Here is a 70,713-nt window from a genome sequence, read left to right on the forward strand (position 1 = left end):
CTTCTGCACCACGGCGTAAGTGTCGGCCATGGGAAGGGTCGGGGGCCCGGGCACCGAGATGCTCCTGCAGCGGGCAGCAAGCAGAGGAAGTGAAAGCGCCGAGCACAGGGAGAGCAGGGGAGGGAGCAAGCTCACCCCAGGCTGCCGGCTTCCTTCCTGCTTGCCTGCCCCAGTCCCCAGAGCAGGAAAGGAGGGAAGGGGCGGGCCACCCGAGGGCTGAAAGCGGGGTTCCGTGTCCCTAGTACCCATACAGCAGGAGGGGACGGGGACAGATTGCCAAGTGGAACTAGTGAAGGCCCAAGCGAAGGCAAGCGTGTGTGTGTGTGTGTTACCCCAAAACTCCTACATGAGATGGGAGACAGACACAGGTGAGTCCCCCACAGCCTGACAGTATGCAAAATGAGACTAGACTGTCTCAAAACACGTAGAAGGTGAGGCCCCATGCCTAAGGTTGTCCTCTGACCTCCCAGTAGTGTGTACACACAAGTGTATACACACACACACACACACACACACACACACACACACGAGAGAGAGAGAGACAGAGAGAGAGAGACAGAGAGACAGAGAGAGAGAGAGAGAGAGAGAGAGAGAGAGAGAGAGAGAGAGAGAGAGAGCCTAAAACTTATTTGCCTAACTAGTTACGGTCTGGAAGAGCAAGGGAAAGCTAATCCAGACTGTAGAGGTTGGTGGGTCAGAGAAACAGTGGGCTGTGAGTGTCAGCCAGTACCTGAGAACCCCGCCTGGAGGGCGGGATGTGGCAGACAGGGCTGGGGAGGTCCTGAGAGATGAGGCATCCTTGCAGATTGGGGCACAGTTCTGCAGGAAATCAGGCGGGGAGGGTGGTGAGGCCACACTCCTTATGCTGGTCACTGTGGGTGCTGAGGTAAGCTCATGAGGGGACAGCCTGGGGAAGGAGCCCTGAGGAGGCAAAGGCGCCTTTCACAGTGAGTCGGTCCCTGTTCTCAGGAGGGGAGTGAGAGTGTTGCCCAGGAGCTCCTTTGTACCTCCTTGAGATTCTGGTAGTGGGGGCTGGCTTTCTGGAGAGTACGGGAGAATAACTGGGCCACTGTGTGGTACAGGAACCTGTACTGCTCCTGTTGGGGTGAGTGGTCGGTCACTGAGAAGGGAAACCGGGGAAATACAGAAGCCTCCCTGTGTCCCCGGGAACGGGAAGGTGGGGCAAGCACACACCTCTGTCTGCACCGCAGCAGGCCGCTGTTTCCGCATCTCAAGGACCACGTCGAAGAGGCTGAAATTGGGTGGGATTGTCTGGGACAGAGAGGGGGAGTGTGAACAGGCCGTGGTAGGCAGGTGTGGGACACACCGCACACAGAGAAGTCTGCCTCATACCTGGGTCAGCAGCAGCTGCCTCACGTAATCAACAGCACACAGGACACCTGTTCGTCCGCAGCCGGCACTGACAAGCAAGAATCAGAGCAGGCTCCATCACCGCCTGCTCACAGCGACTTTTTCCCCGTTCTTCCATTCTTGCTCTCCTCCCCCTTCCCATAGGTCTTGCTGTGTTGCCCAGGCTGGCCTGGACTTCTGGATCTGTTTCCTAAGTGCTGGGAAGGCAGGCCTGCTGAACGGTACAGATAGATGCCACAGCCCCTTCTACATGGAGAATTAGGAGCTGAGCTGAGGGAGATCCCCTGCAGCATCTCTTAAATTGAAGGATCCCTAGATTATAACTTCAAATAAAACCTTTTATGTACACTAGCATGCACTCATATGGTGTGAGTGTGTGTGAGAGAGAGACAGAGACAGAGAGAGAGACAGAGAAACAGAGACAGAGAAACAGAGACAGAGGAGACCAGAGATCAACATTATATTTGAGTCAGGGTCTCTTACTAAACTGGGTGCTCACAAATTGGCTTGACTGGCTGGCTAGCAAGCCCCACGGATCCACATGTCTACCCTTCACCCAGCCCTTGGGTTACAGGGACAAGCCACCTGTCCTGGCTATTCCTGGGTGCTAGAGACCTGAACTCAAGTCCTTGTACGGCAAGTACCTTACCCACTAAGCTATTTCTTCAGAGCAAGAAAACCCTTTTTATTCACTTAGGCTTGTGACATATCAGCTATATGCGTACTCCCCAGTAGGCAGCCTGTGCTCGACAAATGCTAACGATTCCAGCTCCAGCTCGTTGTATCATGAATATGTGGCTACAAGTTTCTCCAACGAGGCAACTGAAAGGGGAAGGCTGGTTCCAAGCCATAACCTCTCTTCCTTGCTTTTCTCACCCTCTCCGGTCTGCCTCCCCACACCCCCAGAAAGCCCATTTCCCTAAACCTGCAGTGGACACAGAGGGGTCCAGGACCAGCTCCTTGGAGACGATGGGCTTCCTCCACCATGGTGAGAATGTGATCAGGACTGCTGGGAACCCCGTGGTCAGGCCAAGACATATACTGTAGCTGGCGCACACAGCGGGATTCCTGAACAGAGGATAGAAAAACATACTAGAGTTCTAAGCATGTTCCATTTAAATCCACCAGATAAGGCTCCGCTGAAGAGCCCTTGCATATAGCATGTACAAGGCTGTGGGCTCCATCCCCAGCACCACAAAGACAAACAAACCCACTGCGTTATAACCGAGGGGGATGAAAACTGATTACTATCGTGAGCGCCCATTTTACAGCCGTGGAAACAGCTCCTCCCATGCAAGAGCCCCTTCACCTTTGCCCTTTTGGTACCTTCTGGAATGTAACCTGGAGGGTCCTGAGAATGATGTCTGCATTCACTGGTGTCTCCTTTGTCTGAGCATGTGAGAAGAGGAAAGAGAAAACAAATGAGAAGCAGAGACCTTCAGCGACACATTTCATATTTCTAGAAAGCAAGGGTTTGGGTTTTGTTTTTGTTTTTGAGACAGGTCTTGCTATAGAGTCCAGGCTGGCCTCCAGCATGAGATCCTCCTGCCTCAGCTTCCCATGTACTGGGATGACACGTGTACTACCAGGCCTGATGGAAGCAAAGCATTCTTGATTAAAGCTAAATACTAAAAAACATTTAAAAAAAATTCTCTGACCTGTGCTGCTGTTCTTACATTCCCGGGATCATAGATTTATTTCCCATGTGGTTAAGAGACAGGAGAGCTTGCTGGTCATGGCTTACAATTGAGACTCTGTTAGGCTAGCTCACTTGGTGTGTCCTTGTTACAATTCTCAATCCTCAGTGAACTTATGGGTTTTGTTATCTTGTACATTCTCATTACATATTTTTTTTAACTTCAAAAGAATATTTTAAATGGCTTCACAGTCAGCTAGGTGGTGGTTATACATGCCTTTAATCCCAACACTCGGGAGGAAGAGGCAGGCAGATCTCTGTGAGTCTGAGGACAGCCTGGTCTACAGATTGAGTTTCAGAACAGCTAAGGCTACATGGAGAAACCCTGTCTCAAAAAAAAAAAAAAAAAACAAAATCAAAAAAACAAAAAATAAAAACCAGGTTTCACAGCCAATGATATTTCCTTTAGGTAAGTATTATGTTATTGTAAATATAGCCATATATTTTTAATTCAAATAAATTTCTATACTGATAATATTTATAGATTTTCCTTTGGCCCAAACTTCTCCCAAAGATTTCAAGAAAACTTTTGTCAGAAAGGGAAAGAGGAATGACTATAGAAACCAAATTAATCCATCCATATTCAACACAAGAGAGTTCTATTGTTCTGAAATAGAATGGCCTCATTGCATCTGTTAATGGTTAACTTCCTCAATGAAGGACTACTTCCTCCAGTTCTCTGCACATGGTAAAGAAATAGGAATTGCAGAAACCTGAACAGGTAGATTTGGTTACAGAGGTAACAGTAGACATTGTCAAAAGTGCTAGGGCCTGGGAAGAACACTTACACAGCATGTATGAAGTGTTGATTCCCTTGATTCTCTCTCCAGCAACACACACACACACACACACACACACACACACACACACACACACTCATGACAACAATAAAATAATAAAAGTGAAAATAAGTTTTAAAAGCTTTAAGTTGTGTTCTGGGGGCATGCATGACAAACCCAGAGTATTCTGGGTTTCCCACGGTGTAAGAGAGCTGTGAGAAAATGGCTCATCCTTCCAGGTCCAGCCCCAGGCTTCTCATTCTGTACATCTTCCTTGAGATCTCCCACACCTCCCAATGCCTGCAGAGCCCTCCTTGTTCCCACCCACCCCATCCCTGCCCCAGCTCACCAGGGTGATGCAGAAAGGCCCAATCTGCAGAGGCTCCTGCTTCTGGGCCCAGTACCTTTCACACTTCTTCTGCAGAGGGAGGGAGGAAAGGCAAGAGTGAACAGGGCGGTCACTTCCAGAGTGACAAGACACCCTAAGTGTGACGTGTGGAAGGGCCAGCTGCTGGGGTTGTAATAGAGCCCAGCTACAGAGTGGGACATTAAACACGTGCACACTCCATAGGGTCAAGCTTTTGTATTTGTATTTATTTATTTATTTTGTTTTGTTTTGTTTGTTGTTGTTGTTGTTTTTGAGACAGGGTTTCTCTGTGTAACAGCTCTGGCTGTCCTGGAACTCACTCTGCAGACCAGGCTGGCCTTGAACTCACAGAGGGGCAAGCTTTTGATCATACTGGGAGAAGATGCTCAGGACATCTTCCTACGGCCTGGAACTAGAACTAAGTCATAAACCACTGCTTCTCAGCACAGATACGAGCGCTGTAAGGCTGTGGTCACTAAGTGGACTACTGCCTTGATGTGTCACTAAGCTGTAGAAACTAAAGAAGCGCAGGTGATGTCTCAGAGAGGGCAACACAGAATTTTCAGGGAAGAGAGAGCTACGCAAACAAACCAGGGAAACAGAAAGGGTCAGATGATAAAATATCCAAGAGATTTGGCCACCTTCCTAGAAAAGTAAAACACTTCAACACAATCTGACACTGAACTATGCGGCACTTAAAACACCCAGCATAACAATGTCCTTGACAAACAAAGATATAGTGACATGTGACTTGTTACCAGGGAAATAATGAAGGAGCAGAAAAAGACCCAGAAGCAACAGAGGAAAGAGGCAAAGACCTTCAAATAGCAATATAAATAGTCAAAATGGAAAGATGAATAGAACAAAGAATGAAGTGTGAGATGCAAAACCATTCCTAAATGGAATTCTACAACACTTGAAATTCACTAGTAGCAGGTTAAACCCAAAAAGAAAGAAAAGTGCTGAACATGAATACATTGCAACAGAAACAAAGCAAAAAGAGAAGATAGGAAAACAAGAGAATCAGTCCTTTGTGGGACACAACAGGTGATACCTGGAGTCCAGAAGAGGAGAGATGGACAGAAAAAAATTTAATTAAAAAATTAATTCACTATTTTATGTGTTGGGGTGTTTTACCTACATGTATGTCTGGACACTAGGTACATGCCTCGTGCCTGAGGCTAGAGAAGGGCATTGGATCTCTTGGACTGGAGTTGCAAATTGTTGTGAGCCCCCATGTAGATTCTGGGAATTGAACTTGGCTCCTCTGGAAGAACAGTCAGTGCTCTTAACCACCGAGCCATCTCTCTAGTCCCAGGGAGAACAGAAATCATACTTGAAGAAATAAAAGCTGAAAGTTTCCCAAAGCTGATGAACTAGAGGCTAATAAAGTTGATAATCTGCACTGAGGGGGGAAATACATAAAGAAAATGATGTTGAAGCACACCATGACCCAACTGACAAATAAATGAAAGAAAAATGATAATAATAAAAAAGAAAGAAAGTTAATAATAATAAAGAGAAAAGTCTTAAAAGCAAAGCAAGTGGGATGACAATTTCTTTCAGAAATCATTTTTTTTATTTGTTTGTTTTTTTGTTTTTTCGAGACAGGGTTTCTCTGTGTAGCTTTGGAGCCTATCCTAGCACTTGCTCTGTAGACCATGCTGGCCTCGAACTCACAGAGATCTGCCTGCCTCTGCCTCCTGAGTGCTGGGATTAAAAGCGTGCGCCACCAACTCTCGGCTGTTCTTTCAGAAATTCTACAATCCAGAAGGCAATCATGTGATATCCTAAGAATATTGGAATAAAAAAGAAACCTTGTGCTAGATAGTTAGTTCAGCTGGTAAAGTTGCTTGCCACCAAACCTGACAACCAGAGTTTTAGCCCCAGGTCCCACATGGCCAAAGGAGAGAAGTAACTCTTGAACAGCTGTTCTCTGACCTCCACACACACACATGGGCCATGGCACACTCATATTCCCCCCTCAGGTAAATTAATAAAATAGAAACCTTGTCATACACACACACACAAAAAAAAAAATGAGACAAGGGTGCTTGAGAGATGGCTCAGAGGTTAAGAGCACTGGTTGCTCTTCCAGAGGACCTGAGTTCAATTCTCAGCAACCACATGGTGGCTCACAAGCATCTATAATGAGATCTGGTGCCCTCTTCTGGTATCCAATCATACGTGCAGGAGGAACACTGTATATATAATAGATAAAGATCTAAAACAAAAACAAAAACAAAAAAAACTAGGCAAATTCATTACATGCAAATCATGAGGAGAAGATTCTCATATAAATGAAACAGGACACTAGATAGAAACTTGAATGTATAGAAAACAGTAAAGAACAAAGACAAAAGCAGGTATGTGGCTACTTTAAAACATTTCTCACATTTTTGCCTCCTGTAAAAAACAATCTAGTGGCATTTGCTAAACAAGTAAGGCAGAATCAATACCAACCCTTCACACATCCTTGCAAAAACAAAACAAGAAAACCTGAAGGAGCATGAACATGACTTAGCACACTAAAGCCGAGTATGATCCTACCCAAACCAGGGATCACAAGGAAAACAAAGTACCCAACAATGTCTCATGAACTTAGAGCCCAAATTCTCAAGAAAATACTAGCCAACTATTATACATCATGACCAAGCAGGATTAATCCTAGGAATGCACAATTTTTTGACAATGAAAATCTACTAGTGTCAGAGCTGGGGAGATGGTTTGGTGGGAAATCCAGCACTTGCTGGAGATCCAACTTTGGATCTCCAGAGCATATGCAATGCTGCACACAGTAGAGTGTGTTTATAATTCTAGCATTCTTTCAAGACAGAAGACACAATCCCTGGAAGCTTTCGGGTTAGTGACAAAGCAACAGAAGACCCTGTTTCCAACAAGGCAGAGGGTAAAGACCAACACCAGAGGTTGTCCTGTAACCACCACACACACTCATGCTATGACTCACCACACACACACACACACACACACACACACACACACACACACACACACACCGGGAGGGAGGGAGGGAGGAGGGAGGGAGGGAGGGAGGGAGGGAGGGAGGCAGGAAGAGACAAATGATTAAAAACAACCAGTTGGTGTCAAATATCATATTAATAAACTACATAGCAAAAAACACTGGGTCATATGAATAGATGGAGGGGCAAAAACCTTGACAAACCAACATAGCTTCAGGATAAAAACACGCCTTCAATCCCAGCAATAAGGAAGCAGGGGCAGGTGGATATCTGAGTTCAAGGCCAGCCTGGTTGACAAAGTGAGTTCCAGGATAGTAAGGGCTATGCAGAGAAACCCTGTCTCAAAAAAAAAAAGATTTATCTTTATTATTTTCAATTGGGGAGGTCATGTGTATGTGAATGCAGGCGCCTGCAGAGCCCAGGATGGTTGGATCCCCTGGAGGTGGAGTTACAAGTGATTGTGAGCTACTTGATGTTGGTGCTAAGAACCAAATTCTGGTCCTCTGCAATAGCAGAATGCACTCTTAACCACTAAGCCATCTCTCTATTCCTGTGAGTGGTTTTCTTAATGAGTGGGAAGTGTAAAATAATGACTGTTGAGCTGGAGAGAGGGTTCATGGGTAAGGGCAACTGATGAACAAGAATGAGAATCTGAATTCAAACACCCGGTACCTACATGGGAAGACTGGGTTGCACCTGTAACCCCAGCACTGTAGAGGCAGAGGCAGGAGGATGACTGGGGCTTGGTTGCAAACCTAGCTCCAGGCTAAGTGGAAGACCCTGTCTCTAGGGCAACAGGCAGAAAGTTGATAAAGCTGATAAAGCAGGATACCTGACATCCTCCTCTGGCCTCCATATGTGTGTGCAAAAGCACACACACACACACACACACACACACACACACACACACACACACACACACACCACACACACACACACACAAATAGGAAGTGTTAGTGAACATATGGAGAAACTCAAACCCCTAGCTGGTGGAATCATTAGAGGTATAGCCACTGTGGAAAAAAAAAATTAAACAGCAATTCTACTGCAGAGTTACATTAAAAGAACTAAAAGTAGAGGGTGCTAAAAAGATAGCTCAGCAATTAGGAGTGCTTGCTTGCTGCACAACCATGAGCATTGGAGTTCAGATCCCGGAGCCCATATAACAAGCCAGGCATCCTCTGTATACCTGCAGTCCCAGCTCAGAGTGGGCAGAGACAGGAAGATCTCTGGGGCTTGCTGGCTTCGAAGCTAACTGGGAAAATTCAAGCACTGAGTTCAGGGACATATATACTGCTTCAAAAGGAATAAGAATTCAGACAAAGTGTCACAAGCCTTTTAAACCTAGCAATGTGGCAGGAGCAGGGGGCAGGGACAGGTGGATCTCTGTGAGTTTGAGACCAACCTTGTCCACACATTGAGTCCCAGGCCAGCCAGGGTGACATAGTGAGATGTATGCACACGGGTGCCACATCCATAACCACACACATGGGTACACTGACACACAGACACAAGTACACACTGACACACATAAGTGAAGTAAAACAAAACCCAGAACCAAACAGATAACTGTTCACCAGTGTATGCAAACAGCATTATCCAAAGTAGTCTAAAAGGTAGAAGCAGCCCAAATGTCTATCAACACATGAGTCAGTAAAGGAAATATGACATAAAGCAATGGCATAGTCAGTCTTAAAAAGAATGAAATTCTGATGTGACAACATGGACACACCTTGAAAACATCAAGTGAAATAAACCAGAAACAGAAGGCAATTCAGGGGAAAGAGGGGCTTTATGCTGTGTGTGTGTGTGTGTGTGTGTGTGTGTGTGTGTGTGTGTGTGTGTGTGTGAATGTTAGATGTGTTTGGATGCCTAACAAGGCCAGAAGAGGGCATCAGATCCCTCTGGGGCTGGAGACACAGGCAGTTGTAAGCTGCGTTCTGGTCCTCTATAAGAGCAACAAGTACTCTTAACTTTCAGACATCTTTTCAGATCTTAAAAGGCAAATTTTATGTTTATATGTATTTTTATATGTTTTAAAAGACCCAATTAGAGACTCCTTCGTATTCCCAACAATGGCTATACAGAGAAAAAAGCAGGCAAGATGGCTCATCAGAAAAAGGCACTTGTTGCCAGGGACTGACCTTGTGTTCAGTCCCAGGAGCCACATGGTGGAAAAAGAGAACTAATTCCCAAAGTTTTCTCTCACCTCCATTCCACAGTATACACATGCACGCATCACATGCCCCACACCCAGTAAGTGAAATGTATTTAAAAAGAGAATAACAAATGCTGGCGAGGACCTAACGAAACCAGAGTTATCATGCATTGTGGATGAAAACGCAACCTGATGCAGCTACGATGGAAAACAGTTTGTCACTTCCTTAAAATGGAGTTAAAAATAGAGTTCCTCCATGACCCAGCAATTCCACCCCATATATACTCGAGAAACGAAAGTTGATGTCCACTCAAAGACTTGCATATGAATGTTCATACTAGGGTGATTCATTGAAGCCAAAATACTTGAATAACCCAGCATCTACAAACTGCTTAGAGGAGTGAAATGTAGAAACATTCAATGGGGCACTATTCGTCAACAAAAAGGAGTGAACCATGAACACACTGCTACATGCACGAGCCAAAAACACAAAGAGAAAGAAGCCAGGCCCAAAAGACGCAGGCTGCCCAATTCCACTGTATGTGAAGCAGGCAGAATAGGCAAACCTGCAGTGATCGGAACTAGACTAGGGAGTTGCCTGTGGCTCTAAACATGGGGTGTGACTGCTAACGGCTTGATGGAAATGTTGATGGTCTCCTAAGTTGCCCAAGCTGATTTCAACTTTCCATCCTCTCACTTTGGCCTCCTAAGTACTGCAAGCAGAGGAGGGAGCTGCTATGACTGGCTAAACAGGTGAACTGGATTCCAGTAAAAAGACATTAGCTTGTGTAGCAAAAACAATAGCTTGTGTAGCGTAACCATATTACTGTCATGTGTATTTCACATTTAGAATTATCCAGCGCATTGAGGTGGATAAGAACTGTTGAGGTAGAAAAGGAAGGAGTTACAGGTGGGCGTGCTGGGGAGCAGGAAGCCATGTGACTACCCAGGTAACTGAGCAAGCAATGTCTAAGGCAGAGGACAGCCATAGCACTGGCAGGAGCAGAACCCTCTCCGGCTCATCTGAGGAATAGCCAAGACCAGCATATGTAAAGCAGGGAGGAGGACAGAAAGAGCAGAGGTGAAACTGTTCATTTCGGGTCCTCCACCATGTCATGGGCTGGTGGAAAGCCCAGGCTGACAGCACTGAGGGGACAACGCCATGATCAAAAGCAAAAGGATCAAGGCAGCCAGGTGGTGGTTGAGCACTCCTTTAATCCCAGCACTCAGGAGACAGAGGTAGGTGGATCTCTGTGAGTTCCAGGCCAGCCTAGTCTACAAAGTGAGTTCCAGAACAGCCAGGATTGTTACACAGAGAAACCCTGTCTCAGAAAAACAAAACAATGAAAGCTCAAGATAAAACTATGACTAGCGGCTTTTGCAGAGCTATAGTGGAGTCAGCCAAGGACTGGGCCCAGGGTCCTAGGGACAAGAAGGAGACCCCAAAATTCCTTCTCCCTCCTCCCTACACAAGCCTTCCTTGCATGCTGGGAGGTTGAGGGTGCATACCCGTCCATTCTCTGTCTCTTGACAGGCCATCAGGATCACCTAGACAAGGAAGGGGGCCGTTGGTAAGGAGAAACAGGAAAGAGGGAGACCCAGAGCCATGCCCCTTTGTCCCTCAAAGCTGACCTTCACCCGAAACTCCCAAACCAGGCGCCAGAAGTCCAACAGAGTATGAGGCAGGGGTCCTTGTGTTGCGATGTAGGCCTGGCTTCCATCTGTGCCCTGGGAAAGACCCATTCATTTACAAGATCCTGAAGCCCACCCTCCCCACCCTTGCCCAAGCCACCTCTTCCCTAGTTACTAGCCTGACCCGGATGAAGTTGGCATTGATGTAATCTCCATGTCCCTCCTCCTGCAGCAGGGAAAGGATAACACGCGTCTCATCATCTGCCAGTGGGTGAGACACATGGAGAGATGTAGGCCAAGTACCCCAGGCGAAAGCAAGCAGGGTAGCAGAGCACTGTCCCTTGTGGCTTCAGGGAATAATGCAGCTGCCTCAAGTATTGGGGGGGGGGGTTAGAATGCTTTGGGGAGCTCTTGGGGCCAGCAGTGGGTAGCTTCTGCCACTGGGGCTCTGCCACCTAGCATTCCTGAAAGTGGTATTGACTCCCTATCCACTGACTTACATGGCACTATGTCTTTGTAGCGGTTCTTCTTCGTGTTCCCAAGCCGACTGCCGACCTTAGTGGAGCACACACCTCCAGTCTTCCAGGCCACTGAGCGGGCCTTAATATCCTGGCAGAAGGCACCATGAGTCAAAAGAAGAGAAAAGGCAAGAGAGAAGAAGAAAGAAGCCAGGTCAGAGTATTGGGATGCTGAAACATCCAAAGAGTTCAACAGACTATGAAAGACTAGTGCAGATCCATCAGCAAAAGGATCTGTGTAATAATATCCAGCAACATAAGCCGGCGTTGGTGGCGCATGCCTTTAATCCCAGCACTCGGGAGGCAGAGGCAGGCGGATCTCTGTGAGTTCGAGGCCAGCCTGGTCTCCAGAGCGAGTGCCAGGATAGGCTCCAAAGCTACACAGAGAAACCAAAAGAATAAGAATAAGAATAAGAATATCCAGCAACAGTAAGTGCAAAACGTGCCCCGTGCTGGGTGATTCGGTCTTCCTAAGTGGAAACTCTCCACTGTCCCCATTTTGCAGATGAAAGCTGATGTAGGAAGCGGTTGAGCAACTTGCCAAAGGTCCCACAAAGAGCTTGCCCTCCAGACCTGCACACTCAATCCACATTATACTGTATCATAAGTAATAAAATGCGCATTATCTGGACCCAAAAGTTTTCTCAGTGGGTAAAAGCACTTGGCGTTCAGGCCTGAAGATTTGTACTCAATCCCCAGATCCCACACCATAATAAGGAGTGAGAAGCAACACCAGAAACTTGTTCTCTGACGTCTACATAGGTGCTGTGGTACGCAAAAGATCTCCATCCCCAAACAAATGAAACTGGGGTGAGGGAGATGGCTTAATGGGTAGATTTAAAAATAAAAGCCTTATATAAGATACAACATGACAATATATCATATATATGAGTTATAATATATAACTTATAAGAAGATTCTATAGGTACTCAGTGAGTTAGTGCATGAGTGCATGAGTGAGTAAGTGCATGAGTGAGTGAGTGCATGAGTGAGTGCATGAGTGAGTAAGTGCATGAGTGAGTGAGTGCATGAGTGAGTGTATGAGTGAGTGAGTGCATGAGTGAGTGAGTGCATGAGTGAGTGTATGAGTGAGTGAGTGCATGAGTGAGTGAGTGCATGAGTGAGTGAGTGTATGAGTGAGTGAGTGCATGAGTGAGTGAGTGCATGAGTGAGTGCATGAGTGAGTAAGTGCGTGAGTGAGTGAGTGCATGAGAGTGAGTGCATGAGTGAGTGAGTGCATGAGTGAGTGCATGAGTGAGTGAGTGTATGAGTGAGTGAGTGCATGAGTGAGTGAGTGCATGAGTGAGTAAGTGCATGAGTGAGTGAGTGCATGAGTGAGTGAGTGCATGAGTGAGTGCATGAGTGAGTGAGTGAGTGCATGAGTGAGTGAGTGCATGAGTGAGTGCATGAGTGAGTGCATGAGTGAGTGAGTGAGTGAGTGAGTGAGTGCATGAGTGTGTGCAAGATTCCGCATGGAGCCCTCAGAACTGCTTTCTTCATCAACCTGAAAGTTATACCACATGCATATTTATACACATTTTCTTGTTTATAAATTCTATATTTTAGGTCTGGTGGTGATGGCACACATCTTTAATCCCAGCTCAGGAGGCAGAAGCAGGCAGATCTCTGTGAGTTTGAGGCCAGCCTGGTCTATAGATTGAGTTTCAGGACACCCAATGCTATATATATATATATATATATATATATATATATATATATATACATATATATATGTATGTATATATATGTAATACATATTTCTTATGTTATAATATTTACATGTGTAAATTATTTAGATTCACATTCAATTTATATTTTTTGTTCTGTATTTTACTTGCAAACTTAATAAGTTCGGTTATTGATGTTTGTTGTATTATTATGGTATTGTCATTGGTTTATTTGGTTTGTTTTTTGTTTGTTTTGTTTTTTGTTTTTTGTTTTTTGTTTGTTTGTTTGCTTTTTGGCTTTTTGAGACAAGGTTTTTAATATAGCCCTGGCTATCCTGGAGCAATCCAAGTAAACCAGGCTGACCTCAAATTTACAAAGAACTGCCTGCCCCTGCCTCTTGAGTACTGGGATTAAATGTGTGGGCTACCACAGTGTTATATTGTCATCGGGTTACATAATGGTCTTTGTGTAAACTATCTTTTTCTTTCTTTGAGACAATCTCACACTGTATTTCAGAGTGGCCTCAAATTATGTAGCTCAGGCTGGCCTCGAACACACTGTGATCCTCCTGCTTTAGGCTACCAATTGCTGGAATTATAGGCATGTGCCACCATGCTAGGCTGTAAGTGGTCATTTAATGTCGCATTTGTTTTTATATATTTATACTGCATATTTCTAAGTATGATACAGCATGTTTACATATTTGGATCATGTCACCACATTTAAAATTCTTCATTGTTTATTGTATGCCACCACATTTAAAATTCTTCATTACCTATTGTATGCCATGCCTACTAAGTGGTAGTCCCTCTCACGGGTTTGATTGGCAATGCCTGATGCAGTTTTTGTAAGCCGTGTTAAAGGCACCTAACCAGTGAGTACCCAGTATGTGCTAATTTCTTAGACCAACTTGGCTTTTAACATTCATATTTTCAAAACAGTTGGAACTTGAGACCAGACTTCCCATGGTCACAGTTCTGAAAGGCCCTGGGCATAGACTTGAAACTGGAAACTCCGGAGTTCAAAGGCTAAACGACAAAGCTTCCCTGTTCCTCTTTCTGCTGCCCCAAACCACTTCCTCCCAGGGATTACAAGGTGACCCAGGAGTGGCCCGGGTGGGGGACTGGAGTCCAGCGCAGGTGTGCTGCCTCCCTTCCCAGCAGCAGCCACCGCTCTGCTAGGGAGAAGGGTCGCTCCGGGAGCGCTACACAGACGCCTGAGTGTGTCCCATGCCTCCCAGGCAGCCGTGTACTTCACCCTCGGGGCACCTGAGGGCAGAGAGAGAAAGGCAGAGAGAGTGTGAGAGCGCGACAGAGGTGCTGGGAGAGGAAACCAGAGAACCGGAGGCAGGAGACGTCCCGGGAACCGAGAGAAACAGGCAGAGCTTTCACATTGCACAGGTGGACAGCGGTGGGGACAGCCTGGCTGCGAAGCTTGATCTCTGGAGTGTCACTCACGCTGAACTCGCGGGCAAGGATTGCTTCCTCCCGGAGGTCCCGGGCCTCCAGCTGCTCCAGGAAACTCCGCACCAGGTCCAAGTGGCGACTCATGCTGCGACCCGCCTGCGAGGTCTGTGCACGCGGCTGTCGGACCCCCCAAGAGTTTAGACAGTGCGGGACGGGGCCTCGGTTCCAGCAGCCAATGAAGACTGGTATTGGCGGGAAGGTTACGCCCCCCAGCCAATCGCATTAGGAATTCATTCTGCTTTGCCATGCCCACAGGCTCGGGCGGAGGCTGGTGTAGAAGTGGAAGTCCTGCGGCTGTCCCACCCGCAATTCCCCGATGGCGCCTCAGGTGCCTAGACTGCTATGCAGGAGCGGTGGAGTCCTCCCGGAACGCTCGGACCCGCTTGAACCAGTTCCTAGATCGGGCTCACCTCCACGCCCCTTTCCCGGTGGATGGCTGCGCTCTTAAAGTCGCAGGCCAGGTTCCTAAGTAGTGAGGTGAATCCAGCACCTCACTGGTGCAAATGAGTAGTGAGGCCACTCAGCCTGCAGCTCGCGAACATCCACAGCTGCGCCTGTTTTTTTTTTTTTTTTTTTTTTTTTTTTTTTTTCTCTATGGAACCTGCTGGCAAAGCGGGGACATCATGATCTAGTCCCAACATGAAGCTCTTAACCCACACCCTTCTAGGAAGAAGAGAACTGGAAAAGAGTTCACGGAAAAAACAGATCTCAACACTAGAAGACAACACCCACAGCTGCTAAAGCTCCTGGGATCCTGGGAAGGGGGCCGCTCTAAGGTTGTAGCTGACTTGGTAGAGTGTCTGCCTAGCATGAAGGAAGCTCTGGGGTTCGTTTCCAGCACCCCATAAGTCCCAGAATCCAAAAGGTGGAGGCAAGAGAACCAGAAATTCAAGGTCACCCTCGCTTACACTATGAGCTCAAAGATAGGTTGTGATGCGCGAAACCCTGTGTCATAAGGGGAGAAAAGGAGTGGGCTTTTTTTGTGTTTGTTTGTTTTGTTTTGTTTTTTAACGATGGGGATTGGTGAGATAGTTCAGTGGGTAAAGGCACTTGTCACCATGCATGATGACCTGAGTTTGGTACCTAGTACCCATATGGTGGAAGGAGAAAATTTACTCCAGAAAGTCAATTTTGACAACTATACAGGTTCTTTGGTAAGGGTACATCCCCACTACACACAAAATAAAGTAAAAAGGGGGGGCTGCCAAAACACAGGCTTCAGTAAATGGACTAGCACCACCTGCAGGGTAACCAAAGAATTCAAGGGTTGCCAACCCTCTACTGAAGAGGGCAGCTCCAACGAAATCAGTTTGGGGTTGCTGTGTGGAAGGGTAGGGCTGAGGACTGGAAGTGCTTTAGGTACTGAAGGAGCAGTGGGGTCATTGGTAACAGGCTGTCAATTTGATGGTCATCACAGTGTTCAAATGAAAGAATGGATAGCATCTTGAAAAGCCAGACAAGAACTTGTTTGGGCTTCATTACTTGGTCTCTGTCCTTCATATTTCACTTTGCCAACACAAAACAACCAGATAGTGTTTGGGGGGTGTGGGAGGGGAGGCTGTATACAAAATGTGTTTTCATTGAAAAGGGGAAGAGAGCAGTAAAATGGCTCAACAGGTAATGACCTTGCTGCCAAGCCTGTCAATATGAGTTCCATTCCCGGGACACACATGGTGGAAAACCACTTCCCATGAGTTGCCCTCTGACCTCCACATGCACAGCCTGTTCATAAACACACAAATAAATGTAATTTAAAAAACTTAAAGGGGCCGGAGCAATGGCTGAAACATTAAGAGCACTGGCTGCTCTTCCAGAAGACCTGAGTTTAGTTCCTACCACCCACATGTTGGCTCACAACCATCAGAAACTCCAGTTCTGGGGGATCCATTGCCCCCTTCTGGCCTTCACAAGCACTAGGCATGCACATGGCACAGATACACAGGTAAGTAAAATACTCATGTACATAAAATGAAATTTTTTGAAGGTCTCTCTGTGTAACCTTGGTTGTTCTGGAACTTGCTGTGTAGACCAGGCTGGCCTGGAAATCACAGAGATCCACTGCCTCTGCCCCCTGAATGCTGGGATTAAAGGTGTGCATCCCCACTGCCTGGCCAAATAATTTTTTAAATGTTTTAGAGACTGCATTGATACCAATCCTTGAATTTCATTACAATTTTTTAAAAATTTGTGGTTTGCAGACTCTGGTTTGCTGGACCTAGCTTAAATAGTGAGATGAGAATAAAATCAGACTGGTTAAAATACTGAGGGTAAGTGACTGTTGAGTGTTCAGCCCTAAAAGGGATATCTGTGCCACCTCTCCAAGGCCCAGGGAACATTGCAGGGTGGAGATGGGGGCAGAAAGAATCTAAGAGCCAGAAGATGAGGGGTGCCACGAAACACTGTCCTCTGGATATGACACTGCAGTTGCACCCATGAACCCATAACTCTGGGTGTGCCCATCAAAGAACCATCATGGATGAGAGGGGCACAGGAGGCCTCATCCCTCTCTGAGAATCTATGGGTGTTAACAGTATGGAAGCCGGGGGACGGTCATATTCCTCAGTGGTGCAGCCACTGGTAAGTTTCCCTCACACAAGTGAATGACCCCTCTTACCCATGCCTATTCAGGCACCCCCACTTCACTGCTGTGCAGTACACACACACCAAAGACAAGAAAGTGGGAGGGGGCTTGAGAAGAAGGGGATCTGTAGGAAGGGGATTATAAAGGACATGAGAAGAATATGATCAAAGTACATTACATGCATATGGAACTATGGAGGAATATTGTTTTAAGCCTTTAAAGGGGGGAATGTAGACTACTGGGAGCTATTGGGGAGCCACTGATCATACTTGTGTATTCTAAGGGGGTCAGCAGGGATGACTGAGGATGGACAGTAATTGTGGGTTCACTGGAGGTCAGTGAATGGTACCTATAGTGATTGGGAAGTTGGTGTCATCTTGGGCAGGGTGCAGGTCAAGGAATTAACTGAGAGGCCACAGAGACTTGGAGTATTGGTTCCCAAGCAAGCAGAAGGTGGCCAGTAAATGCCAATGGGATTGCTGGTGCCTGGAGGATGGATTTGGGTTGGGCGACTCAAGGAGGCAGTACACAGGTCTATGGCCTCAGTGAAAATAGGAGAGTCACAGAAGCCGAGTCTCCCAGATGACTAATGACAGTCATTCTAAGCCAGGTCATTCCAGAACAAATGGAGGAGTGTCACTACGGGATTGTGAAAGGTCTCTATGGAACAGCAGTAGATATCACTGGTGGACAGTGGTCATTAGATACTGGTGGTACCCAGGAGCAGTGGCAACATTGAGAGGTCAGTGGGTCAGCTATGGTAATAAACAGGGGCCAGGAACGCTGACCAGTGCCTGGGAAATCTCTGCTTTGGTAGCTGAAGATCTGTCCAAGCAGGGGATGAGAATCCAACTGGGAGGCCTAGTGCAGTCTTTTCTGGAGAAAAGGGGTGTTGTTTTCCCATAGGCTCAAGTCTGGCTAGTACGTAGGTCTGCCCATCTGAATGCTGACTGGGAGGGTGAAGTAGGTCTCCACTGGGGCATTACTTGGTGGAGATGTTTGTCTTCTGCTCAGCTGGAATTAATCTTGGTCGGCAAGGAAAAGGGTGGCTCTATTTCTCTGGGACCACTGATCTGTATAAATGTCTATCTTCTCATCTGTCTAAAAATCTGTCTGACTGTCCAGATAGGTATCTGTTTTCTTGGTATTCTGTCTGTCTTGAGGGTTAATCTTGGTTGTCAACTTGACACACCTGAGAAGAGGGAACGTCTGTTGAAGAACAGCCTCCATTCCTTCAGCTTGGTTTGTGGCCATGAATGTGGGTGTATTTTTTTACATCACTAATGGATGAAGTGGGTCCAGCACATTGTGGGGAGTACTACCCCAGGCAGGTAGGTAGCCCTGGGCTGTATAAGAAAGCTGGCAGGAAAAAAAGTGTTATTTGAAGAAAGCTGACTGTGCACAGATAGGAGGAAGTAAGTCAGTAATGAGGCAACTCTCAGATGGCTCTGCTTCAGTTCCTGCCTCTAGGTTCTGATGAGTTCCTTGAGTGGCTTCTCTCAGTGATGGACTGTGACCTGTAAGTCAGATAAACTTTTTCTTCCCTTAGACAGGGTTTCTATTACCGTGATCACCATGACCAAAAACAATTAGGAGAGGAAAGGATGTTTTCACTTACACTTCCAAATTACAGTCTATCTTCAAATGAAGTCACAAGCAGGAACTCAAGGCAGGAACCTAGGCAGGAACTGAGCCAGAGACCATGGAGTATTCTTACTGGCTTGCTCAGCTGCTTTCTTACAGCACTTAGGACCAGCAGTCCAAGGGTGGGACTGCCCACAGTGAGCTTGGATCCTCTTACATCAAGCATCAGTCAAGAAAATAGACCACAGGCAAATCTGGTGGGGGCATGTTATCAGTTGAGGTTTCCTTTTCCCAAATGACTTTGGTTTGTGTATCAGGCTGATATAAAACTTTCCAGCACACTCCCCAAGTTGCTTTTGGTCACAATGTTAGTGACTGCTACTGAAAACCACTGGATCAGAAATTGGTACTAGGAGTGGATTTTTGCTGTGCCGAACCTGACAATGTTGATTTTGGGGAGGACTGTGGATAATTTTGGGTCTTTCTTTGGACTGGAAAAGCCATTGAGTACTAATGAACTGTTCTGTAGGACCTTGGAAGAGAAGATGATGGAGACTGGCTTACAATGTTTCTGAGAGAAGTTAGAGAATCTTTCTCAGTTCCATTTGTGTGGTATAGTTGAATCCAGAATCTGGAGGTGAAACCTTCTTTGCTCTACTGGGATAATGGATCTTGAAAAAGTAGTTGTGTAAGACTCCCGGAAAGCTCAGGCCTCTGGGGTCTCAGCCCAGGACTGCGGTCACCCCAATCATCAGGCAGATTCGAAAGCTTGATGCAAACTGCATGAGGCTTTATTAAAGTTGTTTAACGAGCTAACCCCATGTTTGCTCGGGTCTTTCACCCACCCACCATGGCGGATGGCTAGAAAAGACAGCTCGAACCGGCTGCATAGAGATCTTGTAGGGCAGCGTAAGGGGAGTGTCTAGGGATACACACAGGCTCAGGATTGGTGTGCCTCCAGGCTTGGAGGGCTTGCTCTGTGTTGATTGGCCAACTGGTTTTTATGGCTCATAGGCCCTCCCAGGGTGGTTGCTATGCTCTGTGTGTCATTGCTGTGCACTTGTCTGTAAAGCACACCCAGAGCCATAAAGCATAGAGCCACCAGCTAACTTCTGATTGGTTCCTTGCCATGAGGCAGGCATCTGACCTCTCAGTGGCCAAGGCAAGGTCAGACAAACATGTGTTCGGCTGTTATGGCTGCCAAAATGGGGAGCTGGTCCCTTCAGTTGCAATTAGTAAGGAGCCAGTATCATTGAGGTGAAATCTGGAAACTATTTTATCCAGGTCAGTATACAGAAGGGGTGGTCTGGCTCGGGGGCAAGGCTGCATCTCAAGCTGGTAGCTGAACTTGGTAATGTATAAAAGCCTCCCACAGGGAACTGGTCTGTAGGCATGAAGGGATCATCAAGAGCAGCAAAGACTTGGCACTGTGGCAGGGTGGCAGTTTCTCTGCAGAGGGGCTATTGGTAGAGGTGCAGTCTCAGGTTTGGTGGAAACCAGCATTGAAGGAGTCATGGAGAGAAGCTGAAGTTTGGCACCACGTGAAAGGCTCAGAGTCCACGGGGAGGCCCTAAGAATCCATTGGTGAAGGTACAGCCTTCCTAGCTGCAGTGGAGACCCCAGCATATTGGAGACTATGGGATATCAGCCAAAGACAGTTAACTGAGAGGACCCAGCCTGAGCTTACTAGACAGACTGTGTGTGCTGCAGATAGCAGAGGCAGAGAAATGGGACTGTGTCTTACTGTTCTATTGCTGTAAAGAGACACCATGACCGAGGCAACTTATAAAAGACAGTGTTTTTTTGTTTGTTGGTTGGTTTTTCTTTTTTTGTTTTTGTTTTTTTTTTTTGTTTGTTTGTTTTTTGAGACAGGGTTTCTCTGTGTAGCTTTGGAGCCTATCCTGGCATTCCCTCTGGAGACCAGTCTGGCCTCGAACTCATAGAGATCCGCCTGCCTCTGCCTCCCGAGTGCTGGGATTAAAGGCGTGTGCCACCAATGCCTGGCTAAAAGACATCGTTTAATTCAGGGATTGCTTACAGTTTTGGGGAGTGAGTCCACGACCATCGTAGTGGGGAACATGGCAGCAGGCAGACAGGCATGGTGCTGGAGCAGTAGCTGAGAGCTTACATATCCCCAAGCAGCAAACAGAGAAGGCAAGACTTGACCTGGTATGGGCTTTTGAAAACTCAAAGCCCACCCAGGAACACACCTCCTCCAACAAGGCCACACCTCTGAACACCTCTTAAGCAGTGCACCAACTGGGAACCAAATATTTAAATATCTGAGGCCATGGGAGCCATTCTTGTTCAAACCACCACAGAGGCCCATCTTTTGGGGCTCAGAGGAACGAGTACCTATGTCAAACACTGAGCTGCAAGATTTGGACAACACCGCTGGACTTGGGTTGTGCTTTGATCTGATCATAACTGTTCCCTGGTTCTTCCCGTGTGGAATAAGGAAGTATGTAACATGTACTCTCCATTATAATCACAGTAACTTGTGAGCCAAATAAATCCTTTCCTCCTCAAGCTGCTTTTGCTCATGGTGCTTGCTTGTCACAGCAACCAAAAGCAAACAGGAGCAGAAATGTGTCCAGGTAAAACCGGTCTGACTGACTGCTGACGAAGAGGGCAGGAACGTTTGACTCTGAGGCACTACAGAGATAACAATGCTCAGTGTTTGCCCCACAGGCCACTCAAGAGCTGAAGACTGAGTGCTGATGGGTGCTGTGAGGGCCCAGTCTGAACTGCTGTTTCAAGGGGGGACAGAAACTACAGTGGAAAACCTAGGAGACAGCGCTTTAACTCGGGAGACAGTGGGAGATTCTTTGATGCTGCTGATAGCCCCTAATACACAATTGTTCTCTAGCTTCCGTTTCCACTGGACCAACAAATGGAGTGGAGAAAGAAGGCATGTCAAACACCCTCCCCCCGACACATAATTTCACTGCTTCACTGTTAAAGAAATGCTCAGACTTCAAAAGCTGTCCCCCTGGCCATCTACAAGCTTGATATTAGACAAACAGAATGCGCATCCCTCCCCATCTGCAAGCAGGAGTTTGAGCCCAGCAGTGCTCAGGAGCTCAGTTTCCCGAAGAGCTCCCCTGGGGCTCCCCAATCTCCTCAGGTTTCAGTATTTTGAATCGATGATTCCTTCCTTGGAACAAGATTAGCATCTAGGGGTTACAGGTACACACACAGCCCAAGGAGAAAGCCACCCTGCACTTCAGCGCCCTCTGGAGGCTGAATGGTGATAGTACGACTGACTGTCAACAGGATCTAGAATTACCTAGGAGGCAAGCCTTCAGACACACCTGTGAGATTACATAGCCTCTAGACCAGTGATTGTCAACCTGTGGGTCTCTACCCCATCAGCCTCTTGTCTCCAGCAATATTTACACTATGTTCGAAAAGAAGCAAAATTACGGTTGTATATAAATGAAAATAATTGTATGGTTGAGGGGGTGGGTCACTACAACTGTATTAAAGGGTCTCACATCATTAGGAAGGTTGAAAAGCACTGCTCTAGACAAATGTGACATATTGTACTAAGCTGAGTCTAGAACCACCGTAAAAATAGGGGTACCATTCCCTGGGCTTAAACCCTAGACTGAATAGAAAAGAAGCTAGCTGAGTTCCACTCTGCTTCCTACGTTACTTCAAACTCTTGCTGCCATGACTTCCCTGTCCGAGGAACTGTCTTTGAACTGTGAGCCAATTCCCTTAAGTGACTTCTCGGGGTGTTTTGACAGAAGCTGTGACTGAGAAGTGGGGCTGTTGCTGTAATGTTGCACCGTGTGGTTTGTAGACGCATAGGAGCCTGTTTGATTGGAGGAATGAGAGGAATTTAGAACTTGAGGTAGGATAAGCAACCAAGAACTGCCAGGAGAACGTAAAGCACTTAAAATTTGTGTCATACTCTAAGACTATGGCTTTATTCTGCCACGACCTGAGACCTGGAGTGAAACGGAATTTAAACTTAATGGACAAAGACAAGGAGCAGCCAGGATGGCTATAATGGTTAAAGCAATCAGCACCACTGAGGGAAAGCATCTGTCAATGTGCTTGAATTACAGTATGGCTGCAGGGAAAATGCCACCCACCCAAAGGTCCAATCTGTGAAAGTACAAGTGTATTATAAAGAGCCTGCCCATATTTCAAAAAGTTCCCTGTTCCTCAAAAGGAACTGCTTAGTAAAGTATTTCCCCAGGGCAAGCAGCGAAGTTGATACAGCTGTGATCCAAGGACACCAGGCTACTTGGTATTTTAGCAGCAGAACTTGGCAGCACCATCTATGTGGGTCCTGGTTTTTCAGCCATGAAAGATGTAAGATGGAAGGGTTCAAGGAGTCATATTCCACGGTTTCAAAGAGCAGACAAAGCCAGGCAATGTGGCAGGGTAGGGGTCCCTGCAGGTTTGGTATAAGAGGCTACTGCATGAAGCTGTCATGATGAAGCCTTAATTGCAATGGAGACCCCAGGATACTGGAGATACCAGGACCATGAGATTAACACCCTGTTCCCAGCTTTGAAAATGGCATCTTCCCAGTGGGGGCGCACGCCTTTAATCCCAGCACTCAGGAGGCAGAGGCAGGTGGATCTCTGAATTCACAGCCAGCCTTGGTCCAGAGTCAGTTCCATGTCAGCCAGGGCTACACAGAGAAACCCTGTCTTGAAAAACAAAACAAAAAAAACCTTAGATGCTCTTTCAGAAAACTGAGGTTCAACTTCCAGCATTCATATGGTGGGCTCACAACTGTCTAACTAACTCCAGACCCAGGGGATCCTACACCCTCTTCTGGTCCCCGCAGGCACCAGGCATTCAAGTGCAGGCAAAACACTCCTACACATAAAAATAAAAAGTAAAACAACAGACATCCTAATTCTTAGAAATTGTAACTATGAATGCATTTGAAAAAAGGATCTCTACAGAGATCCTTCAGAATTGTGTAAATAAGGAGATCATCCCAGACCATGGGCTGTAAACACAATGACAAAGGTCTTTATAAGGGAAACATTCAAGAAATTTGATAGACAGAACAGAAGAAGCACGGAAGACAAAAGCTGGCACTGAAGTGCTACAGTCAACAACAAGGAATGCCAAGGGTTGCTGGCAACCATTGCAAGCCAAAGAGCAAACAGATCCCCATCTCCAATACACTCGGTCTTAGGAGGGAGTGAACACCCTGACCTTGTACCATGACCTCTAAAACTAACAAATTTCTGCTGAATTACCTGGTTCACAATAATTTCTTATTGCAGCTTTAAGAAAACACAGAACATCACACGATTTTACTTGTTTTAAAATTTTAACAATCTCTCTCTCTCTCTCTCTCTCTCTCTCTCTCTCTCTCTCTCTCTCTCTCACACACACACACACACACACACACACACACACACACAGGTCCATGCTTCAAGGATGGAGCAAAGCCATGCAGGATTCCAGAGGCCTTGCAGAGGAACAGGATTCAGGAGTTGTAATGGTCGCCTCATCCCAGACTTTGCAGAACACTGGCCTCCGTGGGTCCTATGTCTCCCTTTCCACTCTTCTCATTGGGCCTCAAGGCCCTTGGACATGCCATCCAGATGGCTTCTGTTATCTCACACTATCCTCGGGCTGTCAGGATTCCATGCAGACATCTGCTTATCCTGTCTTGACATGCTTCCTCAGAGGCCTCCTCCTAACTGCATGATGGATCTCATCGCCAATATTCTGTAAACTCGAGTGCAATGCAGGGTCTTGACAACCACTCTACACAAACCCAGGATCCCCGGGGATGCACAAGGATGTGGGTATGGAGAAGGCGGAAGTTGGGAAAGGCTGGGGCACAGACTTAGAACCTTGGGGGCACCTCCCTGTGTGCTGTGGATAGGCCCATCTATAAGAGTTAGAGGAGTGAGAGGCAGGCTGTTGGTGTCACCATGTCTTCTATAAAAGAGGGAGGAGGCATCTGCTAGGGACAGGAACCCCATTGAACTGATAAGTTAGGTCGGCACTCGAATGGGGTCAGCTTGCTGCTGGTGAAAGACTTAACACCTAAATAAGTGCTCACAGGGCCCAACTCCCAAAGAGACACCACTCATTCTCCAGTGGGGAGTCTGTTCCACCATCCCCAGCCTGAGCGGGACTGTTTATACTCTACATAAAACTAGGCCTGAGGACACTCCACAGTCAGAAGGTCTTCAACCCATGGACACTCCAGGGGCTTCATCTTTCGCACTTGGCCTGAGAGAGAGTAGGCCCACTGTGACCAGGTAGAGGCAGTTGGGTAGCATAATAACAGAGGGTTTATTTAAATCCTTCCAGTTTCCACTTAGGATTAGTAAATCTGTCTGTGACCAGTTCTTGCCCCAAGAGTCCAAGTCTGCATCCTGACTGGCCAGGAGCTCACAGCTCACTCGGCGCTCAGGAAGACCCTCTTGCGGGCAGTGTTGGTATAGGGGTGCCAGCGCCATTCTACGTCTGCTGTGGCCTCCTGCTCCAGCGTGCCAAGGCGAATCATGTATACTAGGGTCAGGAGAAAGAGACGTTATCCCATGTACAAACAAGCCCCTCATTTTATGCCCCTCCCCTGCCATAAACAAAGCCCCAAACTCACACTTGAGCTCAAATCGAGGCCCAACTTCAGTCAGCTCCACATTGCGGTGGTCTGTCTTCTTGTAAACATGGTGCCTGGGGAGAAAGGAAGCAGAGATAGGTATGTGAGTCAGTACAGGTCAGCCAAAAGTCCACAAAGGTCATGATGCCCCAAATCCAGCCCATAGACCCACCGGAATGAAATGTAGTCGTCCTGGTTTGCAAAGGTGATGACCCGATGGCTGTCATCTTTTGGCACAGGAAATAGGTAACGAAGGATATCAGACACCTGGGGCACAGGAAAGGGTGCAAGTTGCAAGTGTCTGGTCTGATCATTACCCCCCCAACCCCGACTCCCACTCCAAGGCTCCCATACTTACCCGCTTGCCCAACCGTGAGGTAAAGCCGTGAGTGATGAGGTGAGGCTTAGCCTCTGACATGGTGCCCAGGTCAGGGATGTCATGCCGCATAACCACATTGCACAGTGTGAAGTAGGCAGTAGGACCGAAGGGCAGATGGCTGACAATGAGCCCCACTGTAGGGTATAGGCTGTCAGACACTCTCCCATGACAACAGCCCTAGCTCCCTATCCCTCCGGCAGGCCTTACCAGGTGTGCCTCGATGCTCATGGACAACCAAGAGGTCAGTGACCCCATTGGCTTTGCACGCTCGCACCAGTGCTCCAACCTCATGCCGACCTCGGTTCATGCGCTGGGCACCTGGGAACACCAGCTTCAGTTCCTGCCCATGGACCAATGTCACATCAGAATTGGGGCCCCTGGCCACGGGCATCCCCTACTCCCCACCCCGTAGTACCTTTGCAAACATCTTCAGACGAGAACTGGGGTCTCGAGAGGTAGTGATCATGATCTTAGGATCCTCAACCCCAGCCCATCGATATTCATCATCTACATGGCTGGTCACACCTGTCGGGAGAACAAAAGACAAGAAAAATGCCGAGTCTGCTCAAGAGAACCCACACTAATGGAAATGCAACTCTAGTGGCCAGGGGGCAGCTACCACTGGTTACCAAGCACACCTGAGCAATACAGTAAGTAGTCTATGGTGGCAAAATTCTGAACTGCTAAAACAAGTGGGAGACTCCTTTTCCTCACAAGTATCTATAATCAGATTCCTTTCCTGCTTATTAAATAATGCAGTGAATGAGACATTTGGGTACCAGTGCTAAGGACAGTGTTCTGCTCCTGCAGATATCCCAGTGAGGGAGAATGAGCTAAGAGTGAAAGCTACTGTGTTCGCCATCGTGTAAATGGAACTGAAAGCATTCATTTAGGGAGAGCCCCTGTGATGCCACACAGGCAAACAGGAGGGAAGCTGGGGACAGGTACAGAAACAGTTCACCTGGACACTTCCATCAGGTGGGAAACTGCCCAGTGTGGCTGAAGAGGACAAGAAGCCCAGTGAGCAGAGAAGTTGGTTCAGTGTGGAAGAGGGCAGCACAACACAGTTTTACCTTCACCGCCAGCATCATCGAACTCCAGGGACCCCTGTAAGGCTAGCGCCTCCCGGCGTAGCTCAGTGGGAATCAACTGGTTTTCTGCAAGGAAAAGACAGGGGGATGAGTGTGACACAAACAGGGTCCCATCAATTTATATGATACCGTGGTTTACTAGTCTGCACAGATTTGACGGGAAAGCACTATACTCCTTTCTTAACAGAGTCAGTACAGAAATCCAGGAGATAGAGAAGTAGCTACTGTACTTATTTCATTGGAGACAAGGTCTTGAGATGTGCATGGCCTTAGCTTCTAACTGCTGCAATTACAGGGTATGCCACGACACCCAGTTACTAATTTCTTTTCACCTAATTGTCAACTCATGGCACCCGGGGTGCTCATTTTCCAAAGCAATTTATCATTACCAATATGTATTATTTTTATAACCAGATAACACTTTAAATAAGTTTTGGTAACTCAATGGTGGGCAGTTTGCTTGCACGTCTAAGACCCTGGTGCTAAGGAACGCTACAAAAACAAAAGTTGCTTTTTTAAAAGAAACAGAATGCTCCTTATGTGGGAAGGCAAACCAGTGACCCCAAGTCTTCACACCAAGACACTAAGCCAGGTATGGCTGCCCATGCCTGGGCTTTGGAGGCAGAGGCAGAGGCAGATGGATCTCTATGAATTTGAGGCTGGCCTGGTCTACATAGTGAATTCCAGGCCAGCAAAGGCTACAAAGTAAGACCCTGACAAAAAAAAAAAAAAAAAAAAAAAACGACAAAGCAAAACAATATAAAAAGAAAACACTGCTAGTCTTGATGCCTAGAACACTTCAAGATGCATAGCCTCAGCTTGTTGTGCGTAAGAGAATTCTGTGGACTAATGTGGGCAGTCAGGGGCTAAGCTGTGGTGTGTCCACTCTGGACAATAAAGCACATTTGAGCACCCTAACCATAGGCCCAGTTCTGCTCTCCACCATGTAGGGGTAGAGGGGAGGGTCATGGCAGCCATACTCTGTCCAGCTACCAATTGAGAATAAGCCCCTATCAGCCATAGGAAAAGGATTATACCCAGGGATACTCACAAAAAAAAAAAAAAGTCTAGCCATACCTGGGATTTTAGAAACACTGAGTGTCCCCTCCCAAACAAATAAAGCAGACAAACACATATACTCTAATATCTGTAGACTTAAAACTCTAAATAAGTATAATGTAAGCACAAATAATAGCTTAACAATGCTTTCTTTCTTTTGAGTTAGGGTTTCTCTGTGTAGCCCTGGCGGTCCCTGAGCTTGCTCTGTAGACCAGGCTGGCCTTGAACCCAAGAGATCCACCTGCCTCTGCCTTCCTAGTGCTGGAATTAAAGACATGGTGCCACCACTGCCCAGCAAAAACAAAACAAAACAACAACAAAAATGGTTCCTTTTAATGCAATATTTAAGATAGTGATCATTATAAATGCTAATAAATGATCATTTTGTTGTTGTTGCTGTGTGTATGTGTGTGCCTGTCTGAGTTTACATGCACACCTATAAGGATGGCTGCTGAGGCAAGAGGACACTGGATGCCCTGGAGCTGGGGTTGTGAGCCACTCCATGTGGGTACTGGGAAATGAATTTGGATTCTCTGTAAGAGCAGTAAGTGCTCTTACCAGTTGAGTCATCTTTTCAGTCACCTCGATTTTTTTTTCGAGACAGGGTTTCTCTGTGTAGCTCTGTAGACGAGACTGGCCTTGAACTCACGGCCTCCCGAGTGCTGGGATTAAAGGCGTGCACCACCACTGCTTGGATCATTTTTTTTTTTTTTAAAGTTATTCAGATGGGTCATAGATGCTTAACACTATGCTTATACAGCCCAAGCTGATCTGGAACTCACTCAGCCAGAGCAAGCCTTGAACTCCTGATCCTCCTGCCTCCATCTCCCCAGCTCAGGATTACAGGCATAGGCTACTTGGCCCAGTTTTATCATGCTGGAGGCAGAATGCAGAGCCTCCTTCGTGTTGGGCAAGTAGATTAACAACTGAGGTATAGCCGAGCGTTGGTGGCGCATGCCTTTAATCCCAGCACTCGGGAGGCAGAGGCAGGCCGATCTCTGTGAGTTCGAGGCCAGCCTGGTCTACAGAGCGAGTTCCAGGCCAACTTCCAAACCTATACAGAGAAACCCTGTCTCGAAAAGAGAAAAAAACCAACTAAGGTACAATCCTAGCCCTAACGCTATGCTTCTTAACTCAAACAGACTTCACATAACACATTTATAGTCCTAAAATTTATAAAGCTCCTTGGATACAGAACCAACAAAATACGGATATGAGCGGTCCTACCTAACAGGCAAAGAATAACTGCATGGAAAGGACTAGTATCCCACCAGGATAGGGAGGCCTTACCTTCAAGAGCACGCTTGACTCGCTCCTTCTTCTCCTGAATGGATCGCTGTGCATCCTCCCGGGCCTTGCGGTACAGGTACTCGCGGCGCAGGCGAGCCTCCCGACGTAGCTAGAGAATAGCCAGGGTCATAGAATAGGCAGGGTCCGGACCACCGAGGACCACAACCCAGTCCTCCATAAGTCCCCCGCTCCCCCGCCCGGAACAAGCCAAAACACGAACTCAAGCATCCTACCATGATGAGCGCCGCTCCCACGCGTGTGTGATCTTTAGGCGCCGCCGGCACCACGCAGCGGTCACTTCCGCCCTCAACCAAGAAAGCCTCGAAAGACTTCACTCAAGTCGACTGCCGTCCAGAGTGCCCCATATTAAAATGAAGGAGGGCGTCGCAAGGTTATTGGTTAGTCAGGCAGCCAATCAAATACCTGGATCCGGCATGTCACGTGCTTTAAGACAGCCCAGCTAAACGAGCTTGCCCACGGCTTCGCTACGAGCTGGGTTGTTCCCGTAGCCAGCTGGCGGAGAGCAGAAGCGGAAAACTAGATGGGTGGGCTTTCCGGGATTAAGTTTAAGGCCTGACTTTTCATAGCCATCTGATTCGAGAAATGTCCCACTTCGGGCGCTACCCGGCGCGTCCTGGTTCCCGGAGTGCCCTGGCAGTTGCTACGAGTCACCCCGGAGGCCGTAGCCTTTGACTTCCGGGCCGCGACGAGGAACGCCCCCTAGGGGCGGGTCTCAGGCGCCGATTGGCTGTCATACAAATGGGCGGTGATTAGGCGGCTTGGAAGGAGGTGGTTTAGCTCCTCGGCGTCCTAACAGCGTCTGGGCCATGGCGGTTTCGGCCCTGCGGGAGGAGTTGGACTCCCGGTTCCTGCAGCTGCTCAGCGACCTGGAGGAACTAGAGGCGAAGCGGGCGGCGTTGAACGCCCGGGTGGAGGAGGTGGGCCGCGGGGAATGGAGGGAGGGGGTGATGGCGAGCCTAGGGAGGGAAGTCGAGCCTAAAGTGTCTCCTGTCTCCCCAGGGCTGGCTCTCGCTTGCCAAGGCTCGCTATGCCATGGGCGCCAAGTCGGTCGGGCCCCTGCAGTATGCCTCACGAATGGAGCCTCAGGTCTGCGTGCGCGCCAGGTGAGGTGCCCTCGGTGGAGAGTGGGTGGGCAGAACGTAGGCCGGCGTGGCCAGAGATCCATCTTCTCTTTTCTTTCAGCGACGCCCAGGATGGACCCCAGACCTTCAGGGTGATCAAAGCTGACTCCCAGATCCCCGAGGAAGTGGGGCCCGGCGAGGCATGTAAGTTTCCTTTCCGCCTATCAGCTCAAACTCGCTGAACGTTTAAGATTACTTTATTCGGGATCTGGTTAATGGAGCACGTCTAAGCTGGAGACTGGAATGTCTTAGGAGTGCGGCCTTTCCTTATACTTTGGTAGGAAGTTAGAGGTGGGCCGTTTTATAGTGGGGTAGGTTTTGCGGTCAAAACGAAGTCTCATCAGCTGAACAGAAAATGTGCATCTCTGTATCTAGGCGTTTCTTGGAAATAAACCTCTAATCCCAGTTAGTCATGCCTGAAACAAAGAATGGGGAACTTCAGGGTCTTCCAGAACATTTATGGAAAAGGGGCAAGGTCAGTCTGATCTTGTTGCTGGCAGACAGAATCAGATGTTCTGGAAGTCAGTAGACCCAGGGTTGTCTGGATTACAAAGGGAAGACACACAAAAGAGTTTGGGGAAATTTCTTTCTTTTTTTTTGTTTTTTCCAAGACAGGGTTTCTCTGTCCTGGAACTCGCTCTGTACACCAGGGTAGCTTCAAACTCAACAGAGATCCGCCTGCCTCTGCCTCCTGAATTCTGGGGTTAAAGGTGTGGACCACCACCCCTGGCTTGTTGGGAGAAATTTCTAACCTTCGGTATTTTCCAGGATCACGAACTTAGATTAATAAGATCATTGTGGTCACAAGGAGTGTATGGCCTTTAACCTTTCTTTCTCCAGCTCTACGAAGGCGCAAGGGCCCTACCAAGACCCAAGAGTCAGGATCCTCTGTGGTCCCTCAAGATCCCTTGAACTGGTTTGGAATCTTGGTCCCTCACAGTCTTCGGCAGGCCCAGGCCAGCTTCCGGGATGGTGAGTGGACCCTGTTGGCTTTGTAGCTATGGACTGAATTCCTGCCCATTATCCACAGGGAGCACTTCAATACTAATACCATGTAAGGACTCTGCAGGGTTTTTTTTGTTGTTGTTTTTTGTTTGTTTGTTTGTTTTGTTTTGTTTTTCGAGACAGGGTTTCTCTGTGCCGCTTTGGAGGCTATCCTGGCACTGGCTCTGGAGACCAGGCTGGCCTCGAACTCACAGAGATTCGCCTGCATCTCTGCCCGAGTGCTGGGCCACCAACGCCTGACTCAGGACTCTGCAGGTTTACATCGTAGCAAACTGTGTTGCGTGTCCACTGGGGGTTTCCCCCAAAGTGTTCCCTGGCTGTACCCAGCATTCTAGGTTCATGTTTGTTAGCTGCTAAGGGATATAATGGCAGCAGGGATAAAATGGAATGTTTGTTCCGTATGAGAGAAAGACAATGTATACATAGATAGGCAAACAGACAGACTTTGTAATTCCAGGCTCTGGAAGTCACGAAGAAAGTAATACGGGAAGGAGTGGGCTAGAGAGCTGGTTTATGAAGATGGGACAGGAGAGGCCTCTTTGAGGAGATGAAGCTTTGGGAGTGATCTGGAGGAACTATATTCTAGCTAAGGAGACCAACTAGGCCCTAATTGGTTACTAGGGTAGAAGCCCTGGATACGGGGGATATGTGGACTGGGGGAAATGCAAAGGAGGCCAGAGAGCTGGGTCCAGCACAGCAGGATCTCAGGAGCCAGGCCCTAGTGAGCTTCCATGGGCCGGTCCAGAATCAGGATGAATCAGTAGGACCAACAGAGTAACAAGAATCCTTGGGATGCTGAGTGGGGACAGACTGGAGAGCAGAGAGGAAGCAGGTGCCAGGATGGGCCAGCCATGGTATATAGGTAGAGGCACTGGAAGTGAGGTGAACAGTGGCAACTTGCACATGTTTTGAGAGTAGAAGTCCCCAGTGTTTTCTAACAGCTTAGATACAGGAGTAAGGGAAAGGAGAGTTCTCCAGAACTCTGGGAGGATGGAGCTGTTTCACCTGTGGTGGCGGACAGGCTACCAGGCAGCAGCTGAGGGAAAGTTGGCGATTGTGTCGGGGGTTCTTGTGGCTTGGCACCTGTGTCTGGACTAGAGCGAGATTTGGAAATTCGGTGTAGAGTGCTGGTGTTTAATTTCCCAAGTTGTTGACAATGATGCACAGAAAAATGGAGATCTGCTGAGGACCAGGGAGTACCCAAGAAGAGACTGATGAATGGGGCCCACAACTGGGGTACCCTAGAATCTAACTAAGAATTTTGAGAAAGTGTTCCTGGATAATTGGGAGATGAGCCTGCAGTCCTGTTGCACTGGAGGGTAAAGACAGGACTGCCTGACCTACTGGGTGAGGTAGAGGAGGAGAGAGCAGAGGTGGATGCAACCTAGGGGTGGAGGAAGAGTGGTTTGTGCTCAGGTGCAAAGAAAGGGCAGGGGAAGGGCAGCTGGGAACTGAACGGAGGAAACGGGGCCATGAGGTTTGTGATCCGTGAGGAACTCATTCTGGGAGGCACAGTGAATCAGGGAGGCTTTTTTGTTTTGAGGAGATGATGGTTTAGCACAGGTGAGCTGCTGAGGAGGTGAGGGTGTGGGTTAAGTGATTTCTTCTTCTCTCCCCAGGCCTTCAGCTGGCTGCGGATATAGCCAGCCTCCAGACTCGAATCAACTGGGGTCGGAGTCAGCTCCGGGGCCTCCAGAAAAAGCTGAAGGAGTTGGACCCTGGGCCTGCCTGACCTGAATCTACTTCCGAAGGCATTGAACATAGCCATCTTGGATGCCACTGCCTTACTCAGGCCATCTTTCATAATAGCCCCTGTCTCAGCTAATGCCCCTGTAGCAATGTCCTTAGTCTGTGTTGATTCCAGCTTTGTGAGTTAGGAAGTTGAGTTAGGAAATTTGATGAGGCAAGCTGAGCAGTGTTGAAACGTATGAAACCACTTCTAGGTCCATGTTCTCATGGGGCCTCCCTCCCTTTGGGCCAGTTAGAAAACAAGCAAATAACCTCCAGTCCAGTCAGCCAGCTCGGGATACTGAGACCCTGCATGCATGGTGACCAAGAAGAAAAGGCACTTGGAAATAGGCTAGCTCAGGACAATTCCAGTCAATAAAAATACCTCTGGCTGGGCATGGTACTGCATGCCTATAGTCCCAGCAACTCTAGCGGCTGAGGCAGGAGCCGCTAAGCCCTGGTGTTAGAGACTAGCCTGGGCAGCAGACCTTTTCTTTAAATTACATAAGACAACACACACACAAATAACCAGAGTAGACTGTCAGGTAGGAGGAGGGAGTATTCTATTATCAAAAGTGGGGGGGGGGGACCAAAAAACTTGGACATTCTTTCAATGGAATAGAAAGGACATTCCCACTTGATTTTTAGCAGTTACATTAGCCTCTTTGCCTGCTGAACTTGCATTCCTGCCTCTGGGAACTGTACCCTACTGAGCTTTTCTACTGAGCTGACTGAGCAGCATCTGGAGACTTGTGTTTGGGGAGAGGAATTAACTGTGAGGTGTAAATATTTCTACCCAATTTGTTAATTTTGCTTATATTGGCTTTTCTACTTCTTAACTGTAAAAATATGTAAAACTGTACAGAAAAATTGAATAAAATGAAGGTTACAGTAACTGTCACCAAGCTCTTTCATTTCTTAAATCTATTTTGCTATGTGTATGGGTGTTTCGCCAGCATGTATGTCTGTGCTCCATGTGGTTGCCGAAAGTCCTCAGAGGGCCTCAGAGGGTGATGGAGCTCCTGGAACTTGAGTTACAGATGGTTGTGGGCAGCGCCATGGGTGCTGGGAATTTCTGGGTCCTCTTGAAGAGCAGCCAGGGATTTCTCTTAACCACTGAGCCATCACTTCAGACTCATAAGTCATTTTTTTTTTTTAAAGGAAAGTTGAATTTATATGATTTTCTTTCGGATTTGGGATTGTAGTAATGCAATACTAAAAAAAACGAATTCACTGTGGTTTCAGCTGGGTTCAGTGAGTCGTGAGCCCAGCTTTTCTATTAAAGTTCAGGCTGTAAATTTTCTAATGATAAATAACAAAAAGATTAATAGCAGATTACAAGCCTGTGTGGGGTAGGGAGCATTTCCTCCCCTTCCAGATTCTCTGGTGCCCGTATGCTTGGGGCTGTGGTGACTAAAGAGAAAATGGCCTTCTGCCCTTCGTTTTGTTTCTAATTTGAGAAGGCCACAGTGTGTAAACCTTGAGTAGTACAAGAACTCACCAGTTTTGCCAGTTGTGGAAGCATTAAAGGCATTCACCATCACGCCAGGCGGCTGAGTTTCTTAACATCCTAGTGTCACTAAAGAGACATCTCTGCATGCAGAGGACAGAACACAGTCGTAATGACCTGCGAGAGGACCTCTCGTGGAACGCCGATCATGTCACTGTCCACGGGATTGAGTCTAGGTCGAGACCACAAAGGCATTTACCGCGCGGCTGCGCTTCGGGTGTGCCGGGCTCCGGTAAGCGCGACATTACTGCTGGGATAGGGTGAAGACAGTGCCCAGCAAAGTGCTGTTGGCTGCTAACTTCGCCCCATTTCCACTCACGGAGGAGGTTTCATCCTTCCGCCCACCCGACCGGGGCAGCCGCAGGATCCCCAGAAAGTGAAGATGCTGAAAAATTTAAGGGGTTGGGTTTGGGCAAGCGTCCCTGCTGACGTAGGTGACATAGTATACAAAGCAGAGACACCTACCGGCAGCTCCCATATGGTCTAGCGGTTAGGATTCCTGGTTTTCACCCAGGCGGCCCGGGTTCGACTCCCGGTATGGGAACAAGGCATTCAATTTTTTACTTTCAGAAGTAATTCGTTGCTATTTTTATCTTCTTGCCACTCCTAACACCTCACTCCAAAGTAATGGAGTAGACTCCAGTTGAGTCCAGAAGGCTCAGAAAACTGTTCGCCGTGGGCTCATCAGTCTGCGAATTGAATTTAGTCTTCATCACAGTATTAACTAGTTATTTTGCCCAGTCGTAACTGCTTATGTCCAGCTCATTGTCAGTTCCAGATGCAAAATATAGATATTGGAGTTAAAAGTAATCTTTAATTTTTCAAAATAACATTGCGGATTGTGGGTATCGAGGTTCCTTCTGCTAGCCCCTTCCTGGATTTCCTGGACTTGAGTAGAAGGAAAATGTGGTGTAGAAAGAGTAAAGCGGAGATCTGGGGGCTGAGGAGAGAGAGATCGGGGTGGGGGAACACTTCCTCTAGCAAGAAATGCTCACTGCGCCGGGCTTTAAGCGGCAACTGCAAGCTAGCGTCTTCCTTGATGAGTTTTGTCTGTCTTCTCCGTCTGTCCGCCGGTGTTCTTGCCTTCTCACCTGAGAGTGCTGGCCTTGATTCCTCCCTCCAGCGTGGAACTGACTCCAGACGTCCGTCATGAGAAAGGCTGCCTGTATGAATCCTAGTCCGGCCTGTAACTCCCCATCCTTCTGTCTTGCTTTCTGATTACAGCTGTGCACCACTGCACTGGGCCCAAACGACCACCTCTGGGTCTACACACTCGGTCAGACCATGACTTCCTCAAGTTCCCACCCGTTTTCCTTTATTAATCCAACAAAAGTCTCATGTGGGGTTGAGGTGGTCTGTGAGTTCTGTTGTTTTCCACTGCACCCGCCAGGGCTGTCACTGGGTCCCGGCACCTCCTTCTTGGGCTCCTCTTCTTTTTTTCTAGCAATAGATTCTCAAAATGGTACCCACTCGTGGGTCCTTCTACCGAGGATTATGTGGGGACCCACTCTCTGGTCCTAATGCATAAGCACTATCACCTCTGACGTCATCTCCCCAGCCCTCCTGAGGAGGGTACTGGGAAGTGAATGCAGGTCCTCTGGTAGAGCAGTGCATGCTCCTAACCTCTGAGCATCTCTCCACCTCTTCGAAGAGATTCTTAGCGGGTATCTACGGGGTGTATAGGCTTGTTTGGAGCCAGATTAGAGTTGTGTTTTCTTGTCGAATCCACTGAAGTTATTTGCTGTAGATTACCCTTATTTCCAAAATGAACACATTCTCTTTCTTTAAAAAAAAATCTTTTATTTCCTTATTTATTTATTCGTCCTCCAAAAATTTCATACATGTATAAAATACATCTTGATAATACCTAACCCCTCCTCTCTCTACTGACCCCAGGTTCTTCTTCAACATATCTCCCTCACAACTTATGTGCTCTTTTCTGTTTTGTTATGTACATATAGAAATTGATCTATTTATTTTAGATTTTCCAATTTAGTGCAACATAGATGTTTATGCACCTACTATTTTCTGAGTTTCATTGACATGTGTTGTAATATCTCCCTTTTCGTTTCTAATTTTGATGATTTGAGTCTTCCTTTTTCCTATGGTTATTTTGGTAAAGAACTGTTTGTTCCATTGATTAATTGTGTCTTGTGGCTTTTGTTGCTTTGTGCCTACCTCATTAATGTCCTCCCAGAATGTATTATTTTGCCTCATCTACTGCTTTTAAGTCTGGATGAATTTCTACATGCATATGGCCTTTGACAATTAAACCAAGATTAAATAAATAATTTAAACAGATCTAGAGCAATGTATTTAAAGCAACACTTTTTAAAAATATGCCTACATACACACACAAAACAAAACAAACAAAAAAAGGGACCAGAGAGATTCACTGACCTTCAAAGTGGAACCAACACCAATACTGCTCAAATCAGTCTATAAAACAGAAAAGGAAGGAGCTCTCCCAGTCTTCTGTATGACGCCAGCATTGCCCTGATACCAAAACCAGGTAAGGACAAATATAAATAAAATTACAAACCAGTTTTCCTGGTGAATATAGATATAAAATCTCACCCCCCAAATACTTGGAAATTTAATTCCAATAACATCAAAAGATTCTTTATCCCAATCTGGCTTCATTGCAAACATGCCCTTATGCTTCAACATACTTAAGTCAATAAGTATAATTAGTGTGTGTGTGTGTGTGTGTGTGTGTGTGTGTGTGTGTAAAGACAGAAATCACATAGTCACATAACCACTTTAGGAGACACAGAAAAGGCTTTTACAAAATTCAACATCTCTTCATGATGAAAATCATGGAGAGCCTGCAGTTGGGTGACGAGGCCAGTTTCTAACTCTTGAACATATAATAAAGCACTTTAGCTGTTTTTAGTCAGATATGCTGACTTATACCTTTAATCTTAGCACTGGGGAGGCAGAGTTCAGGCTAGCCTGCTTTGCTTTTGTATGTGTGTGTGCATGGCAGAGAATGGGGGAGAGACACAAGGCATTTCAATCAATTCTAATTTTGTTGTTTTTTTAAGACAGTTCACCTGTGTAATTTTGGCTAGCCACGAACTTGATCCATAGACCAGGCTGGCCTTGAACTCAGAGATCCACCTGCCTCTGCCTCCCAAGTGCTGAGATTAAAGTCATGCGCCAAATTCTGAATATTTTAATTTTGATTTTAAATTAAAGAGCAGAGTTAACAGACATAATGGTGCATGCCTGTGTCTACGACTCAGGTGGCTGAGAGGGGGCTCAAGACTAGCCTGAAAAACAGGAGATCCCAACCTTGTCTTAAAAACAGTTTACCAGGCATGGCGGCTCATGTCTTTAATCTACCACTTAGGAGGCAGAGGCTGGAGGATCTGTATGAGTTCAAGGCCAGCCTGGTCTATAGAGTGAGTTCCAGGATAGCTAGGGCTACACAGAGAAACCCTGTCTCGAACAAAAACATCAACAAAAACCCATTCTTCACATAGAAAAGCAATTAAAGTTTATCTGGAAGAACAAAAGACCAAGAATATTCAAAACAACCCTGAACAAAAAGAATACTGCAGGAGGTATCATCATACCTGATTTCAAATTATACCACTGAGCCATAGTCATAAAACCAGCACGGCGCTGGCACAGAAATAGAGGGACTAGAATTGAGGACCTGAGCCTAAGTCCATATAATTATACAGTCACTTGATTTTTAACAAAGATGCAAAGAATACACATTGTAGAAAAGACAGAATCTTTAACAAATGATGCTGGGAAAACTGAAATTCGACACAAAGAAATCTTTATCTCTCACCGGGCTCAAAACTCTACTCCAAACATCAGGCCTGATAATAAGAAACCATGTAGGAAAGTAAAGAATGCATTACGATGTAAAGATCAGTACAGATTTCCTAATAGGACTCCAGTAGCCCAGGAAATAAGATCCAACAATCAATAAAAGGGACCCCCAGGAGACCAAAACACTTCTGTACAAAGGAAACAGTGAGATGAGTGAAGAGGCAGCCCACAGAATGGGAGAAAATTTTTGTGAAGTATTCGTCTGACAGAGATTTAGTGTTATAAAATTAAAAAACTAAAACAAACAAACAAACTAAACAACAAGAAAACAATCTAGGTGGTTGAAAATAAATGACTTTGTGGATGAGGGTAGGGTCCCCAAGGTCCCATCCTCACGGAGGAGTTAGTAGCTATTGAGAGAGGGAGAGTCACGCTCCTTTGGCGAATGGCCAAAGGCTACCCGTGCTGGTGCCCCAGTGGCTGGACACATTCCCATGTGCATATGGGAAGATCCGTTGGTCTTGGGGGTTACTAATAACAATGGGGAAAGAAAGTGGACATGGCTGGGTGCTGGTGGCGCACGCCTTTAATCCCAGCACTCGGGAGGCAGAGGCAGGCGATCTCTGTGAGTTCGAGGCCAGCCTGGTCTCCAGAGCAAGTGCCAGGATAGGCTCTAAAGCTACACAAAGAAACCCTGTCTCGAAAAACAAAAACAAAACAAAACAAACAAAAAAGTGGACATGAAGATGGAGATAGACAGGAGAGGAGGGGTGAGTGTGACTGCCATGCTTGGCTAACAGTTAATTTTTTTTTTTTTTTTACTTACATTTGCTGTGTGTGTGTGTGTGTGTGTGTGTGTGTGTGTGTGTGTGTGTGTGTGTGTGTGTGTGTGTGTGTGAAGGCATACGGGCCACAGTGAATGTGTGGATGACACAGGACAGTTTGCAGGAGTCAGCTCTGCCCTTCAAGAGGGTCCCAGAGAAAATCTTTAATCATTAATTCATTTCTAAAATATAACATTTGGTCTAAAGTTTATTGTAGAGCATATCAATTATTTTATATCAAAACTGCTGTATGGGAGAATTCTCATAGTATTTTGCCAAAATGACTTCAAATATATGAATATATATTTGCCAAGTAGCCTTATCAAGAGGGCTTAAAATCAGCCCTCTGAATGTTACAGTTCCCTAGTACTCCAATCAAACCTGGAGTCCAGAGCTGGACTTGGTTCTCTACGAAGCTCCTAACTGTGCGTCTCCAAAAACCCCTTTGAAATTAGCTTCTCGGCTCTGTTTGTGGTTGAGAAGATTAACCACTAGAGGACAGCAAAGCCCCACAAAACTTTTCTCCAGCTCAGTTCTCTAAAATTATAGCATCATGGATTTGGTTTTGTGTTTGTATCTTGTGCAATTACATAACAGAGTGATGTCATTTAAGGCCCCAGACCCAAAGCATTGGTTGCTGGCTATTCTGAAGAAGATATCTGTGAGTACATTCTAGATCCCTACTTAATAGGGTTCTCATTTGTTAGTCACATTTAGGATTAATTATTATTAATTATTATTAATTATTATTATTAATTATTAATTAATATTAACATCGAGGATGGAAGATAAAAGGCTTTCAATTTTAACCAAGTAGCCTATTAAATTAACCTGGATGGTTTTGCAGGACTGATGTTTCATTATTGGAGCCAAGGAAGCGGCCTCTGAAATTCTAATGAGAGGAAGTAGGAGATACTCCTTAGCTTGATTTATGATGTCTTTCAGTGTGGCATCATTGCAAAGTGAGGACGAACATCACTAAATGATCATTTTTTTTTTTTTTTGCATCACCAATAACCTCATATAGGAGAGAATGTATTTTGATTGCCCAAAAGAATGGTGGCAGGCATGGTGTTACAGCAACTCTGATTCTTTTTCATGGGATTTTAAACTCATTTTTCTAGGAATGAAAGTCCTCATAGATAATGGGAATACAAAAAGCAGAAGCTAATAAAAGTGCCAAGAGAAGGAGAGAAGAATATGTTATGTTTATTACATAATAGTTTGAGCACACACACACGCACAAAGGAAAAAAAACTCAAAACTTGATAAAACTTGTTGACTTGTCTCACAGCATCTGTTTTAATTTGATGCTGTTGTGATGTGGACCAGTTTGAAGTTTACAATAGTGGCCATCAGGACTGGACCAGCAAACAGAAGCGATGCTATAGATCCAGAGGGCTCATCATACTGAGACAACTTCCATCCTGTCAACAAACATGAGCAAGCCTCTTATTCAATGCAAACATAGTCTATGCCACAACAAAACTGGCAAACCCAAGAATTCATATCAGTAAATGGAAGCAAGAGTTCACAAAAATTAAAATTAAAATAACAGGAGTGGGAGAAGACAATAGCACAGGTAATGTCCTGGCCAAAAGTTGGCAGCATGAACTTAGGGGTACAAATAACAATGGTGTAAGGCTGAAGACAGCAAATACACATGGTACCTAAAATAATGATAATAATAGTAATAGTAATAACTCTATTAGAACCAGATGGAATTGTATTTTGAGACAGGGTTTCTTTGTGTAGCTTTGGAGCCTGTCCTGGAACTTGCTTTGTAGACCAGACTGGCTTCAAACTCACAGAGCTCTGCCTCTCTCTGCCTCCCTAGTGCTGGGATTAAAGATGTGTGCCACCAGCACCCTGCTGTTGTTTATATTTTTAATATTCTTTTCCTTTGTTTTGGGCATTGAACTCAGGGCCTTGAACATGCTAGGCAAGTGCTATATTACTGAGCTACACCCCCCAGCTTTAAACTAGGCAGTGGTGTATGCTTTTAATCCCAGCACTCAGGGGGCAGAGGCAAGCAGATCTCTGTGAGTTTGAGGCCAGTCTGGTCTACAGAGTAAGTTCCAGGACAGCCAAGGCTACACAAAGAAACCTTGTCTTGCAAAAGGAAATAAAAAAGGAATTAGACTTAAATATAAACTAGGTAAAGGGCACAAGACAAAAAGTAAGAGGCCTCTGGTTCCAATTACTTGCTTTTCATATGATTGAAGGGGCAGCTCAGCTTTGTTGACTGTAAATTTTCTCTAGGATAAAATAAAAGGGCAAAAGTTAACTTGTCCTTCAAACTTAACCTGTCTGTGTCCATCTCCTGAGTTCCAGCTCATGCTCCGTATCAGAAACGAACAACCAAGTCACAAAACTATTTGCTTTGTTATATTATATTTTATTTGTGAGACCATCTCAAATTCACTCATCTCAAATTCTTGATCTCATGCACTGGGCTCACAGAGATGTATGTCACTGTGCTCAACTTTTATTTTTAACATGATCAATATCCTTGGAAACAACCCTAAAGTTGGGAAGACACTAAATGCTCAGTGACAAGGAATTCTTTCTTATTATCATAATCTGGCCAATGACTCTCCAGTATCCATTTGAAGTTATATAAATCCAGTGGGGCGTGTGTGTGTGTGTGTGTGTGTGTGTGTGTGTGTGTGTGTGTTTCTACAGCACACATAGCCCAAAGACAGCTGGGATGGGCAAGTCCCTTTTTTACTGTGAAGGAAACATCCTGAAAGGAGCTGCACTTTGCATTGCACTCTCTGCCAGACTGGTCAACTGCTTAGAATGTCAGCAACCATGAAGAGTTTGGGTTTTGCGAGTGTAGAGCTAAATTGCCCTGGGACATCTTTAGCCCCTTCACAGCCATTCATTGCCCTGTTCTATACCTCATCTTTGCAAACATTAGGCAAAGCCTTTGGAATGCACAGAACTCTAGTTTGTAACCAACCAAAGGGCTAAGCATGATCAGGTCGCTTCTAAGGCTGTAACAGGTTTTCCTGCTTGCTCTAACCTAATGTTTCCACCAGTGCTGATGAAAAGTGCATTGAGTTATGACTTTCTCTGTTCTGTTCCCACAAAAGTTCACCATCCCTGGGAGAGGCCACTTCTTCCTCTTTTGACAGTCATTATTTGCCTGTAATTCTTTGTCTTGAGTGGGACCCTATAAGCTCTCCCCCTTCTGAGTTAGTGTGTCTTTTGAGATCATCATTGTTCAGGTCTTGTTTAGGCAGCCATATTGTTGAGGTATCATGGATGTAACTTCCTTGTCATTTTTAGGAGACACAATCTCACAGCAGACTTCCTGGTCCTCTGTCTCTTATAGTTTTCCTGCTCCCTCTTCCAAGATGTTCTCTGAAACTTGGTTGCAGGAGTAGTGTTGTAGTTGTAGCCATTGCAGGCTGGGCTCCCCATAATCAGCTGGTCTCTGCATTTCATCCAATTGTGGTTTTTCTGTGACGGTCTCCATTTGCTGAAGAGACAGGCTTCTTTAATGCAGTGGTGACACCTACACTTCTCTGTGGGTACAAGGATAAGTTTAAAGTTGCGGTACTAGGTTCTCTTCTGAGATCCATGACCTCAGTAGCCCTGCCTGGGTAGCTGGCTAGGTTTCTAATATCAGGCATGGATTTCCCTCTTAAGGGTAAGCTTTAAGTCTAATTAGATAGCTGGGATAAGAGTGTCATTATTACCCTTTTAGGAATATCTTGCCATACTAATCATTCCAGGGATGAACCCCCTAATTGATTATTTAATACAAAATGGTCAGCCCTGACCATATACATACAAGCCACACTAAATGGGCTCAGTCAGTTGCATTCATATACCTGTGTGTGCGCGTGCACGCATGCGCGCTTTCATGCTCATATAATAAAAAAAAAGAGGCCATACATTTGAAAGTGAGTGAGGGGGAAGGAATGGGTGGTGTTGGAGGAAGGTCAAGGAATGGTCATGGAACGGGGAAATGATGTAATATCACTTTAATTAAAAATATTATCCCACCTCATAAAAAGAAAACCAAACTCCATCAAACTGTTACCACATTGGAACATGGAATTTGGGTAACCTACATCTGCGTTCCTGGGCTGCAGTCACTCATATTTGGCTCCAGAACCAACCCTCTTATCTCTTCTGAGGTGAGAGCTGTGTTTGCACTGAGGTTACTGAAGCCTGCAAGGAAGCAGACTTCTGTTTCCACCATGAGAGAACCAAGCATTGTTTTCTAACAGATGTAAGCTTTTCCTTTGTCTCTCTGACTGTTTGTCCTCCCACCAAGAGCCCACCTTCCTGGTCCCTAAGTGGATAAGAATCAGGTCTCCATGTCAGTAAAACACAATGGGCTCTTACTCCTGGAACTCTGACCCATCATCACCTCTGAAGACCCTGATTAACTAACAGATGGCAAACTCTGCCAAGATAGAGGGGCCCCGATAGTATAATTGATATATGAAGATGATATGTTTTTGTAGATAAATGAAGAAATAAAACATTTTTATTTGCTTTACCTTATTATTTTTATTTTTGTTGTTTGAGAGTCTCACTTTGTTGCCAAGGTTAGCCCTATAAACTCAAAGCCATCTTCTTGTTTTAGCCTCCAGAATATTGAGATCACAGAAATAAATTACAATTCCCATGTTTGCTTGTTTGTTTTTGTTTGAGACAGGGTTTCTCTGTGTAGCCCTGGCTGTCCTGGAACTCTCTCTATAGACCAGGCTGACCTTGAACTCCCAGAGATTATATGCATGCTTCTGCCTCCAAAGTGTTGAAATCAAAGGCATGCATCAATACTACTCGGCTATTTCATACTTCTTAAATGTATAATAACAAGAATAGTAGTAATGTCTGAAGGATATTCCTGAAAGGGTTAATCATGATTATTTTCTCTATGTGGTAAAACTATAAAGTTTGCTTATTTTTGCTTACCTGTCTTCTAAATTTTCTACAATAACTTTGCTTTCTCATAATTTTAAATAAAATCAGTTAATTTGTGAATTTAGTGCATTTAGTAGTAAATGTACCACCATAGCTAAAAGTCTGAATGAGAGCTAGGTGTGGTGTCTCACACCTTTAGTTTCAGCACTTGGTGGATCTTTGTGAGTTCAAGGCCAGCCTGGTCTATAAAGTGAGTTCCAGGACAGCCAGGGCTACACAGAGAAACCCTGTCTCAGAAAACAAACAAACAAACAACAACAAGAAAACTGAATGAGTTACATTACCTAGACTTGACCATATTTGTTTAAATACATTTACTCAACACTACTCCGATATTTAGTGGAAACCAGTGTACCCACACCATGTCATCTGGGATTTGTGCAGCTTCTCCAGTCCTCCTACCACTAAGACACCTTTCTTTCTCTGCTTTCCATGTGGGGCATAGCCTCTCCCATTCCTGCTGAGTTTTATGCTCAATTTGCAGGGGTCAGGCCTCCTCACCTCCCCATTCCCCAGGACACCCCTCCCCCCAGCGAGGCAGCTCAGTATCTTAGCTTGCTGTGTGCTTCCCTGGTTATCTGTAAGGCTGAGTAAACCCACGAGATCCCTATGTCCCCAGGGCCCAATACAGTTGGATCTTTCTCCCAACTTCTGGGTAAAGTTCAAAAAAAAAAAAGAAGGTTTGGGCTGGAGAGATCTCTCAGAGGTTAAGAGCACCGACTGCTCTTCCAGAGGTCCTGAGTTCAATTCCCAGCAACCACATGGTGGCTCACAACCATCCATTATAAGATCTGGTGCCCTCTTCTGGTGTGCAGATATACATGGAAGCAGAATGTTGTATACATAATAAATAAAACCTTTAAAAAAACTCAAATTATGGGGGTGAGGGGAGGGAGAGGGAGAAGGGACTTGAAATAAGCTTGTTCCCTAACTAGAACTAATAAAATAAAATAAAATTAAAAAAAAAAACTCAAATTAAAAAAAAAAGGCTTAAAGGTTGTTAAATTCTGTGTATCATTGGCTCCAGAAAAAAACAGAAGCTTGACCTCTTTTATATCCAGCCATGAAAACATGTGTCCTACTATTACCAGGGAAACTGGGGACCCTTTTGGGTTCTTAGTCTTACTAATAAAGAGCTTCATAATTACTTCAGAATAGGCTCAAGTGCAATGCTATTCAAATTTGAGAGACTACAATAGGCCAGATGAGTTGAAATGCCCAAGGGAAGGCATAGGTAGGGCTGTTGTACCCCAGATATGGGTTCAGACGGTAGGCTCTTATGTACCAAAGCAAAGGATTGTACCAGGGATTCATGGTTAGAAACAGAGATAGAGGAAGGTTTTTGTTTTGTTTATTTATTTATTATTATTATTATTATTTGAGACAGATTCTCTGTGTAGCCTTGGCTGTCCTAGTAGAGCACATTTATTAAGAAAGAAAATGCATCCTTGAGAGTTCGAGTAGGCTCATGAGCAGGGAACAGAGAACAATAAAATTGGGCCATGTGGGTCCCATTGATTTTCATGGTCCCATCTTTCTCCTTTGCCTGGTTCTTGGTCTTGTTTCCACAAATGCTCTGTTCCTTAAATGAAGCCCAGGTGAGGAAGGGCATCCAGTCTTCCTCTGAAAAGTGGCTGCTTTCATATGTAAATCTTAGTATTTCACTCTCCAGTCCCTGCTTTCTTGCCACCATTCCACGGCCATGATGTGAGCAATAAGCACCATCTCTAAGTCAACTCCATGACTGTGACTTAAAGACCAAAACTTAGCTCCTTCATTCCCTGGAGACTGGATTTTTTGGACAATCCCTCTACCCCTACCACACACACTTCCCTATTGTCCCTACCAGCAGGAGCAGAAGACCATGTTGCCTGACAGGCATTGTGTGTGCAGGGCTTTCTTATTTGAGACGTGATCTGGCACACAGCTCACCGGATGCCCCCTCTGTTAGAGATAGGCTGGTTTGGCTTTAATCTCTTGAGACAGGGTCTGGCTGTGTAGCACAGGCTGGCCTTGCACTGGTAAGAGGATACCTTGCATCCCGTATGTCAATGGCAAATGTATTCCACTATTATCAGAATGAGCTAGGCTTTCCGAATAAGAGTGGCCCCCATAGGCACACAGGTTTGAATGCTTAGTCATCAGAGAATGACATTACTAGGGGGTGTGTCTTTGCTGGAGTAGGTGTGGACTTGCTGGAGGAAGGGTATCACTGGGGGTGGGCTTTGGGATTTCAGAAATCCAAGCCAGGCTCTCTCTCTCTCTCTCTCTCTCTCTCTCTCTCTCTCTCTCTCTCTCTCTCTCTCTCTCTTCCTGCTGCCTGTGGATATGGATGTAGACCTCTCAGTTCCTTCTCCAGCACCATATCTGTCTGCACACTGCCATGCTTCCCGCTTGCTGATAATGAACTAACCCTCTGAACCTGTAAGCCACCCCCAATGAAATGTTTTCCTTTATAAGAGTTGTCAGTCATGATGTCTCTTCACAGCAATAGAACACTGGCTAAAATGCTGGCTTCCTTTTGCTGATGTGGAAACTGGGACTACTAAGCTTAAACCATTCAGCAAGCCGGGTATTGGTGGCATTCACCTTTAATGCCAGCACTCAGAAGGCAGAGGCAGACGGATCTCTGTGAGTTCGAGGCCAGCCTGGTCTATAGAGTGAGTGCCAGGATAGGCTCCAAAACTGCACAGAGAAACCCTGTCTAGAAAAACAAACAAACAAAAACAAAACAAAACAAAACAAACAAAAGACACACACACACACACACACACATTCAGCAAAGGCCACACCACTACCAAACAGGAGAATGACTCTTTTTAACCCAGGCAGGCGATGTTAGGTCCAAAGGAAACGCCAGTTCCCTAAGCCCTTTGGGGTAGTGCATAGATCCAGAAATGATAGGCTTGGCAACAATTCAAGCTGGACTGTAGAAAGGTATCTGTCTGGTTAGGTAAAAGCCAGAATGCTGCAGGTATTTGTGAATCAGCTTTTTCATCTATCAAAAGGAGTAGTTCCCTTGTCTCTAGCAGAAGGGACCTATGTTTGTCCACTGACTTACACCTGTGGTTGCATACCAAAGTTCAAGCCAACTCCCAGGCTCCCTCAGTCCCTACTTGCAAGGATGTGTTATATATTTCAAAGCCCCCACACTAACATCCTGGCCCCTCTCACCCGCTGCCTCTACCTCAAACTCCCAGGCCTGCTCCAGCTCATGGGCTTCCCTTCCACAGCTACTCATCCTCCCTAAAACCTGCTATTCTCTACTCTTCTCTCTCTTGCTATTTCTCTCTTCTCTGCTTTGCTGGCCCTGGCCATGTCCAGTCTGTTTCTCTCTCAGTCCTCTCCAGACTCTTCCACTTGCCTCTGGCTGCCCTCTCTTCCCTATTCACTATAAAATTCTCTCTAATGGAGCAGCCATTTTGGTAGTTTCTTTACTGTTCCCCCTCTCAGACAGGTGACTCTAACTTGTACCATAATTGGCTGTGGCACCTGTTTTGATGTCTACTACTTTGTGGCACCACCACACTGAATGTATGAGTGTCTCAGGAGGTGTGCTGTCAGATGGGAATTCCTAGGAGGGGTCAATCAGGCCTGCAAGTTAGATATTTGGAAACATTCCCAGGCTTGGACTCCGTTAGGACATTTGGGGTGGGGCAATGTTTTACGGAACAGAGCAATCCTAATGTGTTTCTAGAAGCTTAGAAGGCCTGATTCTTGCCTACTAAACATCCAATTAAGACAATCCAACATGCTCTCATAAATGTCTCCCACCCATCCTGTAACAATCACTTCAGGACCCTGAGAACCTCTGCTTTGAACACAAAGATGCCTGTGTTGCTAATAGATAACAACTCAGAAGGACAACTAGATCAATTGGAAGGTAATTATTGGGGCAGGGGCGATAATTTGGACTGGACTGTCCTGGACTGACTCAAGGTTTGAACCAGGCCTCAGATCTGAGCACTGACGTAATCAGTAACAGTAAATAGGTTGGCTGCCAAGATAAATGCATTATGAACATAATGAACATGCCGTGCTTATGCTAGAACGGAAAAACAAATATCTACATCTTTGAAGGAGTATGTTTCTCTCCCAGTTGTCTCTCGAGTTAGCAATGGGGAGCAATTTAGTTGTCCAGACCCTCGTTAATGCTAAATTCTTTCTAATTGGCAGAGGCAGCCACCCAGACGGTACTAATGGGCCCTGGCAGACACAGCTGTGTCAGGTGCTGTAAATGAGAACTCCTAGGCAGCAACTTTTCAGCAAAGGCTGAGAATTCAAAGCCACAATGGCTCCTTCACCTCAGTGGAAACAAACAGCTTCTGTTACAGCATACAATAGCTTTCCACAGATAGCTGTCTTCAAGGGCTGTTTTCTCCTGGATGCTGTTAACAGATAAATGAGGCTTTTCTATTTGCCTAGAAAGAGGACTGTATGCTGGACCCTTTGGGGAGACTCCCCTCCCATATAAATCCTACTTATCTCCATCCTTAGACAGCCATCTGCAAAACACAGACCCTGGTGAACAGGTCTATACGAAGCAGCTTTCCCATTGCAAGTAGTGGCTGGGTCTCACAGCAGAGCTTGGTACCCTTGTCTTCTACCAGTGTTTGCTTTCAGGCTGCAGTTTGCTTTTCTCTGAGTAAGAGGATCTCAGCACTTCAGAGGCAAAGGCAGCCGATCTCTGTGTGTTCAAGGCCAGCCTGGTCTACAGAATGAGTGCCAGGACAGGCTCCAAAACTACACAGAGAAACCCTGTCTTGAGAAACAAAGAAGAAGGAGGAGGAGAGGAGGAGGAGGAGGAGGAGGAGGAGGAGGAGGAGGAGGAGGAGGAGGAGAAGAAGAAGAAGAAGAAGAAGAAGAAGAAGAAGAAGAAGAAGAAGAAGAAGAAGAAGAAGAAAAAGAAGAGAAAAAAGAACATAGGAGGAGCAGTGCAGATTCTTTGTCTGAAGAGCCCAGCAGGAGAACACTCAGACACAGAGGAGATCTCTCCTCCTGTGTGGAGGATGTAGTCTCCTTTCTATTACCATTACTAGAGACCATTTCAGGCTTATAAAGGGAGGTTGTAGAAGTTTCTAGAAAGTGTTCTGATTTCCGGTGTTTGCTCACAAGACTGGTGGCACCTCACAGGGATATGTAAAGGACTATCTCCATTAGCAGACTCTGAGAGCTCATGGCTTCTCCAGAGCTGGGCTCCATAGTTCTCAGAGTATCTAAAACCAAGGCGGCTGCCTGCAGTGAATCCCAAATCACAGATATTAAACTAACCAGGGAAAAAGCATTACTGCCCCCTACCAATCTCTTCCTAGTCTTCTTGAGTCTCAGTCTTCAAGAGCCGTCTATACTTGATCTAGACAGTTTATCAGAAATAAGCCTTATCTTTTTGCACTGTTCCCTTTTCCACATATAAAAACTTACATGCTAGAGACCCCAGATGAGCTAGGATTTTTCTCCCAACCACCAATAAATCCTTGATTCTAAGTCAGCACTAAGTGTATTCTCCAAAGAACAGCATTGTTTATTTTCGGGTGCAGACTTATCTCTGGATTCCTTGTTTCTTAATTTTTTTCTTTTGTTTTTAGTGTATTTTATTTGTTTTCTTGAGATAGAAATTTTCTGACCCAGCTAGCCAATTTGCCATCCTCTTGCCTCTGCCTCCCAAATGCAGGGCTGTAGATACATCCATACAATCTTAATTTCAGTGTATTCCTAATATTCTAGCCCCTGAAAGCCAGATGACAAAGACATAAGACTGTGGGTCCCAGCATAGCAGCCAATTCTTCCCATAATTCATTAATCTCTTGGGTTTGACTCTTAACCTTCACATCATCTAATTTTTGTTTTTATCTTATCTGTCTGCCTTTCAAAAACATTTTTAAATTTATGCATTTTATTTTATGTGGTTTTTTTTTTTTTTTAGATTTATATGTTTTGCCTGCATGTATGTATATATGTGAAAAAATAATCAGATCCCTTGAAACTGGAGCTACAGATGGTTGTGCATTCTGGGAACCAAGCCTGGATCCTCTGTAAGAGCAAAAATGCTCTTAACTATTGTGCCATCTTCCAGCCCCCTTCTACATCATCTGAATTGATGAACCAGTCCGCCTCCATCTTGGGCTTGAAACCCATCTTACAGTAAAGACAAACTAGGCTCATTCCTGTCTATGATTAAATCTCTGTTTCTCAAAGATTGGGCTAGGCCTCACCTGTAACCTTAACTACAGATGGTTCTGTTTTGCCTCTTCCAGGAAACGGCAACCATGTCTTTGTTTCAAAAAGTTGTTATAACCATCATGCAACCCTACCTTTGTGAGTTGTTATGACCTCCTGTTGTGTTGTGCTTCTGTAACCCCACATATTGGCCCACCAAGCCCCACATTTGGAAACCCCATCCCTGAGCTATAAAAACCCTTGTCTTTCCCGTGTCCATTGCTGACCTCTCAAACCCTGCCTTAGGGAGAAGCAGCCTGTGTACACGAATTTAAAAAAAAAGTTTGCTTTAATTAATTGTTTGCTTTCATGAATTTGGCATAGATTATTTAGGTCAGTGGTCTCTCTTCTCCCATCTTTGGGATTAACAGTCACTTCTTCTAACCCCATTTTTCATTTTTTCAGTAGTTCCCTCTCACAGAGTAGAAAGCCAGAAAGAAGAATGTTAGTACTCTCAGGATGAATTCTAATCCCCAGCAAAACAAACAACAAATAAACCAAACCTTAAATTCAACAACAGCAAAATTTATTGGTGTCTATTGATAACTGAAACATCACAATTAAATACATAACCTTTGAATTAGATTTGTTAAATTTAGACTTCAAAAGGAGGATTAATAGACCAAGCATACCATGTACTCATGTGTGTGCACACACACACATAGCATGTGTTGGTGAGTTTGTTGCATTCCTCTTCTGAGCCTACCTTTGATCCAAGGGAAGGGACAGAAAGGAAAAACACAGCAGGAGGGCGGGTGAAAATGCAAAAGACCAGACGGTGAGATAATCTGACTCAACATACAAACCCTTGGATTGCCAAGGCAGAGCCTGTGTGGTGTTCACATTCCTCCTGTGACTCCCAACCCTGCAGAGACCGTGGGACCTACATACAGCTGACTGTTAGCTTTGATGGCCAAATCCTACATCAGGAAAATCTGACCAGTGTCTGTCTGAGCTCATGTCAGTTCTCAGAATCTGAGAACAAGGAACGAGATTACAGAAACATCCCCGTGTACAACCAAGTGGGGGCAAGTAGACGAAAGGAAGATGTCATATAAAGTCATAGTTCTTTCTTCTTGGGGCACCCACCCCCACTCATGTGACAGAATGAAAAACAAAGCAAGAATTCTTTACTCTTGAGCATGTGTCAGGAGTAATTCCGATGATGGCATTTGTTCAGAGCTCAATGCTAACACCTCTTAATAGGACAGAGGTGGGTTTTTTTTTTTTTTTTTTTTTTGGTTGGTTGGTTGGTTGGTTTTCTTCCCCAGATAATGGTTTCCACCATTCTGTGAGTGGAAAATTGTTCCGTGGTGAGAAAATAGTGAAGCACTTCCAGCACCATTGGAAGAAATAGCTTCTAAGCTGGACTTAGTCCCAGTTGACCAGCGTACATGCTTGGAGAACAGGTCAGCTGTAAAAGAATAATGGCATTTTACATGTTTGTGTTGTTCTTTGTGACAGTAAAAAACATATGTATAATTAATTTCTTTAACAAAGAAATACATTTTTGGGTGTGGGGGATTGTAGAGACAGTTTCTTGTGTAGCTCTTGTCCTAGAATTTGACCTATAGACCAGGTGGCCTCAAACTCATTGAGATCTGCCTGCCTCTGCCAGGATTAAAGGCGTGCACCACCACCACCCAGCTAAAGAAATACAATCTTTTCAAATTAAGCATGTATTGGCTTCCCATACCATACATACCTTTTCTTTTCTTTTCTTTTCTTTTCTTTTTTTTTAAGAGTCTCGATATTTAGCCCTGGAATTCTGTATGTAGACCAGGCTGGCCTCAAATTCATAGAAATCTGCCTGCCTCTGACTTCCAAGTGCTAGGATTAAAGTCATGTTCCACCATGCCTGGCATATTTTTTTTCTCCCTTTGAGACCAAGCTACTTTCCAAGCTTGTCTTGAGCTCCCTCCTTGCTTCATCCTTCTCTTTCACTACCTGAGTCTAAGGCGCAGGCATGCACCATTACAGCCCTTTCTTCATTGCTGATAGAACTTACATATGTTTTGCATGCTTATACTTTCCCCATATGGCTCCAAATGGGAGCCCCAATTAGTTGAAGTGTCCACAGTTGTTATTATCTTGCTCAATGATTAGTTTAGGACTCATTATCCAGATCAGGCCAGTGAGGCACGAGAGGGAGTCTATGGGTGTTCTTGCTTCCTCTCAAATAGGAGACATTATCAGGAAACTCCAATTCCTCAAACTTTAAAAGGCAGTCCAAATGTCCAGAAATGAGCTCAGCCTGGACTGTAGGAGGATTAGGTACAAGCCAACAGTTAGATAAAAGCCACCATTCCCAGGAACTTGGGAAGCTGGTTCCTGTCTACCAAAAGAAGTCATTTTCCTTATCTCCAGCAAAAGGAACATATGACTCTCCAATTAGCATCCTAGCCCTTCTCAATTCCTCTTCCACCCAAAAGTCCCTCCAGCTCATGGGGTTCCCTCCCCAGACTACTCGTCCTTCTTATAACCCAGCTATTCTCTTATTCACTGCTCTGGCTTTGCTATTCTCAGTGTGTTCTCTCTCTCCTCTATCCCCTGCTATTCTCCACTCTCTCACAGACAACCCTGACCATGTCCAGTCTTCTGGCCATGTTCCATGTACTTCTTTCTCTCTCTGCTCTGGATTCTTCCAGATGCCTCTGGCTGTTCTCTCTCTCATATCCACAATTAAACCTTCATACACCATGGAGCGGCCATGTCGGCAGTTTATAAAGAGACATTTCCATAATCTACCTTATAAAATGATGTCTTCCTAGGATGCTTTGAGACAGTGACATTAGATGACTATGACCAGGCTTTTCCAATACTCTGAGAGCACAACCCTGAGGAGCTCCTGATCTAGTCAACGAATTAATATGCTGTGGATCACCTCTGAACCATAAGACAAACAACAAAGACACTAAATATCTGTAGTTTAGAATTGAGGTTTGCTTAAGGGCTTATCACAAATGCCCACAGATGCTTAGGGTATCACTGCTTCCATTAAATAGCTATGCAGTGAAGCCAAACATTTCTAATTCATGTTAGTCTCAACACTTTAGTCAGAAATTACTCAACAATCTCTCCTTTGCTTCAGAGAGAGAAAGAGAGGGAGAAAGAGAGAGGTGGTGTTTGTATTTTATAAATGATTCTAAAATTTAAGATAAATTATTTTAGAAGAAACATCCTTTTGAGTTATTCCTTTATTTGTTGATTTATAGCTTATGATTCATGGGTTAGACAAATTTTAAACTTAAATATCTCCATATATTTGCACATCAAAATTGGATGTGGAGAAATGAGGGATTAAAATGGTGTGTTTTTTAAAATGTTTTTTAATGGATGATGAAATGGAGCTGTTCACTGCTGGAGGAAAAATCGTAAGTGCTAACTAGCTAGACTAACCTATAGCTACAAGGAAACTGGTTAAGACAGGAAGGAGTTCTGGATATGCAGGGCGGTAAATACTTTGCTATTTGATTAAAATTCCAACTGGGTTGACTGGAAACCAAGTCTTCCTCTAACCCCTCCCAACATATACACACATTTTCTCCTCCTGACCCCGTTAAAATTCATTTAGACTTCCTTTGTTTCAGAGTTATCTACCTTCTGCTGCAAGGGAAAGTTGTTTGTATTTTTGAGGGGCTAAGCTCCAAGGTCACTTCCTGCCATTAATTTCCTGTTAGCAAGTGTTTGGGGGCATTTCCTGTTCCTAGTCTAAGCAGTGCTGAGGTTCTGGACGGGTGCTGATGTTTGATTCTCCAGAATGGTTTTCATATGTGACATTTTTTTCTGCCGTTTCCCCAGAACAAATCAAATGACACTGTCTCAGTAAGAATTGCTCAGTTATCAGTATCACTCTAAGTACTAGGTCTGAATCCAGTCTGCCTACCATACCAGGATATCAAGAAACAACTATGTTGCCCTCTCTATGAGTGAAGAAAACCAATACTTAACAATACAAACAATACTTAATCATTGGTGGTCTTATAAAGAAGAAATGTATTAAAAGAATGATTACTTTCAATTTCTGACTGCATCTGTCAAGATCAAAATTGATAACGTAAATGAAAATTTTCCAACATAAATTATGGAAAGCATAAAGTGTCAATTGTGGATGACACATCTGATAGAAATAATTTTTTCATATACCAATTTTATTTATTTTTTTATTAAATTAATTTTTTTCAGATTTCTTTTTTGTTTTCTTAAAAATTTTTATTTTACATACCAACCACAGTTTCCCCTCCCTCCTCTCCTCCTTCTCCCTCCCCCCACCTCCTTTGTACCCCCCAAAAAAGAATTTATTTTTTAAAGATTTTTTTTTAGTTATTATGTATACAATGTTCTGCCTGCATGTATGCCTTTAGGATGGAAGAGGGCACCAGATCTCATTATAGATGGTTGTGAGCCACCATGTGGTTGCTGAAAATTGAACTCAGGTCCTCTGGAAGAGCAGTCAGTGCTCTTAACCTCTGAGCCATCTCTCCAGCCCCCCAAAAGAATTTTTTTATGTTCTTACTTTGATATTGCTTAATAAAAATAATTCCATTCTTTTCAATAAATGCTTAGCATATCTCAAGAGATCACAAACTACTATTAGTTACTGTGATTTATTTCATTATAGCTGATTTTTGTTTGTTTGCTTGCTTTTTGGTTTTTTTGAGATAGTGTTTCTCTGTGTAGCCCTCCTGGCTGTTCTGCAATTCTCTCTGTAGACCAGGCTGGCCTCGAACTCAGAGATCCACTTGCCTTTGCCTCCTGAGTGCTGTTTGCCACCACCTGGGATCATTGCTAATTTCTTTTCTTTCTTTCTTTCTTTCTTTCTTTCTTTTTTTTTTTTTTTTTTGGTTTTTCAAGACAGTGTTTCTCTGTGTAGCTTTGGAGCCTATCCTGGCACTCGCTCTGGAGACCAGGCTGGCCTCGAACTCACAGAGATCCACCTGTCTCTGCCTTCGGAGAGCTGGGATTAAAGGTGTGCACCACTAACGCCCAGCTTCATTGCTAATTTTTTAACAACCTTGTTAATCTATTTTCCTAGTATATCTATTTGAAGATTCTATTAGGAAAACTACAAATGTAAATATTTTCAAAGCTATTTAGAAGAATGGAGATAAACAGGAAACTTCTGAGAGGAAAATTCTCCAAACAATATTTGATCAAATGAATTGTAAATTAATCAGAAAAACTAAACTGGGACAAACAGCCAAGCAAGTTCAGAACTGATAATGAACGAGAGAATAGATCTACCCTATCAGATAACTGCAGCATGTATGATGATGGGGGAAGTTAAAACAATATAAAACATAAGCAAGTACTAGATCCATTCAGAAGCAGTCACAAGCCACCTACACATCCCACAAAGAAACCAAGCCATAACAGGGTGTTAAATCTATGTTATGTCCAAGGACAAATAGGAAGCAAGCATGGGAAATCGGTATCTGATGTTGAGGTCTGTGGTGTTTGAGTGTAATTGCCACCACCCCCCATAATCTCATAGGGAGTGGCTCTATTAGGAGGTGTGGCTTTGTTGGAGTGGGTATGGCCTTGTTGGAGGAAGTGTGCCACTGTAGGGGTGGGCTTTGAGATTTCCCCATGCTCAGGACACTGTCCAGTGTCTCAGTCTACTTCCTGCTCTCTTCTGGTCAAGATGTAGCCAGCACCACATCTACCTGCATGCTGCCATGCTCCTCGTCATGATGATAATGGATTGAACCTCTGAAACTGGAAGCCACCCCAATTAATTGTTTTCTTTATAAGAGTTGTCATGGTCATGGTGTCTCTTCGCAGCAATACTAACTAAAACAGGGCCCAAGAATTTCTCTGGGTACAAAAGCTTTTAAAATATAAAGAAAAAAAAAAACAATGTATGTGGGTGCATATGATTATAATTTTTCTATTAAAAAATCCTAGGCTGGGGATGTAGCTCAGTTGGTTGAGTATTTTCTTAGAGTGCACCAAGTCATGGATTCAAGCCCCAGTACCACCTACACCAGGTGTGATAGAAGGCGTCTGAAATCCTACCACTTGGGAGATGGAGGTAGGAGAATCAGAGGTTCAAAATCATCCTTGGCTATGTATCAAGTTCTAGGTCAGCCTGTGCTTCATCAGCACCTGCCAAACAAAATAAAATAAAAAAGATCCTCAACTGAATATAAAAGCAAACAACCCTAAAGCCTTTCCCAAGGTATGATAGAGGGAGTTGATATGTTTACAACACAGAGATGTCTTTCAGATTTGAAGTCCTTAACACTAGCCATCCCCACCAGAGGGTTCCCCCACCAGGTGGTTTGCCAAGGACGTAAAATAATGTTCTACTTTAAGGATACCCAAACACAAATTAACCACTATATACACTTCCACAAACACCCAACTGTTAAATGCAATCATGTCAGCCACTAACACCTCTTCCACTGGAGTTAAAAGCAAGGGAAATACTTGGGATGTATTTTTAATTGCAAGAGTACATTGCAAAACAATTAATAGTGTTTATTATCCATAAATAAGCACCTTATGTGTAAACATTTAGGAAATCTTAAAAACTTACAGGAATTATCTTCAGATAGTGGCATAGCAGGTCATTCTAAGGGTTTAAAAATTTTAAATTTTTATGTGTATGAGTGTTTTGCTTACATGTATGTCTGTGTATCACTTGCATGTCCATTGCACAGAGGCCAGAAGAGGGTGCTGGATACCTGGAACTGGAGTTCCAGACAAATGTAAGATGCTTCATGGGTCTTGGAAATTGAACCTGGGTTCTCTGGAAGAGCAGTCAGGGCGCTTAACTGCTGAGTCATCTCTCCAGCCCGTTAAGGTTGTATTTGTCTCTTACTTTATTAATTAGAAAATAAAAATAGAGTCAGGCTCTATGGTACAAGCCTATAAGCCCAGCTAGCTACTCCAGAGGCTGAGAAAGGAGGATTTTGAAACCAAGTCCTGCCTGAGTTTCTGAGCGAGCAAGTCCAAGGCCAGCTGTGGTGGTTCAGTGAGGCCATTCTGAAAAACAAACCAGAAGGGCTGCAGACATAGTTCAAGGGTAGAGTGCTCACTTAACATTCACAAGGTCCTAGGCTTAATTCTTTGGCCAAATAAGTAAGTAACTAAGTAAATTAAGATGACTAAAAGCAAGTCCCCAAGTCAACACTGCATGGGGGAGTCGGCTTTCTGACTGGCCTGCCTGCGTTCACTCTTCTACTAGCGGTCACTTGAGGACAGTCAGCCTCCTGGTCTACACAGGTCAGGCCTTCCTCTGTAAACTACGTCTGTTTTCCCAGCTTTCTCAAACGATTCACAGCTCTTGGCTTTGCATCCTCCTCTGAGCATATATAGTAAAAAACTAATCAGAGCTTTTCTATAAACTGCAAGAATTATCTAATGTATGAAAACTAAGCCTTAAAAAATGGACACACCAGCTAAATATAAGTGGTGCTAGCTAGCATCCAGTTTAAAATAACTCTGGTCCTTGGTGGAGGCCTCTGCACATGATTGACGTGGAATTTATCCAACGGCTAGTGCTAGCCCTGCATTTTTCAAATCCTTCTACTTTTTCAAAATAGGTTGTTGAGTCGAGCTTTATGTGCTTATATGGCAAAGCTCCCCTGTTTACTGTCACAAGACCGAAGCATAAAATCTAGTTAAGGGCTCTTGCCAAAGCATGAATCAGTTGCAGCATAATAGTCTGAACTCTGTTCTTTCTTTCCATTCTCTAATATTTCTTCCACATCACAACCCAAACAATTACTCATAATTAAACTGAGTAGAGGGAATGGGCCCTGGCAAGCAATGTACTTGGCAGGGACCCAAAACCCCTTCATTGTCTTCCGCACAGAACAATTACATCAGTTCCTTCCACCGTCAGAGGGGGGAAAAATGGATTTTGCAGAGCAAGAGTTGGAAATAAGAGGAAGGAAACAACTTATTTACATATTCCCATCAAACAAATGCATAATCTGTTGATGGGAATGAAAAAGCCTTTAATTGCATGATCATTCTAAAGCTTGCTTTCTCTTCCTGTACCGAGAGCTCATCAGCACTGACGGACAGCCTCTTGTGTCTCTAGGCTCAGAGGGAAATCCCATCAGTGAGTGTAATAAAACTCAGAGTCCAGAAGCTCCAGGAGAAATTAAATGCCATCCTCATTGTTTGAAAAGTTAAAGAGCTATTGTTCTGCTGTTTACTCAGTAGTTCCTCTCCAAATCCTAATGCAAAATGAAGACCTAGAGTCTAAATTTGTACCTTATACCAGATGGCTTGTAAGTTGTCTTAGGGTTTCTATTGCTTCGAAGAAAACACCATAACCAAAATGCAAGTTGGGGAGGAAAGGGTTTAAGTGGCTTATACTTCAATATTGCTGTTCATCACCAAAGGAAGTCAGGACAGCAACACAAGCAGGGCTGGAACCTGGAGGCGGGAGCTGATGCAGAGGACATGAGGCCCTGGAGGATGCTGCTTACTGACTTGTTCCCCATGACTTGCTAAGCCTATTTTTTTTTAAAAAATAATTCATTTTATTTTTATTTCATATGCATTCATATTTTGCCTGCTTGTATGTCTATGAAAGTGTCAGATCCTCTAAAACTGGAGCTACAGACATCTATGAGCTGCCATGTAGGTACTGGGAATTGAACTGGGTCCTCTGGAAGAGCAGCCAGCACTCCCAACCACTGAGCCATCATCCCAACCCCCCCTCCCCCACCCCACAGCCTGCTTTCTTATAGAACCCAGGATCACCAGCCCAGGGACAGCACCACCCACCATGGGCTGGGCCCTCCCCCATCAATCCCTAAGAAAACACCTTACAGCTGAATCTTATGTAGGCATTTCCTCAACTGAGGCTCCTTCCTCTCTGATGACTCTAGTTTGTGCCAAGTTGACAGCACAGCCAGTACATAAGTTGTTCAGCCTCAGTTCATCTGAAGACCAACGAGCATGGTGCAGTACATTCTTGTACCCCAATGATGTGATGACCAGTGTGTCACCGGTTCATGAGCATTGCAGGTAAGTTAGTCTCCAGCCACTTTGGGGCTACCAGGTGAGCAAAGGTTAACTTCCAAACTAGGTTCTTATGCACCTGGCTGCCCCAGGTCTTGCCCTTTATGCCTTTTGCCAGCTTTAGGAAACCTGGAACTTCTTGGTGTCCCTGAGGGAAGGGGAGTATAGGCTAAGGGGTCATTTACCCAAACCCAAGAAGTACCAGAGACTTCCAGACTACATTTCTCAATGACACATTTTCATGGAAACATTGTCTCTAGGAGGTCCGTAGCTATTCTTGAGAAACAAGTAAGTTTTGGATTCTAAGAAGAAATTAGACTTCACATTCATCCCTTGCTTAGATCCCTGGATATCATTTATTTTCCTGGATGAAACCCCTCAAGGGGTCATCACAGAATGGGAGACAGGTGGGCAGGACTACATAGCACCCATGCCTAGTTCCTACTCCACAGAACTGGATGACCTAAGAAATGGGGAGGACAGAGGTGTCTGAGTGGAGGGTGACAAGCCATGGATTACTCTAAATTTTAATGAGGGACCAGCTCCAAAATGTTCATTCCTGAAAATAATAAATTATCAAGATGCATCTTATAGCAGAAAACGAATGGGTTAATCTGACCTCACATACCAGCTCCCTAAACCACATGCTGACCGGTGGGTCTCTGTACAAGGCCACACATTTTAGAGACAACGTGGTTATCTTGGCATTGCAGTTGGAATGGAGGATGTTCTGTGTATGTGCTGTGCCCGTTGACAGTGGTGTTCTTTGAAATGCAGGCCAAATGGCCAACAGTGGAGAAAATCTGGGGATTTACACAGGCCAAGGCAGAAGCTGCTGACCAGCAAGGCTGGCTGATGGACACAGTAGTTCCCTCCTTCTCACCGTCACCCAGGCTTGTCTATGTACCAATGCATCACGAGTATTCAGAAGGCACTGGCAGAGAAAACTTTGGAAAAATTCCCCATGCAAATAGCAAGAAGGTCTCCATTAGGAGTAATGCAGCTCCAAACAAGGCAGGACTCTCTTGTTAACAAGTGACAGGCAGTCAGCTCAAAGGCAAGTGTGGACTGTGTGCCAACTACCCCCCCCCCAAAAAAAAAAAAAAACGGATCAGCTTCTATAAACAGGCGAGGGTTCAAAGACCAAGGCCCAGGGACTTGTTGATTCAGAGGTCCTATAATGTGACTTGGGCTACATTTTGACTTTTCTTTTACTGTGCAGGCCAGTTCTCCCGGACACCAAGGTATTGGCTGTCGTAAGGGCTGTGGTCATTGTTTTGTTCTGTGGCATCTGGGAATCCTCTCTGCATTTAGGAAAAATGTCACCTCCAAAGTTTCTGTAACACATGCCCTCCCAGGACAGAGTCTGCCCATCAGCTGCCTCAGATACCAAGCAGGCTCAGAATGGACACAAAAGCAGACAGTCTGACCTTGCTCTGGTGAGCTCACATTCCTGGGGCAGCAGTGGCAGCCACCCTAGGGATTCCATATGCTGCTAAATACCCCTTTAATTAGTTTCCTTTCTAGTGCAGTGCAAGCAGCTGCCTAGATTCACACAACTCCCATTCTTTTGATGTGCTGGCCGATCCAGAACCCAAGCAGGGTGGCTTAGGTTTGTCTCTAATTCCTTTTTGTTGTTGTTACTTGTTTGTTTTGAGAGTGGGGTCTTGCTCTGTTGCCTCAGTTGGCATTGAAGTCAACACTCAATTACCTCAGCATTTTGGTTAGCAGGAATTATGGTTCCAGGCACCTTGCTTCAGCCAAAGATTCTTCTTGATGTTTTGAGTGTCACCTGGGTGCTGAGTGCATGGTCCCTTCCATCCCAGATTTGTCATTCAAGGAATAAGGCTCTCTTTTCAGTCCAACCTGTGTGAAATGTCCCTTTCTGTGACCAAAGATAGTGGAGCTCACGAAAGACAATTCCAGAGACGTTCTTATGGAAAAGAAGGTGCAGAGCATCCCCAAATAAGGAGAGGTATAAAGATGATTACAAAGTGGAGTCAGAACTAGATTGATAACAGGTAGGTTACTAAGGAATAGTACTCATGCAAGGGAGCCAGTGACCAGGTCTGCACCGGAGCAGAAGTGACGGGCAAGATGCCTCCTAGTACACTCAGTCAGGCAGAAGAGAGAAAAAGGGCCCATGTGTGCACCTCCCTGCTACTTAAACCCTTGCCCTTATTGTGAAAGTAAAAGATAATGCTTTCTTGTCTCTACACTTTGGAAAGTTCATAGAAAAGCTTTTCAATAATAGTCAGATATTATTAAACCTTTGTTTCTAGGAAAAAGAAGCCTCTGCCCTTTCTTCCAACAAGTGTCCCATTTCAAGGCCTAGACTTAGTAAGATGCTTCTAAATCCAATTGGGAGATGAGGTCTCCTACTGGAAATTTGCCAAGAACCCAGTTTCCACTGCTTAGTGTTGCTTTGCCCCAGACAGCAGGAAGCCCACTAAATGCCCCATAGTCCTTTATGATGCCAGAAATTTGGGTACCTACAAACCTTAACCAGAAGCAGAAAAGGAGATGAAGCCAGCTCCAAAGGGAAGGAGACAGAAAGAATACTAGGGGTCAAGAGCTGGAACATGTATGAACTTATGTCAACTTATGTGTGGTGCTAGCCGAAGGAATGTGTATGGTGTATTAGTCTTGGTTCTCTAAAGGAACAGAAATTATAGAATTAATCTATCTATCTATCTATCTATCTATTATTATTATTATTATTATTATTATTATTATTATTATTTATTGTGGGATATTTGATTGCACTGTGAAACCTGAGACTGTGTTAACAAGATCAACCTTGGATCAGAGGAGGAGCCAGCAACTAGTTGGCAGGAATTAGCCATAGAGAGTACGGAGGAGCCAGGGAGACAGACAGAGAGACACATAGGAAGGAGTAGGGAGGAACTTGGAGTTTTTCTTGTGGTATTTTTGGTGTGGAAAACTGGAGGGACACTGTCTTGCTGGGTGACCAGCCAAAACAGAAGGTAGCTGGTTGCTTCTCAACCTTTCTGAGCTAGCAGGTTTTCACCCCTCCATTTGCCTCCTGAGTCTTTTTTGGTAAATAGAACAATATAGACCTAGTTAAAAACCACATTTGTTGGGGGGGGGTGCTGCTCCAAAGCATACACCATCCCAGTGAATTATAAATCATGCTCGTCTGCAGAGTGACAGGAATGCTACAAAGGATAAAGTGTAATAACCACGGCAGTAACTTTATGGGATGGCCAGCTGGGGCCAGCAGGACCTGAAATCTGGCCAGGCTGTGGACTGAGCAGTGGGTTGCTGATCATGGGTTAACAGATAGTAGTTAAAATAGATTCACGTGTAGCCACTAAACTGACAAAACAACAAACAAAAAAGTTAATAGAGATAGATGGATAGATAGATAGATAGATAGATAGATAGATAGATAGATAGATAGATAAAGGGGACTTATTAGAATGGCTTACAAAACTGTGGTCCAGCTACTCCAACAATGGCTGTCTACCAATGGAAGGTCCAAGAATCCAATAGTTGTTCAGTCCATGAGTATGGATGTCTCAACTGGTCTTCAGTATATACTGGAATCCCAAAAAGTAGGCTCTAATGTAAGGAATGGCACTAGAGTGACAGCGAGAGCAAGCAGGCAGAGAGAGAGTAAACTTTCTTCTTCCATGCCCTTTATGGAAAGGTGTTCCAGACTGCAGGTGTGTCTTCACACCTCAAATTAGAAGTAGTTCTTTAGAGATGGAGGGTTAGGGTCACACATCAAGAGTCACAAAGTCACTCTAGCACTGAATGCAGAAAAAAGAGAATTGTAAGTCTGAGACTAGCCTGTGCTACATAGAGTAACTTCATCTTACTCCCAAACTCCCACCACCACCACCACCACCACCAAAAGAAAAAAAGAGCAAGAAAGGAAGAATGAACGCACTTCCTGGTTATGGGCATGAACCCAAGAACAGGTCTCTTAAGCTAAAGATGGAAATTCAGTCATTTGCTACATTTGAAGAGACAGTTACAACCTACCTGGTCTACATAACAAGACCTTGTCTCAAGAAACAATCGAACAAAACAGATAAATATTTAGGTTCTTTTCAAAGACTTTTGTCTGTTCCATGATGAAGTGAGAAGTGTTGTATACATGCCACTTTACGTGACGGGGACTAGGTCTATAGCTAAGACACCTGCATTTGGAGTGGTTGGGCAGAAAGTACATGCGATTAGTTATTGACCCCAAACCATTTTCATTCCCACCACTATAGTAAAATGTTTTTGGAAACTTTACCTTTGCTTATCTGGTGGCTTTTATTTATTTTTTTATTGAAAGTGTTTTCATTTTATAAACCAACTCCAGTTCTCCCTCCCTCCCCTTCCCCCACCTTCCCACTCCTATCCATTCCACCCACCTGACCCACTCCTCAGAGGGGGTAAGGCCTCCCTTGGGGAGTCAACAAAGCCTGGCATATCAAGTTGAGGCCCCTCTCCCCTGTATCAAGGCTGAACAAGGTATCCCACTATAGGCAATAGGCTCCAAAAAGTCAGTTCATGTACCCAGAATAAGTCCTGGTCCCTCTGCCAGGGGCTCCCCCAACAGATCAAGTCACATAACTATCACATTCAGAGGGCCTGGTTCAGTCCCATGAAAGTTTCTCTGGTGGCTTTCATATGTCATTGCAGTAATTTTTAATTTAAATGCATTGTCCTTATGAGAGAGATTGAACATCTCCTCTTATAATTAGGAGATATTTTCTACCTGTTTTGAAATCTATCTATTATTTGCCTTTCTATTTTTCTAGTGACCTTTTGTATTGTTGTTACAAATTATATACAATCAATACTCATTATGTGTAACTTCCAGTTTTACAAATCCACCAACTCATTAAGAGTTGTCTAACAGGATCTCATGAAACCACAAGACTTCTGTAAAGCAGAGGAACTGCCAACCAGATAGAGACAGTTCACAGAATGGGAGAAAATCTTTGCAATTCATCTAACAGAGGATTCATGTCTAGAATATATAAAGAACTCAAAAAAAAGTGGACTTGGAGAGACAGCTCAGCTATTAAAGGCTAGGCTCACAACCAAAAATGTAAGAACTCAAAAAGTAAATATCAAGAAAATAAACAACCCAATTAAAAAGTGGGCCATTAACAGAGAGTTCTCAAAAGAAGAAATATAAACAGCTGGTAAACACTTAAAGAACTGTTCAACATCCTTAGTCATCAGGGAAACACAGATTAAAATTTCTTTTGAGATTTCATCTTACCCCAGTTTCAATGGCCATCATCAAGCACACAAATGTCAATAAATAGATATGACAAAAGGAATCCCTTATAGACTGTTGGTGGAGTGTAAACTAGTACAGCCACTGTGAGAAACAGTATGAAAGTTTCTCAGAAAAACTAGAAATACATGTACTATATGGCTCAGCTATGTGTGACTCATGGGCAAATATTCAAAGAACCGTGTATCCTATGACAGGGATATTTACACACCCATGTTCACTGCTGCTCTATCCACAAAGATAGGAAATGGAATCAGCCTGGGTGCACATCAGCTGAAGAAAGGATGATAAAAGCTACATTTACACAACAGAATTTTGTTCAGCTAAAGAAAATGAAATTTGCATGAAAAAACCAATAGTGAAAGACCCCCAGACTCCTAAGGGCCTCAGGATCCCAAGGAGCCCCCAAGACTCAGAAACCAGACCAAGAGCTGCAAAAGCAAGAGGGTTTATTGAACGAATGCACATTCGGGTGTCAGCAATATCGGGGAAGCATGGGTTGTAAGCTCCTTATATAGGAAAAAAACCGCAGATCAGCATACAGGCAAAGGGCACAAAGTGATTGATTACAAAGTATGATCTCATGTTAGAGTGGTCACCCAGGTATGACCTGCTTTTTTACAAAGGAAAAACCACAGAACGTACCCTGGAAAGACCTTGATTGTCTGTTGGCCAGCCAGGTGTGACCCAAAGAGGGTTGTCTTGGCGATTGTCCCTGTCTAAACCATAGGATGTGCCCGGGGCTGGGGCCAACTTCCTTGTAATGGGCCAAGGCCTGAGGAAAACTTTTTCTCTCTGTGAACTAAAATCTTTTAAAACTTTTTTTCTCTCAGCAAACTAAAATCTTTCAATAGAACAGGAAAATACTATACTGAGTAAGCTAACAGCTTCACTAAGTCAAACACCACATATTCCTTCTCGAATGAGGATCATAGCGTCACACTTACAACTTTGCTTCTCTAACTTGGAATATCTGCAGAAGCCCGAAAGTAAGGCAGGAGCCATGGTAGATAGAAGAGGCTGGACAGGAAGTGGAGAACACACGCCTGTGCTTTAGGATTTCAACAGGGATAGGGTGCCTTGATTTACATGGCTTAGGGACGGATGAAGAAATGATGGAAACACATACAGAAAAGCTAGGATCTGGTTGACCATGCCTTCTATTGGAGACACACTACCAGCAGCCTAGGAACTTGTCGGGCCCATAAAAATGGCTTCGATTCATCTTGGTTTAAGGTTAGAGAGTTCTAAACTATCCTGACTCTTCCAAGATTAAAGTCATAAGACCTAGAGGTCTAAGGTGTGGCTACTGTAGGATATTTGGTTTTAGGCACGGATGTCTTATCTAAATAACAAGAGACTTGTTCTGAGGTGTGGTTACTTGTAACCCTCAAGGCCAGATAACCAGCGATTTAGTCTAAGGCATGGTTACCAAAAGTTTGGAGAATAAAGGAAGAAAATCTGTTTCTTCCTTGTATCTTGATAAAGAAGTCTTTTGCCATTTTACTATTTTTGGTTGGGGTATATAAGAATGTTGAAGAATAAACTTGGGGCATTCAGTATTGACTGGATTGCCCTTCTGATTCTATCCTGTATCTCTATCTTTATCTGCTGTTTCTCAATCCACACTCCCCCTCTCAGGCAGAACTTGGGTTAATACAGACTGGCACCACAAAGATGGGTTACAATAGAAACTTGGTGTGTTTATTTTATACACATAAATTAAAGAGGTGGGTTTATTGTATACAGTTGAAAAAAAAGGCAGGTTTAGCTAATCTTGACTGGAAGTCTTTATGGAGAGAAATCTTAGGCTGTAAACACCCAGGAGAAGGAAGCTGCAGTTGATACTTCCTGTACATGGACCGGGGAAGGTTTTGACACTTCTCTGAGCCTGACTCAGGTAAGGCTTTGCCATCCTCACAGTATGAGGTATTGGGGTTCCTAACATGTCTCTACTCATGTCAATAATAGACATTCACTCAAGACTTCATCCACAGAGGTGAAGAGTCAAGGAGAAGAGAGGGTGTGTGGCAGGGGAGGGTTAACCCAAATAAGGATGAGGGTTAATCCAAATTAGGGATGCATGAAGAAGCTGCTGTGCCTACTACTTTGGAAGATAATTTAAAAATAATAATTTAAAAAGAGTTCAAACAGAAGAACAAGGCATGGGTGGATAACACCAATCCCAGAAAGACATGTGTTTTTTTTTTTTTTAAATTTGTTTATTTTTATTTGATGTGCATTTGGTGTTTTGCCTTCATGTATGTCTGTGTGAGGGTGTCAGATCCTCTGGAACTGGAGTTGAGAGTCACTATGTGGGTGCTGGGAATTGAATTCACAAACTATGGTAGAGCAGTCAGTGCTCTTAACTGATGAACCATCTCTCCAGCCTCAAGACAGGCGTTCTTAAATGACAGTCTCTAAATAAATACACAAAACAGTGTTACAGATTGATTGATTAACAAAGATGTTATGAAGGGGGTCACAAGAAACTAATCATGGCTGGACATTGGTGGTATACACCTTTAATCCCAGCACTTGGGAGGCAGAGGCCAGGGGATGTCTATGAGTCTGAGGCCAGCCTGGTCTACAGAGAGAGTTCTAGGACAGACTCCAAAGCAATACAGAGAAACCCTGTCTTGAAAAAAACAAACAAAAAAAGCAAAACAAAACAAAACAAAAAGCAAAAGAAACTAATCATGTATGTCCCCTAAGCACAATAATTACTGATGGTAAGAGTTGCAATTATTTTCCATTGATGATTGAATTATAGTATATATACACACATAAACATATGCACACTCATATTCACGCTCAAACATATCCCCCATTCACCTCTCCACACATGCCCCCTCCATATCCCCAGACACCCATACCCACATAACCATAAAGCTGACATAATTTGTAAGGTCAGTTTTATGGTTATATTTACTTATAGCACATGTTCATGTGCTTTAATTAAAAAGAGATCAGGTAAAAAGTTAAAAGTTAGCCAAGATGAATGGCAGTAATAAACACCTGAATCCAGGTATTACCTGCCATCTGGTCTGTGCCCTCTGCCCAAGCAGAAACAAGATCGCATGCCATCTACTCAAATAGAACCCACCTGGTAGGGAAGAAAGGCAAGGTCATATGACTGCCACTCCAAGGAGAAACAATTACACTGCCAGGGGTACTGTTTCACTTTATTCTTGAAATATTTATCTGAGGATTGTGCAAGTCCCTAGCCTGAGTTACAAAGATATGCTTGGAACCTTTCACTGCTCATTCTACAAAATCTGCAGTGGGATTGTTGTTAGATTTTTGGTGCCACATAAGCTACTCGAGTCACTTTAGGCACTCACAACAAATCTCACCTCAATCAGGAGTGGCCAGGATCATTCCCAGATGAATGGGAATCTTTCTTTAAATGAAATGAGAAGTATTTTGGCAACTCTTAGGTGAAATAATCCATAGTTGTATTTTAAAAAGGAGCTGAAAGTGACAAGCAGATTCTAAATTGGAAATCACACTTTGGCATCTCAGGTTGTCAAATCTCAGCTGGCTGTTTTTAAACCCTGCTAGCAACATCTTCACACAATGGCACCAGACAAAGGCTTTTTCTGGCCCATGGTCCTCAGTGCCAGTTATATGATTTCAGCAATAGATAGGAATCTGTGACCTACATGCAAATTATTCCTGATGACACAAACAGTGCCCTGTAAAAGAGAAGGTTGTTAGTAAAAACATCCAATCTGATAAGCATTGGTTTGACCACAACCAGGGCAGTACCACTATCAGGGCTGGGGAGCTGTATTGTGCATGGCAAGTACAGTGATGCCATTGACCTTTCCGAGTGCCTGTGAGAAACTCTGCATGTGTGGGTTCAGGTGCTCTGGAACTGCATTTGAGATGCACAAGCCTTCCTACTTTAAAAATATATTGATTTACTCCATGTTATGTATATGAATGTTTTGCCCACATATATGTATATACACCTGGTGCCCAAGGAAGGCAGAAGAGGGTATCAGGTCCTCTGGAATTGGAGTAACAGATGATTATGAGCCATGATGTGAGTGCTGGGACTTGAACCCGAGTCCTCTGCAAGATCAACAAAGTTCCAAACCACTGAGCCATCTCTCTAGCCCCAAAGTCTTCTTGTTTTTACCACTAGTTATTCCAAACATTTGTCTTTATCTGAAACAAGAATTCTGTATTATCTCTACAGTCCAATAATTACATTTGAAATGACAGATGGCTGTCTGTTGTCATTAAAGAGTGTTTATAAAGCCTTATAGGTGGAGATGAGTAGAGAAACGAATTCTCTGTTCTTGTCTTCTTGTCTCTGATGATATGGATTAAATTAGGACTCTTCTTCCCCAATTTCACATACTGCATTAGTTTTTTGTCCCAATGCAGCAACAAAATGTCCGACAGAAGGAAATTAAGGAGGGAAGGGTTTACGTTGGCTTACAGTGAAGTGGCCAAGGTGACACCATCTTGCTCTGATCTTACTTTGACTCCATTTTGTCTGCTTGGGTACTTTTCTGCCTCTAACTCCCAAGCCGTCAACACATTCAGGACTTCCCACAACCCTGACCATGCCCAGATGTCCCACCAAAATATCTGCCTAGTGAATAGCTGAAACAAATGCTACCAGCTCCCCCTGACCTATACCTGACAATGATGTCATTTTGGTTTTTTGCCGTTAAAAACACTGTACTCCCAAGCTTGCTGCCAAGCTATCTGTCACCAGCATAGTGGTCTGTGCATATTTCTTACCTGGACTATAACAACAGGAATATAGTCCATCTTGGCAGGGAAGGTATGGTGTCAGGGGCAGGAGACAGAGAGTCATGCAGACACAGAGGAATGCTTAAACCCATTCGGGCCATTCTCACTCAAACCAGCACAGTAGGGCAGCACCCTAACCTGACAGGATGACCTTCTAAGAGAAGAGTTCTCCCTGGTGCCCTCTCCTTTACTTGTTGCCCCTCCCTCCCCCATCTCCTACCTCTTTGTTCTCTCTCCCTCCCTTCCTCCCTGTGTACATACAATGGAGAGTCCACAGGAGGACACAGGAAGAAGCCTCTAGAGCTCAGGAAATGAATGCTGCATTTACTTAACACAAGGGCTTTGGTGCTTTGACCACATGGTTCTGAACAGAATAGCCACACATCTCACCATGGAGTGTGCCCAAGCCCACCTCCACAGGATCCATGATTCTAATTTTCCTACAATCTTCCTTCTTGCATTTATTATCTGGCATGCTGGCACATACTGATAATCTTAGCACTTGGGAGGTAGGGGAAGGAGGAGCTCTGTGAATTCCAGGCCTGATTTGCACGTTTCAGGCAGCTAGGGATACATAGTAAGACTGGGGGGAAGGAGGCAGTCTCATTGACTAAATCTCCCTTTTCTGCTCTCCACTTTTAGATTTGCTCTTTTAATTGGTTTATTGAGGATGGGGAGCCAGACCTGATTTGGCACAGTTTGTGGCCCTCAAGCTTGATAACCTATGCAGGGCCCTTTTCCTCCTTGGTTTTGGTGTTCAGTCCTTGCTGGACTTTTCTCTCCCATCATCCTTTGCCACAACGTTGCTCTGGCAACAAGAAGTTACCACCTTAGGATACCCATCTTAGGGAAGCTTGCTCGATTTCCCCATCTGCTCACATCCCTCTCACGTTCCCTCACTGCCAGGTCCCACTCTCTTCTCTAGAGCACAAAGCTTTTATCCATTTATTGATGTCAAACCTGCATTAATACATTCAACGGTGCAAGGCACACAAACTCAGTCTTTCTCCTAAAATGAAACCAAGTCCCACTACTTGTCTCTTTCCCTCCCAAGCACAGCCACGCCAGAATCCAGGAAGCGAAGCAGTCCATGAAAACCGGAAGGAACACACATACTGGTGGGTTCCTCCGTGGTAAGGGCTAATGACTCTGCTCAGCGGTGCTCTTGGTGGGTGAAGGGTTAAAGAACCAAAAACCTCAGGTGGCCTGAGAAACTGGACAGGAAAGCAGACTTGACTGATAACATGCCTGGCTGTTGTTCCAAGAAGCTTCTTCTAAGATTAATACGCAGACCTTGCTGATATTTA

The 70,713-nt window shown here is 44.8% G+C and overlaps 3 protein-coding genes and 1 non-coding gene across 5 annotated transcripts in view; 2 read left to right on the plus strand and 2 right to left on the minus strand.

Moving 5' to 3' along the window:
- Ptpn18 (protein tyrosine phosphatase non-receptor type 18) overlaps positions 1 to 14,850 on the minus strand; it is an 18,957-nt gene extending 4,107 nt beyond the window's left edge. Inside the window, exons 1-13 of one of the 2 annotated variants that reach the window (XM_027386900.2) lie at positions 14,628 to 14,850; positions 11,485 to 11,593; positions 11,169 to 11,245; positions 10,985 to 11,080; positions 10,862 to 10,900; positions 4,196 to 4,264; positions 2,698 to 2,760; positions 2,297 to 2,439; positions 1,354 to 1,420; positions 1,195 to 1,272; positions 1,008 to 1,097; positions 731 to 921; positions 1 to 64 (exon numbers count right to left, since the gene is read on the minus strand). The exon at positions 1 to 64 is cut by the window's left edge and continues 142 nt beyond it. In XM_027386900.2, the coding sequence (XP_027242701.1) occupies positions 1 to 64; positions 731 to 921; positions 1,008 to 1,097; positions 1,195 to 1,272; positions 1,354 to 1,420; positions 2,297 to 2,439; positions 2,698 to 2,760; positions 4,196 to 4,264; positions 10,862 to 10,900; positions 10,985 to 11,080; positions 11,169 to 11,245; positions 11,485 to 11,593; positions 14,628 to 14,720 (1,179 nt within the window). In that variant the 5' untranslated portion in view covers positions 14,721 to 14,850. The remainder of the gene's footprint in view (positions 65 to 730; positions 922 to 1,007; positions 1,098 to 1,194; positions 1,273 to 1,353; positions 1,421 to 2,296; positions 2,440 to 2,697; positions 2,761 to 4,195; positions 4,265 to 10,861; positions 10,901 to 10,984; positions 11,081 to 11,168; positions 11,246 to 11,484; positions 11,594 to 14,627) is intronic. The other variant, XM_027386901.2, reaches the window with a different exon arrangement.
- Positions 14,851 to 25,070: 10,220 nt separating this feature from the next.
- Imp4 (IMP U3 small nucleolar ribonucleoprotein 4) lies at positions 25,071 to 29,626 on the minus strand. The gene is made up of 9 exons (XM_027386903.2): positions 29,452 to 29,626; positions 29,219 to 29,327; positions 26,852 to 26,935; positions 26,194 to 26,303; positions 25,986 to 26,118; positions 25,758 to 25,912; positions 25,572 to 25,666; positions 25,400 to 25,473; positions 25,071 to 25,308 (listed from the first exon to the last, which is right to left on the minus strand). Exons 1-9 carry the CDS (start codon positions 29,452 to 29,454, stop codon positions 25,196 to 25,198), a joined length of 876 nt encoding a protein of 291 aa, XP_027242704.1. The 5' UTR covers positions 29,455 to 29,626; the 3' UTR covers positions 25,071 to 25,195.
- A 298-nt stretch (positions 29,627 to 29,924) lies between these two features.
- Ccdc115 (coiled-coil domain containing 115) lies at positions 29,925 to 33,994 on the plus strand. Its single transcript, XM_027386904.2, has 5 exons — positions 29,925 to 30,156; positions 30,239 to 30,342; positions 30,422 to 30,504; positions 31,201 to 31,332; positions 32,985 to 33,994. The coding sequence occupies exons 1-5, from the start codon at positions 30,046 to 30,048 to the stop codon at positions 33,095 to 33,097; spliced, it is 543 nt and encodes a 180-aa protein (XP_027242705.1). The 5' UTR covers positions 29,925 to 30,045; the 3' UTR covers positions 33,098 to 33,994.
- A 1,081-nt stretch (positions 33,995 to 35,075) lies between these two features.
- On the plus strand, positions 35,076 to 35,147 carry Trnae-uuc. Its single transcript has one exon. It is a non-coding gene; the product is annotated as a tRNA-Glu (tRNA).
- Positions 35,148 to 70,713: the final 35,566 nt, after the last annotated feature.

Source organism: Cricetulus griseus, assembly GCF_003668045.3.
Source record: "Cricetulus griseus strain 17A/GY chromosome 1 unlocalized genomic scaffold, alternate assembly CriGri-PICRH-1.0 chr1_1, whole genome shotgun sequence".
Lineage (NCBI taxonomy): Eukaryota > Metazoa > Chordata > Mammalia > Rodentia > Cricetidae > Cricetulus > Cricetulus griseus.

Excerpts from the sequence above, each read along its gene's own strand:
- Imp4 (XM_027386903.2), bottom strand. Across the intron at positions 26,304-26,851 it reads CGATGATGCTGGCGGTGAAG|GTGTGACCAGCCATGTAGAT; the intron begins GTAAAACTGTGT and ends TTCTCCCGACAG. Across the intron at positions 25,474-25,571 it reads GACGACTACATTTCATTCCG|GCACCATGTTTACAAGAAGA; the intron begins GTGGGTCTATGG and ends CTTTCTCCCCAG.
- Ccdc115 (XM_027386904.2), top strand. The coding sequence starts at position 30,046 with ATGGCGGTTTCGGCCCTGCGGGAGGAGTTGGACTCCCGGTTCCTGCAG. Across the intron at positions 30,343-30,421 it reads CAGGTCTGCGTGCGCGCCAG|CGACGCCCAGGATGGACCCC; the intron begins GTGAGGTGCCCT and ends CTTTTCTTTCAG. Across the intron at positions 30,505-31,200 it reads AGTGGGGCCCGGCGAGGCAT|CTCTACGAAGGCGCAAGGGC; the intron begins GTAAGTTTCCTT and ends TTCTTTCTCCAG.